Raw genomic sequence first — 72,089 nt, forward strand, 5'->3', positions numbered from 1 at the left:
TAACCTCATGGCCTTGGAATTACAGAATGAAGACATGAATGCAGCTATAAATACAGATAAGGATGGCAGAAGTAAGAGATCTGCCCTCACTTCTCTCCCTGGCTATTGCGTTGTATTCACAAACAAGTCACCTAACTGTGACTGAGACCTTTCCAGTTTCTCTTTCCTGGAGCAGATCTACAAAGACCACCTGCAAAATGCATGAGATTCTGGACAGAAAATAATGGAGCGGGAGGCAAGATAATGGCTGGGCAGTATGAAATGCTCTTCAGCTCAATACCTTAGGAAAATGGTACGGTGAAATTTTCTTTTGAAATGGGAACAAAATTTAAATCAATGCTTTCATGAAGCTGTTCCGTTTGAACTTATTCATACAGCAATATCAGGGTAGTAGAAAGAAACCATACCCAAAGTTCAGGAGTTGAACTAACTAGTTAGGTCTAAAACCCTCATAGATAAGGTGACTTTTTCTATGAATTTATCAACTATTAGCTCCAGTGTGACTAGAAATTAGGAAATGAAGCTAGTTTAATTAAAAAAAAAAAACACTTGACCTTTGAATTTGTATCCGTTTTTTCCTTAAAGATTTGTTTATTTGAGAGAGAGACCATGAGTGGGAGAGAGAGAGGGAGAGACACTCTCCAGCAGACTCTTTGCTAAGCATGGAGGCCAATGTGGGGCTCAGTCTTGCAACCCTGAGATTATAGCCTGAGCTGAAACCAAGAGTCATATGTTTAACTAGCTGTGCCACCCAGGTGCTCCTGAATTTGTATCTTTTTTATTTCTCAAATACTTTTAGCTCTGATGGGTTCAGAAATGAAGTTTTATTTTAGCATCCCCATATGCCCTGACAACTACCTCCTGTCCTCCTCTCCCACTTTTCAGATCTTTCTGAGGGCAATATATATGAGATATTATTTATTATTTATTTACTTGAGAGAGTGAGAGCATGAGCAGAGGAGAGAGGCAGAGGGAGAGGCAGAAGCAGGCTCACTGCTGAGCAGGGATCAGGAGGCTGGCCTATATCCCAGGACCCTGAGATAGTGACCTGAGATGTTAACCCAGTAAACCACCCAGCCACCCCCTAAGGGCAATATTTGAAAAGAAAGGGCAAGAGAGAGCTAAAATCCAGGCACCCTGAGTATTTCTAAAAATTAAATAAATATTAATGATGAAGAAGCAAAAAGCAAAAAAAAAAAAGTCACAGATTACTGTGATTTATCTGAGGCCACATTTGGCTTTTTATGATGGAAAATAACAGTTGTTCTAACCACCCTCATGCTTTCTGCATTAATTTAACTTAAATTCCATCTAAATTTTGTTGTAATTGGTTTCTTCTAGAGAGAATGCTAAGGGATTATTTTCGGATTGAATCTTCTCTTAACTATCTACAACGAATTGTTGTTGAAAATTATTTTAGGGTGCCTGGGTGGCTCAGTTGTTAAGTGTCTGCCTTCAGCTCAGGTCATGATCTTGGAGTCCAGGGATCGAGTCCTGCATCGGGCTCCCTGCTCAGAACAGAGCCTGCTTCTCCCTCTCCCACTCCCTCTGCTTCTGTTCTCTCTCTTGTGGTCTCTCTCTCTTTCAAATAAATAAACAAAAAAATTTTTTTAAAGATTTTATTTATTTGTTTGACAGAGAGAAATCACAAGCAGACAGAGAGGCAGGCAGAGAGAGAGAGAGAGGGAAGCAGGCTCCCTGCTGAGCAGAGAGCCCGATGCGGGACTCGATCCCAGGACTTTGAGATCATGACCTGAGCCGAAGGCAGCGGCTTAACCCACTGAGCCACCCAGGCACCCAATAAACAAAATCTTTTTAAAAATTATACTTAAAAACTGACCAAATGAACTGGAATCAATGTGGTATCTCCAAAAGAACATTTATTCAATCATTCAACAAGCTCACATAGAATGTCCGGCACTGTGTTCTCATGTGACAGAGTCGAGCTGGGAGGAAAAAAAGACAAAGCAGTCTTGTTCTTATGCACCTCTTTGTTTTTCAGGTGTTAACTTTTTGAGTATCTCCTGGCTCACTCTTCTCACGTCTCTTTGGCCAGAACTAGTCTTCATACCTGCTCTAGGCCTACCCCTCCAAAGTGTATGGGGGTTCTCTGTCTCTCCTAGGTCAATCATGAGCCATCCCTAGACAAGTCTGCCTTCAGTGTCACCTGAACAGGGATGGCGGATAAATGTTAGTGGTAGGAGACAGTACATGGGCAGCACAGGATATAACTTTTTAGGAGAGAGGCTGGTGTGTTTGAAGAACTAACAGGTCAAGGACCAAAGTTTCTACAGTCCTGAATGAGGTAGTATTGGAATGAATGGGAAGATTCAAATCTATGAGAAATGGGCTAGGGCAGAGTACATCTCAAGAACTAGATTGTGGAGGAGACTGGGAGTCTGCAGCGTGGGATGACCAAGACTGCAGTTTGTTCAGTTTATGAAGGGGGGAGTCTATCTCCCTGCGTCATTGTTAGGAATGAGACCGGTGTGGATAGAAGAGAAACTTCTGATTCATGGTCTCAGGCACTGGATGCAGAGCTTGTATTTGCAGCCTTTTGCTGAGACGATTCAGGCTGTCCTTGAGCAGTGTTGGCATCGCTGTGAGAGGGTGTGTCGGCAGCCCGTGTTCTCAAAGAACTAATCTGGGGAGTGTCATTTGTGGCTCCACCACTAGGTGGAGATCTGTGTACCCACACCAGTGGACCAAGAAGGGCTAGTATGTCTGGCTCTTGGAGCCTTGGGAGACTCCGGGGCATGTACCACTGACTAGAGGGGAGTCAGAGCCCTGGGTTTTGAAAGATTCTTGGTATCTTCCAGTATTGCAGACAAGAGTGGGGAATTGGAAAATTGAAGTACTAATGGGACAAGGATTACATGTGGCTGCACCAATGACTATGCAAACAGCTGATATTTCTGAAGCCCTGGATGACAGGGTACCTGTGTGTCTGGGGGGAAAAAAAAAACGAATAAAAAAAACTGTAGGTTAAATATGGTTGTGTAAGGGATAGATGCTATAAAGCAAAAGATAAATTATAAATTATATTCTGTTTATTGTGTTTGTTCCGTGTGACTGGCTTGAATTATCCTTTATCAAGTATCCATCACTGGTGTCCCCTTTCAATGTGTCCTCTTCTAATGACAGCAGAAGATAAGAAGAAAATTCTTTTGCTAGATAGAATATTTTTGCCCATATGATTCAAATTTAAAGTGTGCCAGTGAAAACCACTGGTATGTTATTTGGTAAGTGGACGAGAAAAAGTTACATTATTCCCTAAACACTGTCACGGGCACATACCTAGAGAGACATAAAGTCACAATAGCTTCTTAGGGAGTAATGGGAACCATACAACTCAGCACTTCAAACTGAAAGCTTTGTAAATGTGTGTGTGTGTGTGTAATTGGGTCTTGAAAAAACACATAATATATGCAAAGAATAAATAAACATATCCATGATTTTTTTTTCTCAATGAGTAATTTATGACCCTCAGAACACATTGTACAACTCCCCTTCATGCAACTAGGTTCCTCTGATGAATTTAGAGCTAGAGAAAGAAAGTGAGTTATTTCATCTGAGAAACCACCCCACTGGGCCAAAACATATAAAATACAGTTTGATGTTATAAAGGAAGATAGGAGTGCAAGAAAACAGGAATCAAGCAGAAACTGAAAATTTTGGAAATCAGCTGGAGTTAAAAGAAGATCAAAAAGTGACAGCTTTGAAGGTTAGCCATTGACAACTTAATCCTTGCTGTTCCTAATGGGTCCTTACAGACACACTAAGGGAGGGTGGTAGAGATGGGTGGTAAAGGGTGCTTAAACTCTAATAAGTTTCATCTTACCACAAAGGAACATAATTTCCATTTGAATGAGAATTAGAAAAGGCATTTATTCCATAAATAAGCATCTAGGATGTTATCTAGTACTAACTAGGGAAATAAACCTAAAGAACATTTCAAGTAATTTTGGAAAGTTCTTGACTACATACATGCGTATGGGCTTTCCCCCAGACAAATATGAAATCAGTTCCAAACTCTGTGACTTAATAGCTGAGAGACCTTAAGTCAGTTAGTGTTCTGAGCCTCAGTGTCACAAGTTATAAAATGACACCAGTATTAGTATTCTGCAACAAAGAGTGGCTGGGAAGATTAAATGAGATGAGGATGGAACACCCAGGCCAGGGTCTAGAGAACAAGAGATGGCCAGTAAATGCTATTTCCATCCTCTCTCTGGAATAGTGCCTAGCTTACACCAACCTGGCTGTACCAGTTAAGGTCCAATCAGGATATGGAAACCATGTAGTGATTTTAATAAGTTTAATAGAAAGGATATTAACAGTAACAGGGAATCGGAGTAACAAGGAAATAGATGATAAGAAATATAATTCTTTAGAATATAGGAATGGTAACAGAAAGGGTAGTCACTATCCCTGGGGGTATGACAGAGCATTCAAGAAAGGGCACCCACTGTCCCTCACCCCTGTGGCTGAGATTCAGATATTGTTGAAGAGATTGAAGCTGTTGGTCACCAGTGCTGTTTGCCAACTGTGCACGGCAGGAGGAACAAGGTGTTGAAGGTGTCTGGACTGCAGAATCCCTGGCTGGAGAAAGCACAGTGCTGGAGAAGCTACACACGCTCCAGGAGCCTACAGAGGCTCCTCCCTTATTGACTGTCTCTCCAGAACTCTCTGTTCACAAAACTTAGCATTGTCCCCTGTGGCAAAAAAGAAATAATCAAAGAGCCCATCTCCGTCTCACAGATGATGCAATGGCCAGTAGATTTGTAGCTGAGAGCCAATAGAATGCTAAGTGGCACACTGGTTAATCTAGTTTCCTTTTTGGGTGCATTAGTGTGGAATCATTCCCTGTGAATTTATCCATGGGACCAGGACATGTGAGTGGCCAGAGACAGGCTGGCTAGCTCCTGGGAAGCCAGGAGGAGATTTTTATTTCTTTTATTCCATATGTATCTTACCTCCCTCACTTTCCCATGAAAACATTGCTAATCTTATCAAATTCTGGACCTTAGATTCATCTATATTTGCTAATGGGCAGGAACACTGTGCCATAAATATCACAAACCAAAGCTATACTTTTTAATCTTTCGCTCTTCCTCTTTATAGTGCTCTTGGGAGGAACTGTCACTTTTTTTTTTTCCTCCCCATATACCACTTGAATATCCTTGTCACTATGTCAGATCCCTCATACCTCACGGCTGGTCAGTAGGTGGTGCTATTCCAAGATTTGAAATAGGGAACAGTGCAAACTGTTCCAGTCCTCCAGCTCCGCTTTCCAACATTTTACATTAGCAGTAATTAGGTACTCACCCAAATAATAATAAAGTGTTATTTGTTTCCCATTGGCTTTGTTTCTTTCCTCTGTTTCCCTATGGAATTTTCAGAGATGAGCCGTGATTTGCAGAACAGGATTCAGGCATTCCTGCATTTTTACAAACATTTTCAAAAGTCCACCTTAATTTCTAACAACTGTCATCTTGTTTTACAACCAAATGCCTAAAGTGGTTGGCATTTTAAAAAATACTTCTTTTATAGCAATCATAAAACAAAAGCATCTAAATGGCAATTTATATTTTTCAACAGAAATATGTATAGCCACTTTACAAACCACTTGCACATGTTAAATCATCCTCACAATTTCTATGTGAGATTATAATTCTCACCCCTATTATACACCTAAGAAAACTGATGTTGAGAGATTAAATACATTTTCCAGAATCACATAATTTTTTAAAGGCAGGGTTGGGATCTCCATATAGGTGTTCTGATTCTTAATCCTATGTTCTTTCAAATAAATAAATAGAGTTTTAAAATTCCTAGCCCATAATAGGTATTCCACAAATGTTGATTTTCCGGGTACCTGCCTTCTACCCGTACTAGCCACTTTCTTTCTGCAGGAAGTGCATCTGTTAATGCAGCTTATTTTCACTTCCCATTGCTGTGATGGTGCTAATTATTTAACATCTTGTTCTAAGAGCCAAGATCCCAACAGAGATCCTACGTGGGGTTCCTGCTGCAATGAACACAGCTTCTCTTTGTGGAAAGGAATACATTTTGATCCTTTTCTGTAGTATTTCATAGTTGATTTGCCATTTGTAATTTTTATTTATTGGGAAACAAGATAAATTCACCACAGTGGAACTCAAACCTCCACATTTGTCTTTAAAGTTCTTCAGAAATGTTTTAACTCTAAAAATGGCCTTTAGAACAGTGGGGTCAATTGTTACAGATAGATTAAGATAGTGAAAAACGGAGAGCTTCCAATGCTTTTAAAGGGAGAGTTCCCTAATATACTTACTGTTGGGGATTAAGAGCTTTTGAACAATTAAGTTCACTTCCTAATGTTGCCAGACCACATTTAAGTCCCCTTTTTTAATTTTATTTTTATTTTTTATTTTTATTCGGCTCACTGAGATGCACTTCACTGGCAGTGTGGGAAACTTGCAGTAGTGTTCCATAGAGAAATGGAAATGAGGGAGTAAGGTGCTCTTTTTTATCTTTTGTGTTTCTAGGTTATCTCTACCAGAGTTTTCAGCACTTGCTGTACAATATCCCCAGAAGTGAATGTGCTCTTGGATTCTGGGGACAACACTTCTTCTCTTTGGTGTTCCAACCATGAGGAAGGTATCTGCTTTCTGTCCATTAATCTCTGGGCAACATCCCCTCTTCCAGGACCCTTCCTCGTTTTTGCCCTTCCAGCTTTCCAATATTTGTTGGAAATAACAAATATTTGTTAAAAGTCTTTCTGTTAAAAGTCTGAAAAGGATTTCTGTTTTCCTCATTGAAACTCATTGATAGAGGAAACAAATCAGTATGTTGATTTTTAAATGTGTCAAGTGCTTTAAAGGAGATAAAAGGGTAAAATGGGGATCTTCAGATATTGTTATCAAAGCCTTCTTAAAAGGGAAGTTATTTGAGCTACTGTCTGAAGTATGAGAAGGAGATAATAGCAAGGAGATCAGAAGGAAGTGTGTTTCAGCCAGAGGGGAACTTCTTTGGATGATAATTAGTGGTAGTTTGGATTAAAGGGATGGCAGTGGAGATGAAGTGCATGGATTTAAGACATGTTTTTTTAGACAAAATGCCAAGATGTAGGAATTCATCCCAAATTAAAGAACAAGGTAAGGTCATGGCCAGAGATCTAGGCAAAACAAGTGTAAGTGACATGCCTGATGGAGAACCTAAAGCAACAATCATAAAGATACTCAAAGTAAATCAAAAGTATGTGCTTTTGGGTAAATTGGAAGGGGAAGTGAACCATGAGAGACTATGGACTCTGAAAAACAATCTGAGGGGTTTGAAGTGGTGGGGGGGTGGGAGGTTGGGGTACCAGGTGGTGGGTATTATAGAGGGCACGGATTGCATGGAGCACTGGGTGTGGTGAAAAAATAATGAATACTGTTTTTCTGAAAATAAATAAATTGGAAAAAAAAAGAATTATTTATGAAAAATACATCTTGGCGTAAGAGAGGAGCAATAAAAGATGACAGAGTATGCGGAGTCACAGCCCCTCCCCCCCAACACATGCAGGTTCTAATCCTTGGAACCTGTGAATGTTACCTTATTTGGCAAAAAAGAATTTGCAGATGTGATTAAGTTAAGGCTCTTGAGATGGGGAGAATTATCTAGGTTATCTGGGTGGGCCCGAAGTGGAATCACGTGTGTCCCTATCAGAGGGCTATCTGACACAGAAGAGAAGGAAACCATGTGACCAAAGCAGGGAGGAGCAGAATCAGTGGGAGAGGTTATCTACACTGGCTTTGAAGATGGAGGAGGGGGTCACAAGACAAAGAACAACAGCTACGAGAAGCTAGAAAAGGCAAGGAAACACTCTCTGGAGGAAGTAGAACCCTGCTGACACCTTGATGGTGGCCCAGTGAAATCCATTTTAGACTTCTGGCTCTAGAACTATAAGAAAATTAATTTGTGTTATTTTAAACCAGCAAGTTTGTGGTAATTTGTTACAGCCGTTATAGAAAACCAATACAGATGACTTCCAGAATTTCATTCTGAGCAACAGGTAAGTGTGATATCATTTGCTAAAGTGAGAAATAGAGGGAAATGAGCCAGCAGGCTTGAGGGGTAGGAAGTATTAAGAGATCATTTTGAACTTGGTAATCTTAAGATCTAGGAGTAACACAAATTGAAATGATTGGTTGGCTGTGGATATATCGTGCTTGGAATTGCCTGAACTTTTTAGATCTACTGACTGTTGTTTTTTAGGTAATATTGTTTTTAGGTAATATTCCCCCATTATCTCTTCAAATATTTATTCTGCTCCATTATCTGTGTTCTAATATTCTTGATATTATTCCACAAGTTATTGAGGCTCTATGTTGTTGTTTTTTATTTTCTTACCTGTATATGAATTTGGAAATTTCTATATATCTATCTTTAATGTCACTGATAGTTCTGAAATCCCTTCCAATTTTATTTTATTTTTTAATTTAATTTTTTTCAGTGTTCCAAAATTCATTGTTTACGCACCATACCCATTTCAGATCTTTTTCAGTTCTGGGATATCCATTTGGTTCATTTTCAGTTTCCATATATTTTCTGAAATTTCCTCTATCTCCTGAAATTCCCCGTGAACATATCTGTTTTTCCTATCAACTCTAAACGTCGTGTTTGCTAATTCCAGTATTGGATATGTCTGTGCCTGCTTTTATTGACTGATTTTTCTTTGATTATAGATCATAATGTCCTGCTTTTTCACATGTCTAGTAATTTTATTATACACTGAATAATTTGTAGAGACTTTGGATTCTATAACCTTTCCCTGAAAAACGTTAATTTTGTTCACAAGCTAATAAATCTCTGGTTGACCCACTTAATGCTGCAGAGGCTTTGCTTTTAGTTTTCTTAGAATTGCTGTTAAATCTTTCTTTCACTTAATGATGCATAGACTTTAGTCCTGAGAAGTGGCCCTTCTGGAGTATCAGTGACAAACCCTAGATTTAAGTCCTTTAATGAGGCAGGACTTGAAAGTCCAAACTGTGTCTCCCCAACACCAGGCAGCTACAAAATGTCTGTTCAGTATTTTAGCCTTCTGTTTTCTGCTAAGTTCTTTAGAGTCTATCTCTACATATGTTCAGCCAAGCTTTGGAGAGTTCACACGCAGATTTGGGGGCATCTCCTTCACTGGTTTCATCCTTTCACGTACTTATGCATTCTCATCAATTTCTAGCAGCTCTGACCTCAGACTCTGTTTTCTACTTGAACTCTATCTCCTATGCGTGGAACAAACCAGGAAGCACCAGTTAAATGTGTATCTCACCCAGTGTGCTTCGATTCTTGAAAGTATAAAAAGCAGGTCTGATGTCTGCTTACTTTTAGTTGATATGTAGAGACCTAGATATATTTGTTTGTCCAGACTTTATAATTGTTTTTGGCAAGAGCCTTAGTTCAATATAAACTATTCTGCCATCACTACATTTCTGGCAACTGAATGTGTGAATTTTGATTTCAGGAAATATTTCAGGAGCAAAAATATAAAAATTGATATTTATCAGTAAGAACTATGCAAAACAACCTGCAAGTGCTTCTCATTATTGGTTTCACATTAGAACCACCGGATGATCCTTAATGTATTTGCTCAGACAACCCCAAATCAACTAAATCAGAATCTGTAGGGATTGGATGCAGCTACCAGTCATTGTTAAGGCTCCCCAGGTGACTAAAATATACACTCAAAGTTAAGAACCACCGATCTTGAAAGAGGTCGAAGGATAAGAGAAGTAGATTCAGATTTGAGTTCCAGGATTATTCAGCAAAGGAAATTGAGAAGGAACAACCACAGGACATACTGTGACAGTCAAAAACAGAGAGTATTTCTCTGAGCAGGAATAAGTTATCAAATGTTTATATGCTGTCAGAGTAAGTAATTTGAGGACTGGAAATAGTATTTTTGCAACATGGTATTGGTTAGTGATTAACACACCAAAGTAAATGCAAGAACTTTCAATATTGTGATCAACAGATGAGTAGAGGTCATATACATTCTATGTTTCAGATGTGGATGAAAGAAGACTTTCTGTAACTGTTCTCATCCATCTCTTGTCATCTATTCTTGCATTGTTATAAAAGAAAAAATTAAATTACCCATTATAACTCTATCTGTTCCAGTTTGAAAAGCGAAGTCAGCCTCTTTGAGATGCTTAGATGACTGTAAGTTGAATCAATTGTCTTTTTCTATGTGTATGTGGTAGGAGCTGGGAGACCTAAGTTCCTGGGTAGCATGCATACTATCTGGGGTATTATGGTTAAAGAATGATGAATGCCCTATGAATCCTCACTAGTTTCCTTACACGTGTTCTATCACCCACTAAGTCCCTGGCTAAGATATTATGCTTGTCAGGTTCCTTGTTCTTGCACCTACTATTGAAATCTGGGGTCATAGCTAGAGTCCCTGAGCTTGAAGCCCTCTAAATCTATATTTCCTCAAGCCCAAGCTCCAAGTCTGTATTGCTTTACCATTTCCTCCTTATTAATTCCTCATTTTACATCTAAAACCAAGCTCATATTTTTTTTTTAAAGATTTTATTTATTTGACAGACGGAGATCACAAGCAGGCAGAGAGGCAGGCAGAGAGAGAGGAGGAAGCAGGCTCCCTGCTGAGCAGAGAGCCTGATGCAGGGCTCAATCCCAGGACCCCGGGATCATGACCTGAGCCGAAGGCAGCGGCTTAACCCACTGAGCCACCCAGGTGCCCCCAAACTCATATTTTAAAATAAGAACTTGTTAAAGTAAAATTTTAGTAATGATAAAATGGATTATAACAAGTAACATGTAAGTAGTTCCTAGAAAAAAAATATTAAGGTATATTTACATTTAAAGTCCAAATTCAAGAGATGAAGTCTTAGATATCCAATAGAAGTTGTGCCTCTTACCTAAGTTCTGTCTTGATAATTCAGCATTTCCCATTATCTTCCTTGTCCCTTATCTTAGAAGCTGACTGTTCCAAAAATAACTGACTCTGATATTATCTTAGCCTTTTAGGGAGATCATTCCTTCATACAATCTATTAGAATATGGTAATTCCAATACCCACAGAAAAGATAAACAAATTATCAAGTGGCTTATTTTTTTTTCCAATTTATTTATTTTCAGAAAAACAGTATTCATTATTTTTTCACCACACCCAGTGCTCCATGCAAGCCGTGCCCTCTATAATACCCACGACCTGGTACCCCAGCCTCCCACCCCCCTGCCACTTCAAACCCCTCAGATTGTTTTTCAGAGTCCATAGTCTCTTATGGTTCACTTCCCCTTCCAATTTACCCAAAAGCACATACCCTCCCCAATGTCCATAACCCCACCCCCCTTCTCCCAACCCTCCTCCCCCCAGCAACCCACAGTTTGTTTCGTGAGATTAAGAGTCACTTATGGTTTGTCTCCCTCCCTATCCCATCTTGTTTCATTGATTCTTCTCCTACCCACTTAAGCCCCCATGTTGCATCACCACTTCCTCATATCAGGGAGATCATATGATAGTTGTCTTTCTCCGCTTGACTTATTTCGCTAAGCATGATACGCTCTAGTTCCATCCATGTTGTCGCAAATGGCAAGATTTCGTTTCTTTTGATGGCTGCATAGTATTCCGTTGTGTATATATACCACATCTTCTTGATCCATTCATCTGTTGATGGACATCTAGGTTCTTTCCATAGTTTGGCTATTGTGGACATTGCTGCTATAAACATTCGGGTGCACGTGCCCCTTTGGATCACTACGTTTGTATCTTTAGGGTAAATTCCCAGTAGTGCAATTGCTGGGTCATAGGGCAGTTCGGTTTTCAACATTTTGAGGAACCTCCATGCTGTTTTCCAGAGAGGTTGCACCAGCTTGCATTCCCACCAACAGTGTAGGAGGGTTCCCCTTTCTCCGCATCCTCGCCAGCATCTGTCATTTCCTGACTTGTTGATGTTAGCCATTCTGACTGGTGTGAGGTGATATCTCATTGTGGTTTTGATTTGTATTTCCCTGATGCCGAGTGATATGGAACACTTTTTCATGTGTCTGTTGGCCATCTGGATGTCTTCTTTGCAGAAATGTCTGTTCATGTCCTCTGCCCATTTCTTGATTGGATTATTTGTTCTTTGGGTGTTGAGTTTGTTAAGTTCTTTATAGATTTTGGACACTAGTCCTTTATCTGATATGTCGTTTGCAAATATCTACTCCCATTCTGTCAGTTGTCTTTTGATTTTGTTAACTGTTTCCTTTGCTGTGCAAAAGCTTTTGATCTTGATGAAATCCCAAAAGTTCATTTTTGCCTTTGCTTCCCTTGCCTTTGGCGATGTTCCTAGGAAGATGTTGCTGCAGCTGAGGTCGAAGAGGTTGCTGCCTATGTTCTCCTCAAGGATTTTGATGGATTCCTTTCTCACATTGAGGTCCTTCATCCATTTTGAGTCTATTTTCGTGTGTGGTATAAGGAAATGGTCCAATTTCATTTTTCTGCATGTGGCTGTCCAATTTTCCCAACACCATTTATTAAAGAGTCTGTCTTTTTTCCATTGGACATTCTTTCCTGCTTTGTCAAAGATTAGTTGACCATAGAGTTGAGGGTCTATTTCTGGGCTCTCTATTCTGTTCCATTGATCTATGTGTCTGTTTTTGTGCCAGTACCATGCTGTCTTGATGATGACAGCTTTGTAATAGAGCTTGAAGTCCGGAATTGTGATGCCACCAACTTTGGCTTTCTTTTTCAATATCCCTTTGGCTATTCGAGGTCTTTTCTGGTTCCATATAAATTTTAAAATTATTTGTTCCATTTCTTTGAAAAAGATGGATGGTACTTTGATAGGAATTGCATTAAATGTGTAGATTGCTTTAGGTAGCATAGACATTTTCACAATATTTATTCTTCCAATCCAGGAGCATGGAACATTTTTCCATTTCTTTGTGTCTTCCTCAATTTCTTTCATGAGTACTTTATAGTTTTCTGAGTATAGATTCTTAGCCTCTTTGGTTAGGTTTATTCCTAGGTATCTTATGGTTTTGGGTGCAGTTGTAAATGGGATTGACTCCTTAATTTCTCTTTCTTCTGTCTTGTTGTTGGTGTAGAGAAATGCAACTGATTTCTGTGCATTGATCTTATATCCTGACACTTTACTGAAGTCCTGTAGAAGTTCTAGAAGTTTGGGAGTGGAGTCTTTTGGGTTTTCCACATAGAGTATCATATCATCTGCGAAGAGTGATAATTTGACTTCTTCTTTGCCTATTTGGATGCCTTTAATTTCCTTTTATTGTCTGATTGCTGAGGCTAGGACTTCTAGTACTATGTTGAATAGCAGTGGTGATAATGGACATCCCTGCCGTGTTCCTGACCTTAGTGGAAAAGTTTTCAGTTTTTCTCCATTGAGAATGATATTTGTGGTGGGTTTTTCAAGTGGCTTATTTTTAAGTTTCAAAGAGCAAAATATAAAAATGTATAAAATGTTAAATTAAAAATGAGTGAAAACAAAATGATAGACATGAACATTTTAAATGTGTCAATGTGCTTAAAGTACAACATTTTGGTTGGAAATGCAATTGAAATGAGAGACACATAAGCAATTTGTATATTATAATTAGTAAGTTTGAAAACACAATGAACATTCAAGAATTTAGAGAATGTTTGTAAAAATTAGATGTCTTGCTTCGGAAGGAAGCACAAAGAGAAACGGAGACTCAAACTAATTGATTTGTCTGAGTTTTCACTGGGACTGTCTACTTTGTGAGGACCTTATTTGCTGGTGACTCTATAAGTCTTATAGCTGTGGGAGCTCCAAGTTCTAACCAGGGAGCCGAAACAAGCAGAATACAAGCTGTATTTCAGTAAGGTGGCCCAAAATCTACACCTCAGATATATTCCTATCCCCTTGAATAATGGGAAAAGTAAATGGCTGTAATAAGAGGATTAAAAAAAATCAAGGATTGCAGAAGAGCAAGTTTAAACAATTGTAATGAATTGAAATGATCTACGAAACTTAATATTAAGTGTGATCTCTAGACTAGCATCATTAACGTTATCTAGCAGCGTGTTAGAAATGCTTTCTCAGACCGTATCACAGACCTACTGAATTAGAATCTGCCTTTTAATAAGACCTCCTGATGATTTGAAAGCATTTTAGAGTTCAACAACTGATATAAGATATTGCTGAAAACAAAGCAAAGCTTTCCAAGTGACATAGTCTAAGGTTATAATTAAATTCTTCATTATTACAAAGCTAACTTGGATAGTATATGATGTCAAGGACTGGAAAGTAAAGCAGTAGAGAAATATTCCACTTGCCCATACTTTGAATATGAAAAGACTAATGCAATCATTTGGCCTCAGTATTTCAAGTAGTGGTGGAAAGTCAGAGGCAGTGGGTAGTAAATGTTTATTTGGGGATGCAAGTCCTATAGTCATATACTAATTTACATTAGCATTAATTCCAGTTATGAAATATTTGATCTGAAATACCCCTCCTTTGATGAGAGTCAATGCTTCTCCTTTGGTTAAGCTGGAGAGAAACTGAAACTCATCTCTAATTGAGTTGCAAAGGCCCAGGAAGAGCAATGATAGCTCAAAGTAAACATTAAATGCTAGTTCAAATATTTGTAGGTAACAGACTGAAATTGAAAGCACACTTGGTTAATTAGCAGGATTTTAAATCCTGACTTTTATCACACCTAATAAATGATATTTGATGAATTGAAAGTCTGGGATGACAGCTCCTAAAATCATACTTTGAAACAATAGTCAATGTTCACACCAGGGAAGTTAAATTGCGGCTTAGAGTTACTCTTTCCCAAATGGCTTTTCTGACAGATTTCTTCCACTAAATTGGCCTTGGTAAAAATGTATTTACTCATAATTATGGTTTCTTGATTTTATTTGTTATTTTATTAAACATTTATTAAACACCTTTTATGTACCACATTATCTAGGCTCTGACCATATGGAACCTCCTAAATAGTCCTGCTCCTGACCTTTGGGAAATCAGGAGGTGGGGAAGCATCTATACCAATATTGAAAAAAAAAATCCTTAATGGTAACATAAACAGGGAGTTATAGAGAAGAGGAGGGACTGGCGGAGGAAAGTGCTTTTGTTACCCAGTATCTCCATTTTTTCCACATGAGAGAAATGAGGCTTTTTCAGAGGCTCAATAGTGTGTCCAAGGTCAGTGGTGAACCCCAAATTTCTGACTCCAGATTCCATGTTCTGACCACTAGATTATATTGCCCTCCTACAATAGAGCTAAGCAACTTCTGAGGGCTATTTTCTAAAAGTTAAATTTGCAAGATAATTGGGGTTGATCTATATAATATTTGAGTAAATGATTCTCTGTCCAGTGAAGAAAAGAGTGACTAAAGATGAAAAACTTAGCTCCAAATAAATTAACGTCCTCTGTATGATCTCCTTTGAAATTAGAAAAGTGTTTTGATGCAGACCTATTGATTAAAAAATATGCCTAAGCAGTCCTGAGGACAATCTGGCCCTTTGCTATTGGAAGGGAGGGCCTCTGCAGCAGATCCCAAGGCAAATACATAGGAAAGCATCTGGTGCCAGCAGAGGGGGCAGCATCATGTAGAGGCTGGAGCGGATACATTTAGTAGGGTTGCAGAACATTAGAAAAGTATGACCTTAGTTGCAGAGCCATGCAGATCTCCAGGTTTCATATCCTGAAGAATTATGAGTGTATAAATGTAGTCTCCTTACTTAACGTTTGCCTCATCTGAAGCACTATCTGTTACTGTATATACATATCACAGAGCCTGAATGGGGTTCATATCTTGGCTCTAAAATAGAGTAATAATACTCATCTTACAGGGTTATTTATGAGAATTATAAGTTATACTGTATGATATTGCAATTTATAATGAAAAATATATGTATTTGGTCTTCATCCTCATTTCTGCCGTAGAGCTTCTAAACTCCTTGAAATTTTCTAACTGATGAGAACAATAAAGGTGTGTTTTGTTATGTTAGTGAAGTGACTGTTTAGAACTAACCTAAAGGATGGGGACTGGTTGCCAGTTAACTAGGCTTGTGATTTGAGGGTTGAAACTTTTTATCTTAGCCCCCTGACTTCCTAGGAGGGAAGAAAGGCTGTAGATTGAATTCAGTTATCAGTGGCCAATGATTTAATCAGTCATGCCTAAGTAATGAAGCCTCCATGAAAATCAAAATGGAGGGGGATGGCTGAGCTTCCAAGTTGATGTACATGTGTAGATTTGGGGAGAATTATGTACTGAGAGAGGGCATGAATCACCATACCCTTTACCCATACTTTGTTCAGTGCACCTCTTCCATCTGGTGTTCCTGAATTATATCCTTTTGTATTAAACAATAAACAAGTAATCTAGTAAATAAAATGTTTGCTGAGTTCCATGAACCATTCTAACAAATCCTTCAAATGCAGGGAAGGGAACGTCTATAGTCAGTCTGTGGGAAGTACAGGTAATAAGCTGGATGGGAACTGACTTCTGAAGTTGGGGGAAAGGGACAGTCTTATAGGGCTGAGCTCTTTACCCTTGGGATCTGATGCTATCTCCAGGTAGGTAGTATCAGAATTGAGTTGAATTGTAGGATGCCCAGCTGGTGTCCAAGAATTGCTTTTTCATGTAAAGGAAACCATCCCCAAGGTGGAATTGGATGCAAAACACTTTTTATATCTGTATATTTTATAATATATAAGAATATAACAACATATTCTTACATATTAGAATATTAGGCCTAGGATATCATAAATCTCAATATACCTTGGCTGTTATTATTTCTATTATTCAATTAAATGAGAAATCAACATAACTAATAATAATAGAATGATTTCCTATATTTTAGTTAAACCCAGAATTTCTGGGGAGGAAATGTATCACTTACCATTTTATTTGAAAAATATCAGAAAATTTAGGGAAAATTGTGTAGGTGTAGATACTACAACTAGATATAATTAGTGTGAAGGAGCAGAGCTTAGTGGTTAGAGGATAGTGCTGGAATCACATGGCCTGCCAATGATTAGCTTTGTGACCTTGAACAATTACTTGATGTCCCTGAACTTCAATTCCACTGTCTTCAGATCTTAATGTAGCCCCATTACTGATTTTTAACAAATATGTAGTCACCTCATTTGATTGTCTGGGTACCTCATTTAGGCAATGAGAATGCAGTGATAAGGGCAAAACCAATGTGGGTTCTGGTGTCAGGGCACAACTGAGTAAATTAGACTTTATACTGGGCTAGGTCAAATCAGTCAGCGAAGACATGGGGAAAAAAATAATGCTGTAGAAGACCAAAACTGTCTCAGTCTAAAAAGAGATTTCCCCGCAGAATAAATAATAATGAATTAATGAAAACAAGATTAGCAAGATCATTTATCAAGTGAGAGGAAATTCAAATTTTAACACAAATATATAATTTAAGTGAACAAATATAACTTTGTATCAGACATGCTTGACAAAATTGTTTGAACTCTTACATTTGGAAGATGTGTAGTCAGGCATTCATCCTTCTCAGAAAGTCTTATATTGTTGTACTAATTACTGATAAATATAGAAAAAGGTCTCTTAATCAACATTGACAAGAAACAAAGCATGCACAATTTCATCTTTCAAAAAGCCATTTTCCATCTGACTAGCATCTTTATTTATATTCCTGTGGTTACAAGATGGATATATTCTTGTTCCTTCATTTTTTTGTCTTGCTGAGAAGGAAAATTTCAACAGAGCATTTGCATTTTTCAAGTACACTATGTCCATAAGTATAATTTAACCCACATTTTTATAACTAAAATATGTCAACATAATTAAAACTTCCTAATTTTTATTTCCACAAAGCTTATATTGTAGTGGGGACCAATTAAATTGGCATACTATCCCTTTAGGCCATCTTGAAAATCTTTTTTGATACTGTCCTCAAAAGCCTTAAAATGGGTCAGTACAGAAATTAATTGAGTGACCCCAAGGGCATACTGTACATTAGGATAAATTATTCGAGTTCCTATTTTTCCTTCTCTTACCTATTCACCAGACAAACTTATGCAAGAATGTGTCCATTAACAGCAGAGCCCAAATAACACAAGGTCAGCAATTTTAAGTGCCCCAAATTTTCAACGAAGCCTGTACATTTTAACAGTATTAACCATTCATGTTATCATACAAACCTCTTTTACCACAGGGAAATTTAGTAGCTGAAATGAAATCATGTCTCCTTTTTGTAGATAAAGTCCTGGATTATGTCTAAAATAACTTTCCTGCATTTTTTTTCTTATTTCACTGAGTCTCAGTCAAAAGAGAGCTCACTTATGTGTCTTTGTAGAGAAATGGAGGTTACCTCTTCATGAATAGTGCCCCAATAAAGGGCTGCATCATTCCATCGGACATAGTAGAACTTTTTAGCATGGCCATGGACTTCTAACTAGAAGACTCTCCCATGTTCTTGTAAAGTTCCAGAGGGACCATCAGGCACATAAGATCACAGCACCAGCCCCACACTTTATCTACAAATACTCAGGATTCATGTGACATTGGAAATTCTAAAATCTAACCGTATCCCCATAAACAAAAGCATTTTCCAAGTAAAAATGATGTCCCTAAAATACAAAAGATGTTGCAAGATAAATTCTACAAAAATAGATAACCTCATAGACCTTATAATAACTGGTAGAACTGTGGAGGAAAAATGAGTTTAAGAGAAAAATTTTTCTTGGTTTATTTAGTTTTTTCGGAATGTCTATCAATTTCCTGAGTCTAGTGTCTCTGAATTTAACTCTCATATGTGAGAAACCTCTCACTCAGAGGTAATTGTGACACTCTTGTTTCTTGTATTGTGAGGGGACAATAAAACAAAGAAAAAAAACATAAAAAGCACTGCCCTGCACACATAAATTAGGAGAGGTTTATTAAAATATCCTTATATTCTTAATATATATAAGGCAGTGGTCCCCTTTATTAATGCCACCTTTTATCCTTTACATCCCAATTCATCAACTGATGTTCATTAGAACCAAGTTCTAGGAATCCCAGTTTTTGAGTGTGGTCTCTGACTGGGACTAGAATTTCCACACTGAGCTGAGAGTCACAGACTTACAAGGACTAGTTATAGTTTATGGCCTTCTAGTTCCTATTCTCCCAAATTCTCTCTCTGAAGTTTTCCATCTCCAAAAGAACCACCACATTCCTTAGCCATTTGCTGACATTTCTGTTCTATCCTAACAATAGCTGAAGCACCGGCCTCCAGCTCCTGAATTTCTTACACCTTGGATTCTTCCTAACAGGAAAAAATGTCTTCCTGAGTTCACATTTGTCCCTGCTGGAGAATAGACTTATGAACTGGAGATGGAATTTGTTTTACTTTCCAAACCTATACTTTCGGGTCCATTGCAAGCAAGTGCATATACTTCTCTCTCAAACATATTTTTCCTCGAATTCCCTTACCTCAAGAAAACTTCTCTCCTCCTGTTGCAGCAAAAGTACTCTTTGCATCGTTAACTATTATCTATAGAATGAAATCTGGCTATATTGACTCTAAAAATCCTTTTTTTTTCTTTTTTTAACACTTTGGTGTATCTCAATAGCCTTTTGAAAAAGCCAGTTGAGATTTTAATAATTCATTGTTCTTAATTTTTTTAAAAGATTTTATTTATTTATTTGACAGAGAGATCACAAGTAGGCAGAAAGGCAGGCAGAGAGAGAGAGAGGGAAGCAGGCTCCCCGCTGAGCAGAGAGCCCGATGCGGGACTCGATCCGAGGACCCTGAGATCATGGCTTGAGCCGAAGGCAGCTGCTTAACCCACTGAGCCACCCAGGCGCCCCCATTGTTCTTAATTTGATCCATTTCTCCTTGATTGTGTATAAAAGTAATGTATGCTGAGTTTGAATGTCTCCCTTCCTTTCCTTTACTATTTCCCACAGCTCCTGTTTTAACTTCTAGATCAAAAACTTTTATAACTGGATTTCCTTATTCCTGAATTGCTGATGGTTTTCCTATGAAATGCAAACAACACTTTTCTGCTGTCAGCTTTCTTACCTGTTGATAGTTGTTACCCTTTTGCTTATTAGCAATTCTGATTCTAGAGTTGCTACATTGTTTCCTTCAATTGATAAACTGGATTTTTGATGAATACATTTGATTTTTCTCACCTCAGTGCAAGGAGTTGGAACTCTGGGACCTAGGTTCTCCCCCAAACCACACTATTATCAAGATCTAGAAATAAAACATGTCCCTCAGAACTGGGCTGGGATAGAGGCAAAAAAGGACAAAAAGATCCTTGTAGAAATATGTCATTTTGAAAGTCAAAAGCTTTGATACAGAAGTCCTGGAAATTTTAAAGTGATTTTTCCATGATTTTGGAAATGGATATGAACACCTGAGCCACAATAATCAGAATCATGGAGAAGAGTGTGTGTTCACAAAAAACCATTTTTCCCCTCTTGGGCTTATAATTGGACTAATTTTCCAGCTTCCTCTTCAGCCACTGAAGTCTGACTCTGGGAATAGAAGTGAAAGTGATGTATGCCGTATTCAGGCCTGGCTAGTAAGAGCGTCAGTGTGATTCTCCATGTGTGTTTGTCTCTCTTCACTGTCTGCCAAGGTCTTAGGGAGCAGTGGGACCACATGACAGGAGGACCTGGATCCCTGAGAGACTCTGTGTGGGAAAACACTCATCCTCCTTCATCCTATTGGATTTTGCATGAGTGGAAAAGTTTTAATTTATTACCACTGAGATTTTGAAATTCTTTCAGCAGATAGCCTACCCTAAATAATACAATAAAATTCAGATTGACATATGAACTTTTTTTTTTCTCTTTGTCAAGGGTTTATTCAGGATTGGGAGAAATTTTTTGACTCACAAGTCAAGTAACAGTGTCCTAAAATCAAAGCCACTCTAAGATAAAGCAAGTTTCCACAATCCCGAACCCCCCCGCCTTGTTTTTTTTTTAAGAGAGCAAGAGAGTATGAGTTGAGGGCGTGGTGAGTGGAAGAAGCAGAGGGAGAGGAGAGAGAGAATCTTAAGCATGTTCCACTGTCAGTGGAGAGCCTGACATGTGGCACCTAGGTGCCCCTCCACAATTCTTTTTAGTATCTCTTTAAAAAAACTACCTAGTGATAGCGCACAATTCTTTTTTCTTGGACTATTTGTCTTTACCCTTTTCCTAGTTTACTGCATATGATTTCTCTCATTTAATTTTTTTTCTGTAGTGATGCTTTATTGAGTGACTCAAGAAAAATTCAAGATACGATATTAAGTTTCATAAAATGTTGAGAGCTCAAAAGCTGAAAATACAAATAAAACTCTCCAAGGAAACATCTCAAGAAGCTAATAGTTAAACTCAAAGTTCAAATTTACTTTTGTCTCTTGATAATATTCAAATCAGCCACTGTCAGATTGGTGGGGGGGTTGTGGTGATGCCAAAAAGGCATGAATTGGAAAAAGATTACCTAAGTATTGCAATAGCAAAAGGATCTTTTTCCTATACAGGTCTTGTTCAAAAGATCCACTTTGGATCTAGGCCAAAGATGACCTAGATCCCAAGATTTAGAGTAAAAAAACACAATAAAACTTTTTTTATTTTGCATCTCAACATTTTACCCTTTGGATATTCTTATACCCTTTGGATACCCTTTGAATATTCTTATCTATTCCACCAAAATACATCACATGTAAATAGTGTCTTTCAGGATGCCACAGAGAAATAGTAGGCATGTAAGTTTTTACTGCCTGCCTATTAGCAAAAGTTTAAAGAAAGCAATATAGGAATGGATAATAAGACTATGTGAAATAAGACTTTATTTCCTGGGACTTTGTCCTTAAGCCTAAGTTATAGTGAGGGGGAGAGGGTACAGCACCCTCTTTGGGTTGGAGTTTTCTCTTTTCCAGTAGGCTTTACTCTCTTTACAACATGTATCTCAATGAGGCTGAGCAGGTGGATGCAGGAGGAAACTATTCTCTTACATCCACATACATAACTCAAGTGGGACCTGCTATGACTCAGCTCAGAGGTTCAATTATTTCCCTCCTAACTCCAAAATGCCACCCTCTAATACTGTAATCTAGTTAAAGAGAGCTTAATACCCCCTTAGAACTATCTCCTTAGGAGTACAATGAAGGAAAAACTAATAGCTTCCAAATTTATGTTTTGAATCAAAAGACATAATGAATAGTGATAGAAATCTTTTATCAAGTATATTATCCAAGATTTTGACAAGATAGGCAATTGTTAAGAAAGACAAAATGACTTAAATATTTTGAATTAACTTCCCAAAAAAACCCCATTCTAGGTAATATTTTAATGTTTTTCTTTTTTTTTGTTTCAATTTTTATGTAAATTCTGGCTCATTAACATGCTGTGTAATCTTGGTTTCAGGTGTAGAATTTAGTTATCTGTCACTTACATACAACAACTGGTGCTCATCACAACCAATGCCTCCTTAATGCCCATCACCAGTTTAGTCCAGCCAACACCCCCCAGCAACCTGTTTGTTCTCTATAGTTAAGAGTTTTACAGTTTGCCTTTTTTTTCCCCCCATGTTCATCTGTTTTGCTTCTTAAATTCCACATATGAGTGAAATCATATATTTGTCTTTCTCTGACTTATTTTGCTTAGCATAATAGTCTCTAGCTCCTTCTGCATTGTTGCAAATGGCAAGCTTTCATTCTTTTGATGGTTAAGTAATATTCCATTGTGTGTGTGTGTATGTGTACACACACATACACACAAACATATATATACACTATATCTTTATCCATTCATCAGTTGATGGACATTTGAACTCTTTACATAATTCAGCTATTGTAAATAGTGCTGCTGTAAACATTGGGGTGTTTGTAACTCTTTGAATTACTATTTTGTATTCTTTCAGCAAATACCTAGCAGTGCAATTTCTGGATCATAAGGTAGTTTTATTTTTAACTTTTTGAGGAACCTGCATACTGTTTTCCACAGTGGCTGTACCAGTTTGCATTCCCACCAAAAGTACAATTCTCCACATCCTCACCAACATCTGTTGTTTCCTGTGTTAATTTTAGCCATTCTGATAGGTGTTGTGTGGTATCTCATTATAATTTTGATTTGTATTTCCCTGATGATGAGTGATATTAAACATCTGCTTATGTGTATATTAGCCATCTGGATGTCTTATTTGGAAAAGTGTCTATTCATATCTTCTGTCCATTTCTTAACTGGGCTATTTTGGTAGGGGGATGTTGAGTTTGATAAGTTCTTTATATAATTTGGATACTGACCCTTTATCAGATATGTCTTTGCAAATATCTTCCCCATTCTGTAGATTGCCTTCTAGTTTTGTTGATTGTTTCCTTCACTGTGCAGAATCTTTTTATCTTAATGAAGTCCCAATAGTTCATTTTTGCCTTTGTTTCCCTTGCTTCTGGAGAATGAATCTAGTAAGAAGTTGCTACAGCGGATGTTAAAGAGGGTGCTGCTCATATTCTCCTCCAGGAATTTGATAGTTTCCCTTCTCACTTTAGGAGTTTCATCCATTTTGAATTTATTCTCATGTATGATGTAAGAAATTCTGGTTTCATTCTTTTGCATGTTGCTGTCCAGTTTCCCAACACCATTTGTTAAAGAAACTGTCTTTTTTCTATTGGATATTCTTTCCCATTTTGTCAAAAATTAAAACAATCTGAGGGGTTTGAAGTGGCGGGGAGGGGGTGGGAGGTTGGGGTACCAGGTGGTGAGTATTATAGAGGGCACGGCTTGCATGGAGCACTGGGTATGGTGAAAAAATAATGAATAATGTTTTTCTGAAAATAAATAAATTGAAAAAAAAAATTAGTTGACCATAGAGTTGTGGGTCCATTTCTGGGTTCTCTATTCTGTTCTATTGACCTATGTGTCTGTTTTTATGTCAGTACCATATTGTTTTGATTACTACAACTTTGTACTATATCTTGAAATCTGGTATCATAATACCTCCAGCTTTGTTCTTTCTGAAGATTGCTTTAGCTAATTCAGGGTCTTTAATGGTTCCATACAAATTTTAGGATTATCTGTTCTAGTTCTGTGAAAAATGTTGTTGGTATTCTAAAAGGGATTGCATTTAGTGTGTTGATTGCTTTACATAGTATCAACATTTTAACAATATGTGTTCTTCTAATCTGTGAGCATGGAGTATCTTTCCATTTGTTTGTGTTATCTTTGATTTCTTTCATTAATGTTTTATAGTTTTCAGAATATAGGTCTTTCACTTCCTTGCTTTAGTTTATTCCTAGGTATTTTATTCCTTTTTGGTGCAATTATAAATGAGATTATTTTCTTAATTTTTCTTTCTGCTATTTCATTGTTAATGTATACAATGCAACAAATTTCTATATATAGGTTTTGTATCCTGAAGCTTTACTTAATGCATTTATCAGTTCTAACAGTATTTCAGTGGAGTCTTCCAGAATTTCTGTATATTGTCTGATGTCATCTACAAATAGTGAAATTTTACTTTTTACCAATTTGGATGCCTTTTATTTCCTTTTTGTTGTCTGATTGCTGTGACTAGGACTTCTGGTACTATGTTGAATAAAGATAGTAAGTGAACATCCTTTTTCTGTTTTTGATCTTAGAGGAAAAAGCTCTCAGTTTTTGATCTTTAAATGTGTTAGCTGTGGGGTTTTCATATATAGTCTTTATTCTGTTGAGGTATATTCCCTCTAAATCTACTTTGTTGAAGATTTTATCATGAATTGGTGTTGTACTTTGTCAAATACTTTTTCTGCTTCTATTGAGATGATTATATGGTTTTTATTCTTTCTCTTGGTACTGTGATATATCATGTTGATTTGTGAATATTGAGCCACACTTTCAGCCCTTGAATAAATCCCATTTGATCATGGTGAATAATTTTTAATGTATTGTTGGATTAGGTTTGCCAATATTTTGTTGAGTATTTTTGCATTTATTTTCACCTGAGATAATGGCATATAGTTTTGGGTGTTTTGTTTGTTTGTTTGTTTGTTTTTTGTACTGTCTTTATCTGGTTTGGTATCAGAGTAATGTTGTCTTTATAGAATGAACTTGGAAGCTTTCCTCCCTTTTCTTTTTTTTTTTTTTTTTGGAATAGTTGAGTAGAATAGGTATTAACCCATCTCTAAGTGTTTAAGAGAATTCACCTGTGAAGCCTTCTGGCTGTAGACTTTTGTTGGGAGTTTTTTGATATTGGCTCAATTTCATTGCTTGTAATTGGTCTGTCCAAATTTTCTATTTCTTCCTGATTCAGTTTTGGAAGAGTAGATGTTTTTAGGAATTTATCAATTTCTTCCAGGTGTTCCAATTTATTGGCATATAATTTTTCATAATATTGTCTTTTAAGTATTTGTATGTCTTTAGGATCAGTTGTTACTTCTCCTTCATTTCTCATTTTATTTATATGAGTCCTCTCTGTTCTTTCCTTGATTACTCTGGCTGAAGGTTTATCAATTTTGTTGATCTTTTGAAAGAACCAGCTTCAAGCTTCACTGATCTTTTAGATTGCCCCTTTATTAGTCTGTATTTTATTTATTTCTGCTCTAGTCTTTATTGTTTCCTTCATTCTACTGGTCTTGGATTTCATTTTTTCTTTGTTTCCCATTTCTGTTAGGTGCAAGATTACATTGAGATTTTTCTTATTTCTTGAGATTGACCTATATTACTATAAACTTCCCTCTTAGCATGGCTTTTGCTGCATCCCAAAGATTTTGGACCATGTGTTTTCACTTTCATTTGTCTGTGTGTGTGTGTGTGTGTGTGTGTGTGTGTGTATGTATGGAGTCTGCTATTGATTCCCTTTAGTGTATTTTTAATTGCAGTTGAGTTCCTTATTCTGACGAGTTCTATTTTATGTTTTCTGTGTCTTTTCTGAAGGTCTCACTGAGATTTTCCACTCTTTTCTCAAATCCAGTGAGTCATCTTTGTGACCATTACTTTGAATTCTTTATCAGGCATATTGCTTATCTCTGTTTCATTTAGCTCTTTTGCTGTGGCTTTGTCAGTTTTTTCATTTGGGATAGACTGCTCTGTCTCCTTATTTTGTCTGTCTACATTTGTTTCTATGAGTTGGGAAAGTCAGCTCTATCTCCTGATCTTGAAAGTAGTGGTCTTGAAGGAGAGGTCCTGTGGTGCCCTGTTGCACGATATCTCCTGTTCACCAGGATCAGGTACTCCAGGGGTATTTCCTATGTGGGCTGTGTGCACCCTACTGTGTGGCAAGGTTGTATTTGCCTTCAGTCCACTTTGCCTTTTGGGGCAGGATTTAGTCCCTGTAGTTAAGGGACCTATCTGGGGCCACCACAGGCTTGTGGTTGGGTGGTGTCAGCAGTCAGACCAGATGCTTGCCTAGTTTGTCTGTTGGACTTAGCTGGACTGCAGTTGCACCAAACTTCAGGACATCTCTCTCTCTGAACTATAATGTTTGGCTGCTGGAACCACAGGCACACTGATTTATGTGGTTATCTTCGCCTTCCCCAGTGTAAGAGTCACGTTGGAATGTGCTGGTCCCTGCCGGGCTTGCTTGTAGAGTGTATCTGGGCAAGAATGGCTTTGGAAGGACACTTGCCAAGTGGAGCAAGTTGGAAGGAGAGGATCTGGAAGGGAACACAGGGGCAAGGGCAGGGTATGCAGTGCTAGCTAGATAGTGAATGGTTATTCTTTTTTTTTTTTTAAAAAAAGATTTTATTTATCTGACAGAGAGAGAGAAATCACGAGTAGGCAGAGAGGCAGGCAAAGAGAGAGAGGGGAGAAAGCAGGTTCCCTGCGGAGCAGAGAGCCCGACGCGGGGCTCGACCCCAGAACCCTGGGATCATGACCTGAGCCGAAGGCAGAGGCTTTAACACACTGAGCTACCCAGGCGCCCCAGTGAATGGTTATTCTTAATAGGATTATTTCCCTCATGTTATTTTTTGAGGATCAAGCCTTCACACTAGTTAATTCTGACAAAAGAAAAGTAGGAGCAAAAGTTATAATTCTTATTTCACTGAAGTCGGATAAAGATACAGAGAATGTATCAAGGAGAATTTGTCCTATTGTCAAATGAGGCTTCACAGGGGCGCCTGGGTGGCTCAGTGGGTTAAAGCCTCTGCCTTAAGCTCAGGTCATGATCTCAGGATCCTGGGATGGAGCCCCGCATCGGGCTCTCTGCTCCCCAGGGGGCCTGCTTCCCCCTCTCTCTCTGCCTGCTTCTCTGACTAATTGTGATCTCTGTCTGTCAAGTAAAATCTTTAAAAAAAAAATGAGGCTTCACAATTTTCTTTGGTAAATCTGCTAAAAATTTCTGTGGTAAATCTCTCTTTATTGTTGTTGTTTGTTATCTTTAAAGATTTATTTATTTTTAGAGAGAGAGAAAGTCAGGGGGAGGGGCAGAGGGAGAGAGAGTCTTAAGCAGACTCCAGGCTGAGCATGGAGCCTAACATGGGGCTCAAGTTCATGACCCCGAGATGATAACCAGAACTGAAACGGAGAGTCAGACACTTAACTGACTGCAGCACCCAGGTTCCCTGTAAGTCTCTTTATTTCACACACACACACACACACACACACATATATATATACACACATATATATTTTCCATATATATATGGAAGTTTATTATGAGGCATTGGCTCATGTGACTATGGAGACAGGCAAATCCCAAGATCTGCAAAGTGAGTCAACAAACTGAAGACCCAGAAAAGCCAATGGTTTAGTTCTAGTCCAAATCTGAAGGTCTGAGAACCAAAGAGCAAATGGTATAATTTCTATCCAAAGACTAACAGACTCCAGACCCCAAAATAGTCAATTTTTCCATTTGATGTCCCAGCTTGAAGGCAGTCAGGCAATCATGCTCTCTTCTCAGTCAGAGGAAGGCCAGACTTTTTGTTTTGTTCGGGTCCTTCAAGTGATGGGATGAGATTGATCCACATAAGGAGAGCAATCTGCTTTATTCAGTCTTCCAGTTTAAGCATTAATCTCTTCCAAAATACGTCACTGAAACACTTAGAATAATGTTTGACTAAATATATAGGTACTCTTTGGTCCAGTTACGTTAACACTTAAGTTAACCATCACAGCCATGGTACTTAATTTAATTATTTTCTCTGTACTTTAGGTATGCACTTGTCCGTGTCTTCAGCAGAGTCAGCATTTTACAAATGTTATAATAAAAAATGAATGTAAGTTTTAAATATGGCATAGAAAACATTCTTTTACCATATTAGCTGGATCATAAAGCCCACAAATATTTTGAAATTAATACTGGCAATAAATACTTTTTTACCATAGAATGTTTTCAGATTTTTTGGCTAGTTTTATAATGCAAATAGATTTCAAGGCACAGATTGTTTTGAGAGTTGATGTATCTTAAATATGGTAGAGACTCTGTACTAGACTGATTAATCACCTATGATAGTTGTGCTGTATCCCAGTAACACTTAGCTCAAGGAACACAGAAACAAAGAGTTGAGCATCTAACTACATGACACCAAAATTAAAAACAAGACACTTCATCCTATACCTGTGACTTTTACCTGATTAGATCTTGCGTTTTCTCTTTGCATTTTATTACTACACATTAAAAAGTCTTTCAATTAGTGGAGATGGTGTATGTTGATTTGTTCCTTTTAATTATTCTGAATGTAGAATTACTAGAGGGTAGATTAGGCCCATAGTAAATTTAAATTCAAGAATTACATATGTTTTTAAAATGTCAAGGCAGAGACAAGTAGGACTTATCAGAGATATAGGAAAAACAGTTTTCCTCTTTCCCCAATTACCTGTCGAAAGTCTTTCTGTGAAATTAATTCTGCCTTTGTCCCTTGATTAAATCCCAGGTTGGCCCCATAGGTTTTCTTATCTCTCATTTAGTAAAAAGATCATCCTCCAGTATCAGTTCAATAATGACATATCCATTCTGGGGAAATAATCAAGACTTTGAACTTTTAGATTATTAACTCACACCACACACACACACACACACACACAGAGGTAGACAGACACACACATACACATACACAGAGACACACACACGAATTTTAAGTGCATGAGTTCTAATTGTTAAGAAAATAAAACAAATGTGGTGAGACAGCCTCCTGAACACCACAGTCATGACCCTATTTCAGCCTAGATTTTTTGCCAAATTGAGGTAGTCGACCAGGGCTTACATTTCCCAGCCTTCCTTTCTTCAAGGTAATGCCATGGGAATGAATTCTGATCAATGAAATGTGTGCCGAACTTATACCTCTACTTCCGGTATTAGCCCGTAAAAGCTGCCAAGCTGTTCTCCTCTATCTTTTTCTCTGTCTGCTGACTGAATGTCCACCATCAGGACAACATTGGAAGCCACATGTTGAATCTAATTGTTGAGTATTTGAATGTTCATTGTAATATTATAAAAACTTTTTAATAAATTTTATTTTCTTTCACCTCTCCAACTGGGCCTAATTTGGGAAGATTATCTTCAGTGGGAAAGCAGTCATGCCCAGCTCCTTCTCAATTTCCCTAACTTGTTCTTATATCCCTTATCTCCCATATTTCTATCCCTCTATCTCCCATATATCTCCCATAAATCCCTTATTCCCATGGTTTCTGACATGTCCAAGGTTCATGCAGAGAGGAAGAAGATGAACAAGAGATATAAGAGAACAAAATATTTCTCTCTTGACTAGTGTTGTTCTAAGCTGTTATTAAATTATCTAAATACTAGAAGAGTAAGGGCTTTTTCTTTTTTGAGGTGCTGTGTGTGGTCTTCGGTGAGCACATCAATATCTGACACCTTCCGTGTATAGTTTCCTCTCAGATGAAGTCTCATCTTCCCTCCAATTAGTTATTAGGAGCTCTTTCTAAGACAAATAAATGTCAGTGCTCTCTCTAATAATCTACGTCTGGTGAAATCGATGTCTGTCTGGTGAAATTGCCCTTGGATCTAATGTCAGTAGGAATACACCTACTTCTTAAGTGAACCCTCCCTTTCTGATGTTACGGGTTACTTCTGGCAGCATCTCTATTTCCCAATTGGGAGTCATACACCAGTTCTCCAAATTGCAGGGGTCGTATCTAAGTCTCCATTAGTGCTCACCTGAAACTGCTATCACTAGACTTCAGTTGAAGTTTGCACACCTACCACTTCTTCATAAAAGTAAGGACTCACAGTACTTAACTGGACGTTAACTCTAATCAAATTAACTCTAATCAAAATTTTTGTCCAAATACAACTTATCTTTGCTTCTTCAACTCCTTTTCCTTTTTAATGCCTTGGCATATGTGAAGGGGAAAATAAACCTATATATTCAACTTGTGTTAGATGTGCAGTGAAATACTGCCTGCTGAGAGTGGGAACCCAAGCTATCAATGTAAGAAAAAAACAGTACAGTAGTTTGGTAATTAATGCTGGAAAAAGTGGCTATACATGCAGTTTTAAAAATCTCTTCACAAAGTAAAAATAATTTCCAGATGATAAAATATGTAAAATTTTAAAAACTTTTAGAAGGAAACATAGAAAATGTCTTCATGATGTTAGAGTAGAGAGGGGTTTCTTAAATCATTGAAAAGGATAAATAAATACATTTAAACATACCACTATTAAAAACTTCTATGTATAGTAACCCACAGCACTGGGAGAAGGCATCTACAATGCATGCAACGAGTAAAGGATGGAATGGACACATACATGAATATGTATCTTAGAAATTCAATAAGAAATATAGGACAAAACACTATTTTAAAAGAAGAAAACAATACCAAATCTGAACAGAATGTAGAGAAAAGGGAGTTCTCACACATTATTGGTGAGAATATTAATTGAAACCATCTGTTTGGGAAATTAAGTTGGAGATATGCATATTCTATGACTCACCAATTCCCCATTTAGGCATATGTATGTATGTATATATATATACATATACATACACACACACACAACTAAAATAACTATATATATACATACACATAACTATACATACACATAACATATCTTAATTATTCACTGGAGGTAGAATAATAAATTATTATGAACTCACATGATGGAGTCCCACACAATAAAATGAACGAACTGAATATAAATTAATCAAGAAAGGATCATTTCCAAAAACTAAAAAAAAAGATATTTATGAAGAAAAACAATGCCAGACATTTCCTTCTGTTCAATCGATGCATGGCATTTGTCCTGGAGCTTCTCTGCCACATTACCCATATTCTCTCTCTTATTATAGGATTTAGATTTGTTTCAAAGAGTCTGTTTTAGGATTCAACCATACATGGACTGTCCTGTGAATACAGAGATCCTAAAAGTATTTGAATCTCAGAGATTCTCCATCTTTTTTTTTCCAATTTATTTATTTTCAGAAAAACAGTATTCATTATTTTTTCACCACACCCAGTGCTCCATGCAAGCCGTGCCCTCTATGATACCCACCACCTGGTACCCCAACCTCTCACCCCTCCGCTACTTCAAACCCCTCAGATTGTTTTTCAGAGTCCATAGTCTCTCATGGTTCATCTCCCCTTCCAATTTACCCAAAAGCACATACCCTCCCCAATGTCCATAACCCTACCCCCCTTCTCCCATTTTTTAAAATAATGATTTTAATTTGTTCACCAAAGGCATCTGTCCATTGAGCTTTCTGGGCACATCACAGATTTTGTCTTACTAACTTTACTCTGCCAAATTATCTCTACTCTTTTCTTTAGAAATGGTGTCATTTCTCCCTCCTTAATTTGAGAGATAGCCTCTGCTTTTCCACCTTTTTGTCCTACTGAATATATTTGTTTTTATCAGCAAGTCTCTTATGATTTCTTTATTCCTTAATTTGAGCAGTAACTATTTCCTGAACTCTTTCTTATAATTATTGTAAGCCTCTTCTTTGGGAAGTATTTTGAATCCTGTGCCCTGAAGGCTGAAAACAGAATAAACAAGAAACATCAGTTCTGTTGACTGAGTAATTTTAGTTGCTTCTAATATTTCCCACACTGGATTATCCCTGTCCTGAAGAGAAACAAGATTCTGTCATCTTTCACAAACATAAATCAGACATGTTGTCTCTCAGCTGGTAAACCAATCTGCATTCAGATGAGAAAAAATGGGAGCTATTTTATATCATACAATTATTCAGAAGACATGCTTGGAAAAATGCATAATAAGCTATTTCTGAAGATCTTAAACATGCCTTTATAGTCACTGGAAAAATTTGTTCAGATTTTGCATTTCTGAATGTATCACCAAAGACTGGAAGTTTCTTGATTTCTAAGAACCCATTTTGCAATTTGAGAAATTTTCTTCTAGATTGCTCTGATTTGAGCTAAAAACTTCCCCTGAGCCTCTAAGACCAGTTAAACGAGGTGAGAGGAGGCATTATGAGCTTGTCTGATGAACTTAATGAAACCAGACAATCTGACTTTAAAAGAAAAAAAAATACTTAAAAATGCCCTTCTCTTAGAGGATATTTTCCTCTTGATTTTTGAATGATATATATTCCCAAATAAAATCTCAATGTTCAAAAAAATTGAAGAGATCCAAATATTTGGCCTTCATAATTGCCAAACATCCAGAATTTGGGGAAACATCTTAACAGCTGTTTCAAGATATCCTCTATTACTATACTCCTAAATCAACATCTGTCCATTTATTAATATTTTTGTGAAAAAATTTTGTTTTACTGTTGTTTTTTCAGCAAATCCCTTCAATGTATGACTGACAGTGTTCATATTCATACATCCTTTTTGAGAACATAGGATACCACAATGGTTGTGCCAGTTTCTATCAGGAATCTGGGCAAATAAACATAATGGCATGGGGTGTTAGACAATCACTCTTTTTCTTAGACATTATAAATGTAGGCTGTATAATATTAATCTTAAAAGCAGATATTCTAACCTGACTCTTTAAGAATACAGAACTTCCTATGGCATTTGAGTTTTTAAAAAGGCTTTTTTTTTTTTTCCCAATTTATTTATTTTCAGAAAAACAGTATTCATTATTTTTTCACCACACCCAGTGCTCCATGCAAGCTGTGCCCTCTATAATACCCACCACCTGGTACCCCAACCTCCCACCCCCCCGCCACTTCAAACCCCTCAGACTGTTTTTCAGAGTCCATAGTCTCTCATGGTTCACCTCCCCTTCCAATTTACCCAAATTCCCTACTACTCTCTAACGCCCCTTGTCCTCCATGCTATTGGTTATGCTCCACAAATGAGTGAAACCATATGATAATTGACTCTCTCTGCTTGACTGATTTCACTCAGCATAATCTCTTCCAGTCCCGTCCATGTTGCTACAAAAGTTGGATATTCGTCCTTTCTGATGGAGGCATAATACTCCATAGTGTATATGGACCACATCTTCCTTATCCATTCATCCGTTGAAGGGCATCTTGGTTCTTTCCATAGTTTGGCGACTGTGGCCATTGCTGCTATAAACATTGGGGTACAGATGGCCCTTCTTTTCACGACATCTGTATCTTTGGGGTAAATACCCAGGAGTGCAATTGCAGGGTCGTAGGGAAGCTCTATTTTTAATTTCTTGAGGAATCTCCACACTGTTCTCCAAAGAGGCTGCACCAACTTGCATTCCCACCAACAGTGTAAGAGGGTTCCCCTTTCTCCACATCCTCTCCAACACATGTTGTTTCCTGTTTTGTTAATTTTGGCCATTCTAACTGGTGTAAGGTGATATCTCAATGTGGTTTTAATTTGAATCTCCCTGAGGGCTAATGATGATGAGCATTTTTTCATGTGTCTGATAGCCATTTGTATTTCTTGATTGGAGAAGTGTCTGTTCATATCTTCTGCCCATTTTTTGATGTGTTTGTCTGTTTCGTGTGGGTTGAGTTTGAGGAGTTCATTATAGATCCTGGATATCAACCTTTTGTCTGTACTGTCATTTGCAAATATCTTCTCCCATTCCGTGGGTTGCCTCTTTGTTTTTTTGACTGTTTCCTTTGCTGTGCAGAAGCTTTTGATTTTGATGAAGTCCCAGAAGTCTATTTTCGCTTTTGTTTCCTTTGCCTTTGGAGACGTATCTTGAAAGAAGTTGCTGTGGCTGATATCGAAGAGATTACTGCCTATGTTCTCCTCTAAGATTCTGATAGATTCCTGTCTCACGTTGAGGTCTTTTATCCATTTTGAGTTGATCTTTGTGTACGGTGTAAGAGAATGGTCGAGTTTCATTCTTCTACATATAGCTGTCCAGTTTTCCCAGCACCATTTATTGAAGAGACTGTCTTTTTTCCACTGTATATTTTTTCCTGTTTTGTCGAAGATTAATTGACCATAGAGTTGAGGGTCCATATCAGGGCTCTCTACTCTGTTCCACTGGGCTTTGATAGATTACAATGATTTTGAATCTATCATGACTATTTATTTAATATTAACAAATACAATAATTAGCAAAGAATATATTGCCTCTTACTAGTAATTGCCATGGAATGGCTGGGAATAGGGTAAAGCATGAGAATATATTATTTACTTACATATATTCTGTCTTGTTCTTTAATTAATTTATTGTGTTTTGAGATGAGAATGTTTAGAAACATGCCAATATGGGAAATGATACCATATATTGAACAACCATTTTTGTTCAGGGCTTGCTAATAGAAATGCCTTCTTGCAACCTACAGCTTCATTATTTTTTCATTTCATCTCTCCTAGTTAACAGAATCAACTATCTATTTTACCCCTCAGTTTAGAAACCATCAGTGAATCCTCACGAACTTCAGTATTAAATCTATCTCAAACACTGACATATGAAGCACTTTGTATCAATCAGCTTAAGTGGTGTGATACAACAGAAACAAATGGCCCCCCAAATGTCAATGACTTACAGTAACAAAGATTTATTTCTTTCTCATGATATATGTCTTTGCATGTTGACTGCAGTTCTCCAAGTTACTTCTATTCTGAAAGCCATCTGAAGGAGCAAATTCAATCTGGGAAGTCAATGAAGAAAAAAATGTATATAGTAGACCGTATACAGATTGTTTTTTAGACTTTGGTCTTTGCTCTTTTGCTCTTATTTTATTGGTCAAGAGAAATGGCATAGACAAGGATATCAATAGAGTGTGAAATCCTCCTGCAGGAAGGGACACTGAAGGGAGAAGCAAAAATCTAACCCATCACACTCTTCACAAGCTGATTTTTATGTCTGTCAACTAAAAGTACAATTATCTTTCACAACTTGCCATTTCCTTGTTGTATTTGCACATAGTCCTGAACACTTAAATCTGCCAGAATCCCTTGGTTTGAGTTTCTTCCTGGCAATTTCCTACTTATTTTTAGGAACTGTAAGATCTGTAAAGGTCCTGTTAGCTTCAAGAATCTATGTGGCATATTTAGAATTACTTTTACTGGGAAATTGCTGTTATGTGCATAGCCCTTTTTCATTATAGCTTTCACTCTAGCCATGGCCGTGAATGTCAGTCTGGTGCTCATGCAGTCTGCTTCACAGCTTCCAAAGTTGAAGTCTCCTAATTTTGAAACAATACCATGTTTGTTTGATTATAAGGTGGTGTAGAACAATTAAATAGAAGACTGATAGGTACCTGACTTTGCTTCCACTTGAAGGCAAATATATTTATTTGTTGAGTTCCCTAATATGAGGGACAAACCCACCACTGGACCTCTTCAAGTAGAAGATTTTCTCACATGTCATGTGGGCTCAGTAATAAAAGATCACTATATAATTTATTTTTTGTATTTAAGGTAGTATTTGGTATATTAATATAATATGTTGCTTTGTATATTATTAGGCACATTACTCTTTTTCTTATGTAGTTACTGTTGAGTGTTTTTGTCCTTCTTAAAGTAGCAGCTGTCCCTTACGTCCAGTCTTTGGTTCAGCAGTCTTGTTCTTCCATCAGAATAGTTTGATGATCTCCAAACCACCCTTCATTCCATGGAAGAGAGACCATTGTGATTGTAATCATTAAAGTTCTGCTCCTACAGAAGAACATAGAGGCCAAGAGTTGAAGATACAAAATAGAAATACTAACATCATAAGATCAGAACACTCTCACTCTTCTCCCATACTTCTGGGAATTTCTCAGACTTTCCATCTCTTGGGGCTTTAATTAACTCTGGAATTTCATAACCCTGAGCATATCTGAGGTTTATGAGGTTTTCGTGGTCTTCTACATTTTAAGGAGAGTTGAAAACTAGCAGAACTGCCAGCTCTAGTAAAAGCCAGGACGTTTATTGAATACATGACAAATGTCTTAAAAGATGAAATTTGAAAGCTGAAAGAAACTCTAGAAATGATCGAGTCTAGAGGATCCTAAACATAGCTGCATATCTGCATCCCCTTGGAAGATTTAAAAATTACATATGCCGCAGTCATAACTGCAGAGATGCTGATTTTGCAGATCTGGAGTACAGGGCACAGAAGACTTAGTCATTGAATCCAAGACTCTCTTTACACTCTACCAATCTCTTATGTTATCTCCTATTCAGAAAGCTATAGAAAGCAGGTGCATAATAAATGTGACTGAACGATATCTAGTATAAATTCAGAATACATTTTTTTACTGACAGTACATCTCATGCTTGTCTTGTAAGAAGATAGACAACTAGGATATTATTTTAGTTTTAACATTTTAGTCAGGTTCTTTCGTTTTGACAAGTATTCTGGTTCCTACCCAGTAGTTTCCACCTAGATTCCAGAGTTGGAGAATAACCTGAATACCACCCCAAAATCACTCCCCAAAAATAAAAAATCTGAGAGAAACTCCTATTTAACATACTCAACCAAAAAAGAATGTTTATAAATACCCTGGGGTATCTTTCAACACCCCATCCCAATACAAAAATTCAACCTTCTAATTTAATATAATCAATAATTTTGAGCACTGCTGTATGCCAGATACTCTGCTAGGTGATGAATTTTATGACCTTAGTTACTCTGATGAAGAGCATGCAATATCAGAGCAGAAGACTGAACTAGTTATCATCCTATCAGCACACTTGCCCCTCACTCCAGCTTAAGTATGTGCCCATAACATGCTCAAGGATCCAATTCCAATGCCTAGATATTCTTTACTACCAGTTCCTTTATCTTTTTCAAGGTTTCACTGAACAAATATCTGTTTTTTCTCTATACTCTGATTTATTCTCCTTTTCTTTCCCCAGGATCCAGCGTACTTTTTTCCTCCCTCAATTCTGCTTATGAAATCTAACATCAATTATCTGGTTTCTGGATTTTTTACCTTTTGAAAGTACTTACATTTAATTCTTAAAGTTACTTAGGAGAGAACACTACCACCTACCTTTTCAAAGAATCTGAATTAAATTGAAGGTTTCTGCCACACACAATCAAGTAGTCATGTTGCAGATATCACCAACTATCCAAAATTAGTCTAGTTAATTTTCAGGTGCCATACGGACTGGTTCCAGGACAAAGTTGTTTTTGTTTCATGCTCTTGCCATTGTTTGTGTTTTGCCATCACTGTTGGCCAAGAGGCATCAATACATAATTGTCATCACCTGATCTTAGGTGAATTTGGTGGGTGCAATTCACACTGTCGTCATTATCAACTGAATTATGTTTGTAGTTGGTACCAATCATGTTGAATTTAATTGATTTTCACAATGTCTTCGAAGAGATTGTTATGACTTACCACTGAAATAAAAAGTGTATGTGTGTACATTGTCCTGGACACAGAACAATATATATGATAACATTCTAAGTGTAAACAAAAATCTAAAAGTATTCTTTCAATGATTATCAAGTAAGTGTTCTAAGTAGAAAGAAAATCATACCATAGCTTAATTAGCAGGAGATTTTCTTTTTTAGGGGTATATAAAATGATGTGTTTTTTGATTCAGTTTTGCTGGAGGTGACACTGTGCCCAGCAAAAACCATTCTACTGATAAACATGGCCATGAAACTTTGTTGTACACAGAGGAATATAAACAGAAGATATTTAGTTGAGATTTTGGAGAAAAACAAAAAAAGAACTCCTTCAACTTGGCAAACTTAACTGGAAGATGCTGTCTTCCTTTCTCCTCTTTGAAATGGGGACTTGATACTGGACCTTGAGTATCTTTAAGACCATGTGATCCTGAATACATAAGAATGACTGAGAAAGATGGAAGCAGTGTGAGCATTTTTATAACCCTGTGGGGCCAAGAAACCAGTCCTAGACTTATTACTTGTGAAGCCCTGGTGCATTAGAAAAATAAAAATCCTTAATTTTTACTATTTTTTAGGTATCTATAACACAGTTGATGACAAATCTTAACTCTACACATAGAATCAAATGCATAACGTGAAATTCATAAAACTTTTGTTAGCTCCCTAATGAGATTATTTCCAAATGACGCAGTAAGAATGGTTTTTAGGATATTTTATTAAAATTTATGTAAATAATATATCACCATTGTATTAGAATAAAAGGATAAGAACCATATGCTCTTTTCAGTACATGCAGAAAAAGCATTTAAGAAAATACTGCATCAATTCTTGATAGAAATAATAACAAAGTAGGGATGGAGGGAACATACCTCAACATCATGAAGACTGTATATGAAAGACCCATAGCTAATATCCTCAATGAGGAAAAACTGACAACTTTTCCTCTTTAGTCAGGAGCAAGACAGGGATGTCTGCTCTCATTGCTGTTGTTCAACATAGTACTGGAAGTCCTAGCTTCAGCAATCAGACAACAGAAAGAAATAAAAGGCATCCAAATTGGCAAGGAAGAAATGAATCTTTCATCCTTCATGCATGACATGATACTCTATGTAGAAAACTCAAAAGACTACCAAAAAAATTACTAGAACTGATACATGAATTCAGCAAAATTGTAGGGTATAAAAATGTACAGAAATATGTTGTATTCCTATATACTAATAATGAAGCAGCAGAAAGAGAAATCAAGGAATGGAGCCCTCTTAAAATTGCACCAAAGTCTATAAGATACCTAGAAATAAACCTAATGAAAGAGGTAAAACTATGGAACACTTATGAGAGAAATTGAAAAGTACCCAAAGAAATAGAAAAATATTCCACACTCAGGGACTGAAGAACAAATATTGTTCAAATGTCTGTACCAAAGCAATCTACACACTTAGTGCAATCCCTGTCAAAATGCCAACGCATTTTTCACAGAGCCAGAATAAATCCTAAAATTTGTGTGGAACCACAGAAGACTTCAAATAGTCAAAGCAGTCTTGAAAAAGAAAAGCAAAGCTTGGAGGCATCACTTTTCTGGATTTCAAGCTGTATTACAAAGCTGTAGTCGTCAAGACAGTATGGTACTGGCATAAAAACAGACATATACATCAGTGGAACAGAGTAGAAAACCCTGAAATGAACCTACAGCTATGTGGTCAACTAATCTTCAACAAAGCAGGAAACAATGTCCAATGGAAAAAAGATAGTCTCTTCAAAAAATGGTATTAAGAAAACTAGACAGCCACATGCAGAAGAATGAAACTACATCACTTTTTTATACTGTACACAAAAATAAATTCAAAATGGATGAAAGACCTAAATATGAAACAGGAAGCCATCAAAATCCTAAAGGGGTACACAGGCAGCAACCATTTTGACCTCAGCCAGAGCACTTCTTACTAGACATGTCACTAGAGGCAAGGGAAACAAAAGCAAAAATGAACTATTGGGGGGTGCCTGGGTGGCTCAGTGGGTTAAGCCGCTGCCTTCGGCTCAGGTCATGATCTCGGTGTTCTAGGATCGAGTCCCGCATCGGGCTCTTTGCTCAGCAGGGAGCCTGCTTCCCTCTACCTCTCTCTCTGCCTGCCTCTCTGTCTACTTGTGATCTCTGTCAAATTAAAAAAAAAAAATCTTAAAAAAAAATGAACTATTGGGACTTCATTGGGATAAAAAGCTGCTGAAAGTGAAGGACACAATCAACAAAACTCAAAGATAGCCTAGAGAATGGGAGAAGATATTTATAAATGACCTATCTTATAAAGGGTTAGTATCCAAAACCTATAAAGAACTTATCAAATGCAACACTCAAAAAGCAAATAATCTAGTCAAGAAATGGGCAGAAGACATGAATAGACAACTTTCTAAAGAATATATCTAGATGGCTAACAGGCACATGAAAAGATGTTCAACATCATTCATCAGGGAAATACAAATCAAAACCACAATGAGAAGCCAACTCACACCTGTCAGAATGGCTAAAATTAACAATACAAGAAACAGTGGGTATTGGCAAGAATGTGGAGAAAGGGGGAACCTTCTTACACATTTTCTGGGAATACAACTGGTGCAGCCACTCTGGAAAACAATGTGAAGATTCCTCAAAAAGTTGAAAATAGAACTACCCTCTATTGTTGTTCCAGCAGTTGCACTTGTTGTGCAATTGTTGCACAACAATTGTTGCAATTGTTGTGACCCAGCAATTGCACTACTAGGTATTTACCCTTAAGATACAAATGTAATGACCCAGAGGGACACCTGCACCAGTGTTTATAGCAGCAGGTCCACAATGGCCAAACTATGGAAAGAACCTAGATGTCTGTTGACGGGTGAATGGATAAAGAAGATGTGGTGTATGTGTGTGTAATGGAATACTACTCAGCCATCAAAGGGAATGAAATCTTGCCATTTGCAATGACATGGTTGGAACTAGAGGGTATTATGCCAGGCTAAGTGAGGCAATCAGAGAAAGACAGTTATTATATGATCTCTTTCAGATGTGGAATTTAAGAAACAAAACAGAGGATCATAGGGGAAAAGAGGAAAAAAATAATATAAAATCAAAGAGGGAGATAAATCATAAGAGACTCTTAATCATAGGAAGGGGTTGGGGTGGAGGGATGGGGTAACTGGGTTATGGATATTAGGAAGGATACATGATGTAATCAGCACTGGATATTATGTAAGACTGATGAATCACTGATCTCTATCTCTGAAACCAATAATACACTATATGTTAATTTAAATAAAAATTTTAAAAAGTGATATATACATATACAATGGAATATTGCTCAGTCATCAAAAAGAATAAAATCTTGCCACTCGCAATGATGAGGACGGAGCTAGAGTGTATAATGCTAAGCAAAATAAGTTCATCAGAGAAAGGCAAATACACTCTGATTTCACTCATGTGTGGAATTTAAGAAACAAAGCAGATGATCATAGGGAAGGGGAAAAATAAGAAAGGGAAAGAAGTGTCTCTTGTAAGACATGCTTAATGATAGAGAACAAACAGAGTTGATGGAGGGAGGTGGGTGGGGCATGGGCTCAAAGGGTGATAGGTAATATGGAGGGCACTTGTGATGAGCACTGGGTGTTATATGCAAATGATGAATTGCTAAATTCTATACTTGAAACCAATTTTATCATATGTTAACTGGAAATCAAATAAAAACTTGAAATCAAAGGAAAAAATATATAGGTGAGTTAATTGAAAATAAATTAACACCATCTAAATTCCCTCTCAAAGATCACTAATTAATATTATCCAGTGTAAATATTAAATATAAACATAAGTATTATATTTAAACTTGTATAAAATGGATCAATGTATGTTGTAATCAATGAATGATTTAAGGGTGTTCATTATACTAAGGGTGTTTGTTCATTGTTCTCCAATTTTCAGCAGGTTTAAAAATTTTCAAATTGGTAATTCAGATTTCTAATGTGTGTACATATATGTGTGTACATAACATTGTACATTTTCTAAAACACTTGATTGACAAATATCACAGTTGGAGAAACTTTGGCATTTCCTTCAGTGCTGCTTTGGGCAAGCTCAGGGTTCCCACACTGAAAATCAAATATCTTTGATTTTTTGTTTGTTTGTTTTTGGTCTGCATTTCACTGAGCCTTTTCCCATAGCTATCTCTACACAGAGACTTGAAGAAACTCGTTTATTTATTCCTTTCCCCCATATTTGAAATAATATCCCTTAAACATACACCCACTACCCATTTTAAAAACTGAAATGAAAATCCTGAAAATGCAGAGGTGAGTTATACTATAGGACTAATTAGAATCCTTTGAATTTCAGTGAAAAAAGAGAAACTGCTATGCTGAGACAGAATTATCAGAAAATGCCTGCTCTTAAATATATTTAAATTTGATAAGTGAAGTGGCTTTCAATATGTTGTTTAGGGATCCCATAGTAGGGCATTAATGAGCTAGTCCCTATAGCTGATTACAAGTCAGTTCTAGCAAGGGATGTAATTAAAGTCTCAGATGTTTCGATTTTCACAAATAGAAGTTTGTCCTCCCTTGGTACCTTTTATCCATGCTCAGAGTTCTTTGCAATTATTAGCTCATTAGTCCTAGTGGATTTTCTAATTTAATTGTAAATTAGTAGACCCTACAGAGTTAAATATAAAACAAACAGAATGTTAATGGCCCATTTCATGAATATATATACCAATGGTTCAACTTTATTATCTCAACATATACATTAATAATACCACCAGTGACTTCACCTTTCTCTAAAGCAACCACAATTTCATGTATCTCACATATCAGTAGTACACAAAATGTGTTTCAGCCTCAAAACTACTTTCCTTTTTGGTATTTTTTTTACATGCCATTTCAAAGTTTAGCTTTTTGTAGAATTTCTACATATACTTGTCCTACTACTTTGGTATATGTATAGCAAAATTGTCTCCTACGTTATGGACAAATAATAGAATGTTGTCATCAAATACACTGATTCTGAGATAACATTTGACTTAACTAGGCATCTTACATTAATATTACTTCCATTAACACCTTCAATCAGGAAGGAAATCATGGACATTTTCAGGGTTTCTAGGGCCCTGAGAAATACTTGGCCTTGTGCAGAAGTTGAAGGACTGAAAGAGGATAAAGATTTGTCATACGGATCAATGGAGAAGTGAACCTTGATGCCCCTAAAATTGAGAGAAGATAAAGAACTATATTGTTGAAGGCTGACATTTTTTCTAACCAGGTTCTGTTCATCCTCTAATTCCAATTTAACTCCTGAAAATCACCCCTTCCTTCAGTCGGTTCCAGTGCTGTCATTCCATTCCATTCCTGGTAGGCCTACACATGACTCAAACCTGGCCAGTGCTTTGCTTTCACTGGATTATGGTGATTGGTCCATCTATTAGTTTTCTGGTGGTACTTACCTAGTACCACAAACTGGGTGGCTTAAACAGCAGAAAGTTATTATCTTATAGTTCCAAAATCAAAGTGTCAACAGGGTTAGTTCCTTCTGGATGCTGTGACAGAGTCTGTTCCATGTCTTTCTGTTAGCTTCTGGTGCTTTGCAAGCATCCTGTGGTATTTCTTGGGCTTTGCTGCATCACCCCAATCTCAAACTTCATTTTTACATGATGTTCCCTGTGTGCCTCTTTTCTGAATTTTCCTTTTTTAAAAATTTTTTTATTTTTATGTTTTTTTATTTTCCCTTTTTGTAAGGACACCAGTCATACTGGATTAAAGACTCACACTACTCCCATAAGACATAACCTTAACTAATGACACCTGCCATGACCCTATTTTCAAATAAGGTAAAGTTCACAGGTACCAGATGTTAGGACTTCAACATATGAGTTTGGAGGGGCACAATTCAATCCATAAAAATCCAATATAAATGAATAAGTCATTAAGATTCAATGAGGCTCAACAAAAATTTTGTTGTGAATCTTCAGATATGCTCTCAATTCTTTTTTTTTTTTTAAACCACATAAAAGCATGCAGGGGTTGATGCTGCTACAGTCCTCTTACAACCACTGGCTGGGAGTGGGGAGTTCTCTGAAAATGAATATAACATTGTGGAAGTAGAACCAAGAAATGAAGGTATAAATGTCTGTTTCCTTCTTACTGAACACTGAGTGAAACCATAACTGAGGTCAAATACTCCCTTAGTTGTTCAGTTATTTGAGCTAGAATGTCCCCTCCCCTAAGCCTGTCTTAGTATCACTTTCTGCTCATTGCCAAAGAAATAAATTCATAGGGAATTAGACAGTGGATTAGGGGTGGGGTATCCATGGGAACTGCAAAAAAAGGGGGGATGGTAGAATGAATAATTCCTTTCTACTTTTGTATTATTTTAGATCAGACTCAATTTGATGAGTTCATCCATAAGAATATGTAATACCTCACAAGCATAAGGAATCTAATCATTCTGTTCCCCTTCACGCAGCAGGAATGCACAAAGGCAGTTTCCTGTAGCAACAAATCTCCCAGCAAATGATCAAGCTATATGTTTCCAGATGCTGGGCCTGCATCTTCTTGGGAATAGACAAGATAGGGGCAAGAGAAGTAGCACAGAGCTAACAGCATCAGAGGTCAAATGCAGGCATTGTCAGTGACCACAAAAAGGTGGACTTTGATCAGAGACAGTGTCTAAACAGTGGAATTAGAAACAGGTTAAGGGGCGCCTGGGTGGTTCAGTCATTAGGCGTCTGCCTTCAGCTCAGGTCATGATCCCAGGATCCTGAGGTTGAGCCGCACATCGGGTTCCCCGCTCAGCAGGACCCTGCTTCTCCCTCTCCCACTCCACCTGCTTGTGTTCCCTCTCTTGCTGTGTCTCTGTCAAATAAATAAAATATTTTTTAAAAATATATAGATTAAGTCAAAAGGAAAACTATTCTTGGGAATGGGATGGTCTCTTGACTTTCAGAATGCATCCTGGTGATGATGGTATATAAGGCAAAGTAGGCTTATCTCTGAGAATTATTTGGGAGCAGTGATGAAGAGGAGCAAGGTCCATCTTCCAGAAACATGGCAGATAATAACAAGTTGTGTTGTGGCAGGTTTTCTACAAGTGTCGTTGACCATGAATCTTCAGAATAGTGTTGACCCTCCATCACTTTAGTTGTATGCCTTAGGGAAACCAAGGAGCCTGGTGTAGGAGCACCAGACAGTGTTATTATCTCTAATAGAGTTGATAGTGAGGTGATACTAGTCAAAGTGGAGACTTACACCCAAACGTATCATTGAGATGCTTGGTACCCCCACTCTAATTTCCATATCTTGTTCATTTTCTAAATGTGTATCATAGATTTGGGGATGAGTTAGCTTCTCACTGGTCACAGGTGAAATAGAACACAATTGCTCGGTAGAAACAGAAGTGAAAAGACTTGGATGGGGATAAGAAATTGACAGTATGGGGGAAAGGGAGCTGCCATTATTGTACAGACTCCCAATGTACAGTCTGTAAGGAGCATAACTTCATGTTATTTTTGGTAATTCAGAGAGCTATGGGAATATTTCAATACATAAATCAGAGTATTCAGCCTTGGGAAACACACCTCTAAATGGCAGACTCATTGCAAAACAGCAGCCTCCAGGATACATACATGCATGACTATATTGAATGACTTTTGGTGCCTTGTCTCTGGTCTTCCTGGCCCACCTTTTAATCTAGCTGTCATGTAACAAATATGTAATCTGAGGGTTTCATACAAATATGTAATCTCAGAGCACTTCACCTTTGCCTGCGGCATACCTTCTGCTTTGTGCTCCAGGCCTTTGACATTGTGGTGTGGGATGCTTGTGAGAATGAGCACTCACACATGGACACACTGGAAGGCCAGAGAATAAACATCTGATGAGGCAATCCTTGACTAAATGGAAATGGGAGCTTGTGCATGAATGCTTTCATTTTCTCTCCTTCCAGCGAGCAATTTTGAGGCATATTCTACATTGCTTCTCAGAAGACCCAGCATAATCTAACTCCACTGCCAACACCAGTGACCAAAATGAGAACACATCCTTATACTAAATTTTCTTCCTTCCATGTCTCACTCTCTGATTTCTATTCCCTGGGATTACTTCCCCCCCAAAATTACCTGCACTCAAGCCCTCTCAAACTCTAATTTTCAAGGGGAACCTAGGCTATCAAAACAACCTTCTGGGTTCTTTTTTTTTTTTTTAATAGCTAAAATCCCATTGTAGTTCAAGATACTTACTTACCGCTTATAAATCTCTACATCTTTTATAGCAGAGGACACGAAAAAGAGCTGCTGATGTGTGAGTAGCAACAAATCACAAATCAAAGCTGGCAAGTGAGAACATCAAGCCTTGTGATTTGCGCTTATATTTAAAATTTTACTGTTTATTTTCTCTATAATGAATGTCCTGATCAGAAGCCACACAATTCTGAACTGGTACTATGGCTGCAATAGCTATGAAAGATGAAAGATACTGTGTTTGGATTACCTAATGGGTGCTCCGGAATTTTATGTGTTTTTTGTGGACCAAATATTAAGTCATAAAATTCAAAGTCTGAGTTTGATAACTGGCTTAATTTTTAGGTATTTATGTATTTTTATGTATTCAATTTTTAGAGTATGTGGAAGAATTAATGAGGATAGCCGGTGATGGAAGGAGATACTTATTAAAATCTATTCTCAAATTTGGTTATACATCAGAATCACCTGGAGAAAAAAAAATTAATACAGACTTTTGGGGTGCCTGTGTGGCTCAGTCAGTTAAGTGTCCAACTCTTCATCTCAGCTCAGGTCTTGATCTCAGGGCTGTGAGCTCAAGCCACACATTGGACTCCATGCTGGACATGGAGCATACTTAAAACAAAAACAAACAAACAAACAACAGATTCTAGAGTTTTATCCCCAAAGGTTCTGGATCCAAGATCTAGGCAGAGATCCTGAGATATATATTCTTGTTATTTTTTTTTTCAGTTTCAAGTTTTTATTTAAATTCCAGTTAGTTAACATATAATGTAATATTAGTTTCATGAACAGAACTTAGTGGTTCATCACTTATATATAACACCCAGTGGTCATCACAATAGATGCCCTCCTTAATCCCCATCCCCCATTTCGCCCATCCCCCCACCCACTTCTCATTTGGTAACTCTCAGTTTGTTCTCTATAGTTCGGAGTCTATTTCTTGGCTTCCTTTTCTCTCTTTCCTCCTTTGCTGCTTTATTTTATTTATTATATTCCACATATGAATGAAATCATGCTATTTGTCTTTCTCTGACTGGCTTATTTCACTTAGCATTATATCCTTTAGGTCTACCCATGTTGTTGCAAATGGCAAGATTTTATTCTTTTTTATGGTTGAATAATATTCGTGTGTGTGTGTGTGTGTATCTTTACACATCTTCTTTATCCATTCCTCAGCCGATGGATGGACTCTTGGGGTGCTTACATAATTTACCTATTATAAATAATGCTGCAATAAACATAGGGGCACATATTTCCCTTTGAATTAGTGCTTTTGTATTCTTTGGGTAAATATCCAGTAGTTTGGTTACTAGATCACAGGGTAGCTCTATTTTTAATTTTTTGAGGAACCTCCATACTTTTTCCACAGTGGCTACACCAGTTTGCATTCCTACCAACAGTCCAAGAAGGTTCCTTTTTTTGCACATCCTCGCCAACATTTGTTTCTTAAATTTTTTATTTTAGCCATTCTGACAGTTGGGAGTTAATATCTCATTGTGGTTTTGATTTGCATTTCCTTCATGATGAGTGGCAGTGAGCATCATTTCATGTGTCTGTTGGCCGTCTCTATGTCTTCTTAGAAGAAATGTCTGCCTTTGGTGTTTGTTTTTTTTTTAATTAACACATGAATTATTTGTTTCAGGGGCTCAGGTCTGTGAATTGTGTAATACTGATGAGATATATATTCTTAAAAGCTTCCCAAGAGATTCTGATACACAGCCAAATTAAGGAAACAGTGATCTAAATAATTCATGAATTTTAAGAGAATTTGTTACCAAAAACTATAAAATTTTCCTACCATAGATTTGGAAGCTTGGGCATTTTTAAAATCACATTTTCTTATTTTCAGGTGAGAAAGTCTTTATTTCTTAACTTGGAAAGAGAAGTTTAGAATTAAATTTTCAAACAAAAGGTCTACTTTCATATGTTTTGGTATTTCTGAAAAATTACTACTACAGATAATTTTTTTTACATATTTTCATTTATAGACATCTATAGGCAGATTTAGTTTAAAAGAAATCTCCAGGTGTAGTGGTATATAATAGCAAGTATGTGCAGTTAATTATAAATACTTCATTGACTGATTAACATTAATTAACTGTATAATTAAGTTATACAAAGGTAATTAAGTTGATTCTCCTTAAATATACATGTTCCAAGAGTGTTCAATAACTATTTTCAACCATAATACATTTTCTAATAGACTACCAGATGTGGATATGGTATTTTTTCTTTTTAGAAACTGCCTTAATAAATGAGTGTTCCTTTGTGTCCAGGTGATCTCACAGCTGCTTGAGATTGCTAGGAAAAAAAAACAGTTTAGGTGCTTAGTTAGCAAAAGAGTATGAGACATTCCCTTTGTTTTTGTTTGTTTGTTTTGTTCTTTAATTTTTATTTAAATTCTAGTCACACACAATATTTGTTTCAGGAGGAGAATTCAGTGATTCATCATTTACGTATAATACCCAGTGCTCATCACAACTAATGCCCTCTTTAATACACAACACCCATCTAACTCATCCTCCATCTCCCTCCCTCCATCAAGTCTCACTTTGTTCTATTTTAAGAGCCTCATATGGTTTGTTTCCTTCTCTCTTTATTTCCCCCTTCCAATATGTTCATCCGTCTTGTTTCTTAAATTTCACATAAGAGTGAAGTCATATGTTATTTCTCTTTCTCTGGCTTATTTCACTTAGCAAAATACACTTTAGCTTCATCTACATCATTGCAAATGGCAAGACTTCTTTCTTTTTGGTGGCTGAGTAATATAGGTTATGTGTGTGTGTGTGTGTGTGTGTGTGTGTGTGTGTGTGTATACCACTTCTTTATCCATTCATCATTCAATGGATGTTTGGGCTCTTTCCATAGTTTGGCGATTGTTGATAATGCTGCTATAAATAGAGGGTGCATGTACCCCTTTAAATATGTATTTTTGTAGCCTTTGGTTAAATACCTAGTAGTACATTTGCTGGGTCATGGGGTAGTTCTATTTTTCTTTTTATTTTATGTCATTTTATTTCTTTCCAGTGTTCCAACATTCATTATTTATGCACCACACCAGTGCTCCATGCAATAGGTGCCCTCCATAATACCCACCACCAGGCTCACCCAACCCCCACCCCCCGCAAAACCCTCCACACCAGTTTGTTTTCCCACCTACTAACAGTGCAAGAGGGCTCCCATTTTTCCACATCCTCACCAACATGCATTGTTTCTTGTGTTGTTAATTTTAGCCATTCTGACCGGCGTGAGGTGGTATCTCACCAAGCTTTTGATTTGTATTTCCCTGATGAATTATGTTGCACATCTTTTTATGTGTCTGTTAGCCATCTAGATGTCTTCTTTGGAAAGGTGTCTTTTCATGTCTTCTGCCATTTCTTAACTAGATTATTTGTTTTTTAAGTAAGTTGAGTTTGGTAAGTTCTTTATAGATTTTGGATACTAGTCCTTTGAGTTTTGTTGATTGTTTCCTTCACTGTGCAGCAGCTTTTTATCTTGATGAAGCCCCAATAGTTCATTTTTGTTTCTCTTGCCTCTGGTGACATGTCTAGTAAGAATTTCCTCTGGCTGAGGTCAAAGAGGTTGCTGCCTGTGCTCCCCTCTAGGATTTTGATGGCTCCCTGTCTCATTTAACAGAAAATCAGTTTTTAGTTGTTGGCATTTGTTTGTTTTCATTGTGCTTTTGTGAATGGGGAAAATAAGTAATGGAAATAAATAACAATAAAAGATTTTAACAAGCAAGATTATAAATATAAATTGGACTCTTGTTATAATTTTTGTTGCATGTATTCCTTAGCTAAGGGATTTTCTGACATGACTAACTTAATTTAGATGAGGTTTTTATGAAAATAAAGTTAATTTGTAGAATTATAAAACATGAATTGCGACTGGAGTTTCTTTACTTCTCTGTGGCAGACATATATAGTTACCATGGAAAATAAAAAGGAACTATAACCATTGGCAGAGTCAATCAAACTGAATGAAAACTCTAAAAAAATTGTAAAGTTACCACCTGAAATTTGCAATCATTAACTCATTCCATCTACAAGTATTTTTTGAGTGCCCAGTCTCCCAAGTAACTTTCTTAGACAGTAGAAATATCTGGTGTTCATGAATTAAATAGAACAAAATCCTTGCCTGACTAGGGACTTAGATTTTGTGTTTTCTGCTTCTGTGTTTTATTAGAAAAATCTCTGTGATATCACAAAGGGTAACCGAGAATTACTTATTGTTGCTTGTCTGAATTTAATGTCAAAGCAGAAATGCACCTGAAATATGGTGCAAACTGCAAATTACTATACCTGTGTTTCACCTTCACCTTCTTTTTGTTGTGATTCATGGTGACACCAACAACACTTAGAAGTATACTGGACTTATGAAAATTATTCTTGTCTTGAGATTATAGAATATATGCTGTACCATTGATGTAATTTATGAAACCATCTCATCTGAACTGCCTGTATGAGAAATTTTGATATCTCATTTGGCTATATATTTGATATTCAGAAAGTCTCAATAGAGTATATTTTAAGTGATGTATTTGACTAGTATTAAACTAAGATGAACTAAAATAACAGTCTTTGAGAAATTAGAGTCAAGTTAGCAGTTTAATAAGAAATTTAATTTTCTGAAAGGCAACTTCATAATGAGTCTGATCTAAGCCCTTGACTCTCTCCAAAAGCAATGATTCAAGTTCAATGTCTTTTGTCCAGTGTTGTTTTTCCTGTGACTGGTTCTTTTACATCTGAGGATCCTTTATTTGTGTCATTGAACCTCAGAAAAAGAACATTATGACTCATTAATGGAGTAGGGCCCTCAAAGGAGTGAACAGTCTTGATTGTGAAGGGCAGGAACAAAGCATGGTCCAGAATATTCTTGTACTGATAGGAGGGCATGTTGTAGGGTATTCTAATATTGCCATTTTAAAAAAGAGAAAGAAAGAAAGAAAAGGGGAAAAAAAAGGAAAATTAAAATCCACAATAAAAGTGCTTTTGAAACAAAGGATGAATAATGTCTGTGCATTCTGGCCACTATGAGAAGGCAGGATTTTTGACAAGCCCTTTTTTCATCCCCATTTTTTTCTTCCTTTTCCTTCTTTTTTCTTTTACCTTCTCCTCTACTTTTTCCTGTTCATTCTTCATCTTTGTCATCTTCTTTCTTCTTTGAACTAAAGGAAGAAGAAAGTTTTCTATAATTTATTCTTTGGGTCACTTTGGAGTGCTTCTAAATGGGAAACTTGGCTCTCATTTTTCTTTACAAATAGCTTTTACTGTTGTGTCTAGTCTCTACATCTTAAAGCCAGCAAGAGCCAATTAATGATATCTACATTAAAATCAGGGCCATGAAGTACATGATTGTCAGACTTCTCACGCTTTAGTCATTTGTGGAGCTCTATAGACAGTGGTGGTCTGGTCAAGCAAGGCTGACGGGGCTAGAGGTGAGGGTTCCGACTTAAAGTCTTTGTTGATTTCTGTACTCTCACTGTGGCTGATTTCAAGATATCAACATGATATAACTGAATTCAGAGTTAGGAAAAGAGCCACTTTGCATTCTTCATGTTTTATGAATGAATTTTTTCTCAAGCCCCAAAAGAACTACTTGGTGATTGATACAAGACAATTTAAGTTTAAATGTAAAGAGCATGTGTCACTATAGGAACTAAAAAGGAAATTCTAATATGAAAAATGCTTAGGGAATTTTTTGTAAGGGTTTTAACTAAAATTGGAGGAACATAATCTTCCTACTGAAAGATCAGAGGAGCTACACTTGAATTTCAGGGATCAAAAAAAAAAAGATTCCAGGGAATATTACTTCTGGTCTCCAAGATTAGGCACTGATAGAGCTTTCTATTATCCAGTGTTTTTCCATGTGGTATCAGCAGTTACCTGCTATGTCATTTATATAAGAATATGTTACCTTTCTCTTTCTTCGAGTATAGGGCTTATCTAGCTTTGGCTGCCATCTGATTTATTGAGAAATAAATAGGGAAGACTCCAGGTGATATATCAATACCCAGATATTCAGAGTCCAGATCCATCTGGAAATATTTCAATGCTTATGTTAATAAATGTTTCCTAAGATTCTCCAAGGTCAATGGCTATCTATTTTCCCTACATTGTATAGGACTTAGAGGGCCTGCAGTTTCTAAAATAGGACAGAGGAGTGGAAAGAATCCTCATATTAGTACTTTCACAAAAATTTGTCTAGATTCATCTGTTATCACAAGTTATATTTCCTATTTAAAAAGTTGATATTGATTATTTAATCATAAGCTTTTTTATATGAATCTCCATCCATGAGATATATGTCTTGATGAGGACTGAAAGTAAGTTTTTTCACTTGAACTTATGCTGCCTCTTATCACTATTTCACCTAGGTGTAACTAATTATCTAATAGGATAACAGAAAATAGAATGAAGATCCTCCTGACTATCCAAATATGTCGTGATACCAAAAGCCTATTTTAAGTAATTTGAGGCAGATACATAATCTGAACAAAACAGATCAGTTCTGGGACACCTGGGTGGCTCAGCTGGTTAAGCCGCTGCCTTGGGATCAGGTCATGATCCCAGGGTCCTGGGATCGAGTCCCACATCCGGCTTCTTGCTCAGCAGGGAGCCTGCTTCTTTCTCTCTCTCTGACAAGTAAATAAATAAATAAAATCTTAAAAAAAAAAAATCAGTTCTGTAATGACCTTAGTGTGAGGAATTGGTTCATTGATGTTTCTAAAACCTACTTAGTGACCTGAGAAATATGTACATTAAAATATCACGAAAAATTATAAGAATGCAAATTATATGTAGTCTATGATTCCAGTCCTATTCATAAACTATAGAAAATATGCTGTAATGTTAATGTATAGTAGGACTGTGGATAGTTCATATTTTTTAATTTTAAACTGTATATAATAGTATATTACACAAAACTTTAAAAATTAAAAATCACTTGGTTCATAATAAAAAGTCATCAAAGAAAATCACAATCTTTTAAAATTTTGGTTTTATCTCTATTTGAGAATAAATGCATTTCTTTTTCTCCTCATCAACTTTTAAGTCCCAGATCAAGAATTTCAAGCCTACCTTTAAATTTCTCATAAAGAGGATTTACAGGGTTTTAGAAGTGAACAGATATTACTCCCCATGATTTCTATTCATCCCCCAAATTGAAACCTTCCAAATCCTTTGTGTTCCTGAGTCAGAGTTTCTGACGACTTAATTTTTCAGGAAAAGTAGGGCAAAAGTTGATGATCAAAGGACATTTTTAGAAATCAAATGAGGTCAGAGATCACTGAGCATATCCATACCATCTGGGAGGCCAGAGCCAACAAAAACTGTTAAATCTTGAAAACACAAGTTGTCAGGGGCTTTGAAAGTTCTCTGAAGGCCGCTTATAGCCTTATGCATTTCAACTTTGATTTTATTCCTGGTTAAATGAAGTTATTGTGTTATTTTATGTGCACATATTTTTTAGGACACAAACTATGGGAACAGAGAAAGATGGATAAAATCAACAATCTACGCCATGAAGGCAAAAATACTAACATTTTGTTGGATTTCCTTTCAGTATTTTTCCATGAATACTTTTGCTCAAAGATAAAATCAAATTATCACAGTGTACAATTTAATTTCCTATTATGCTTCTTAACAACATAGGAGTTTCTCCACATTATTTATAGAAATACGAAGTAAGTTTAGATTGTTGGGCCAGAAATGAAAAATTACACAGTGGAGTGGAAAGCCTATCCCAACAGGGAGTCGAGAGCCATAGGTTTCAGTCCCCACAGTGTCTTTTTTGGGGGTACAAGAGTGGGTACCACTTTCTTTGGATGGCGAGGAGGATGGAATGGGTGGGCGAGGATGAGAATCACCTAATAAGGGTCTTAAAATATGGATCCAGATTCTAGCCCCAGATATTCTGATTCAGCCCCCTGAAGTAAGACCAAAGATTGGTATTTTTTAATGAGGATCCTGGGTGATCAAGCAGGAGATTCTGGGAGTACTCACTGAAAAGCAATACAGTAGATCAGTCTTAGTTTTCAGAAATTGTTATGGAGGAGCTAGAAAAGTCCACAGATAGTAAAGGAGGTGCAGGAGAGACACTAAAGTTGTCCTCAACTGCTTCTCTTCAATGCAAAAAACCCAGGATAAGTAGCACCACAGGCATAGCATAGTCGGCAAAGGGCAACAGCCAACCCTTCAAGACCCTCAGTCTTTCTCCCTGGAAAGTCTCTCATAGTCCCCTTGCTTTTCCTGTCTCTTCCCTTCGTTCCAGCTTCCTGTCACCTTTCAAGCCACAAATTTAGTTAATAGCAGAGTTCATACTGGAAGCTAGGTCCCTCGACCCCTTTCCCAAGATCTTCCTACTGCACCATCCTTCCAATTCAGATTTTCTGGGTTCCCAATCAATATCTCTTTCAAGAAGCCTTTCCCAGTTCTCCAGTCTTTTGTGTGTTTCTACAGTAATTTCCCCCACCCCTATATGTTTGCTTCATTTATCTTAGCACCTAAAATAGTGCCTGGCACATACTAGGTGCTCAAAAATAATTGTTAAATAAAAGAATGATTACTATAGGGAAATAGTGAGGCAGTTTCTGTAAAGGGTAAATGACACATATAATATAGTTAATTCCCTTATCATCCTTCACTACTGCCTCAAGTTATCCTGTACCTAGCACAGTTGCTGGAACAGAACATACATGCAATAATATTTTATGAATTCACAAATAAATATACAATCTCTTCTTAAGGCATTTATGTTTAAAAGGTCCTAATGTAGTGCATTCTATGTGGTAGGGGTCTTCCTTTCTTGGTTAAGCTCTATTTTTTTTTCAGATGCCAATATTTTGAAGTTTCATCTTTTATTTAGGAAGCATTCATAGTAATTCATCTTTTCTGAAACAGCAGGAGTGTATCATTTCCTGCTATTACACATACAGCTTGAGGTAGGATTTCTTTTTAAATTTCTTTCAATCGGTAGGCCTGATTTCCATCAGAGTCTTCATTTTAAGTTGTTATTTTATCCTCTGATCAGAATAACTACTCTGTAAAGGAAAAGAATAAAATGTTCAAAGAAGATAGTTATGTCTATTGACATTGTGTTAAAATGCAAATGCAATGCAAACTGGAAGACGTCAAACTGCCAAATAATCTGGATCATTTCTGAGTTCAGGAGAAAAATTCAAATTACTCATTTTCTCTATAGCAAACCTCTGTATGCATATTCTTTGCAAGAAAAACAGAAGTGAACTGGAGGGTATTCATTCTTCATGCTTGGTTACACAGGGAGAACACCCACTGACATTTTCTAACAGATTTTCAAAAACAAACTTCCATTTAAAAACATGTGCCATGCATCATTATTTCAGAACCATTCTGGGTTTCAAAGAAACCCCAGCCCCACCTTCTTAGCCCCAACCTGCCTCCATATACCTCTCATACCTGCCAATAGATCTCATATATTGACCCTGTTTTGTTCACCTGTTGGTAGACTAACTAAAAAGTTGTATAGAATCCCTCCAGCTCTTTGCTTTCTGGTATAACTCAGATATAAGTTTCCATAATTTAAGAATTTCTTTGCTAACCCTTATCTCCCTATGTTCTCTGGACCCCAACTGCCTCTGATTTCATATCTTACATTCTTCCTTTGCCTTACTTCACACTAGCTTCTTTGATTTCCTGGCTGCTCCTTAGCCACTAAGCACACTTCTGACTCAGGGTCACTGGCCTTACCTTTGTCTCTACCTCCACAGTCCTCCTTTCCCTTGGAAGCCAGCATGGCCCACTCCCTCACTTCCTGGGGCCTGTGTTCAGATGTCAGCTAATCAAAGCGGCTACATGCTCTTATTTCTTCACTCTTCTTTTTATTTTTCCATAGCACTCATCACCCACTGACATATATATTTGATTGCTTTATGTCTACGACTGTGAATCTGAGTACATAGTAACATGAAAGCAGTGACTTTTTCTGTTTTCTTCACGGCTCCTACCTTAGCACCCAAAATAGTGCCTGGCACATATTAGGTGCTCAAAAATATTGTTAAATAAAGGAATGATTACTATGGGGAAACAGCGAGGCAGTTTCTGGAAAGGGTAAATGACAAAAGTTCTGAGGTTTTAAAATAGCATTTAAAATATAGTTCCTGACCTTTATTCTCTAACACCTTTTCAGACAGCTATTAGAACCAGTGGCATTTATAGACTCAGCTTTCATTTCTGAGAGGAATCCCACCATTACTATCTCTTCTTCACACCCTTGTCTTTAAAACAGAGCTCCATTCTCCGCAGAAATGCAGATTTGTAAGTGTCAAAAAATGGTGTATAAAAATGGCCTCATGAGCAAATTGTTTTATAGCCTCATGTTACATAAGACTAATATAAAAGTACAGTTCACTTAAAAAATAACTTTCCTAGTGTAGCTTTGAAGGATGAAGTAGTTTCCTTGGTAAATCCACAATGATTTGATATTTAAGTTGTGTCCAGTTTTTTAGTTTTCTAAACTACACTGAGTTATCTATTCATGTGGAGAAATCTATAAATTCATCCATAGATATTACTGTTGGATAACTTCCTAGATGTGGAATTATGTCAAAACGCATGACTTTATTTTTAAAGCTTTTGAAGCACACTCCCAAATTCCCTTCCAGAAAGATGGTAGCAATTTACCATCAGTGCAAGAAAGTGACTATTTATGGTGTCTGTATTAGTTAGGGTTCTCCAGAGAAACGGAACCAATAGGATATAAAAGGAGATTTATTATAAGGGATTAGCTCACCCAATTACCGAAACTGAGAAGTTCCAGGGTCTGCCGTTTAACTGCTGGACACCCTGCAAAGCCGATGGTATAATTCAGTCTGAATCTAAGGCTTGAGAACCAATAATGTAAATTCCAGGGCAGGAGAAGGGATGAAATATCTCAGCACCAACAATGAGGCAGAAAAAAGGGGCAAATTCCTTTTCTTCTGCCTTTTTGTTCTTTGTAGGCTCTCAGCACATCTGATGATGCCCCTTGCAGGGGGGCAATTTACTTTACTGCATCTACAATTCAAATGCTAATCTCATCCTGAAACACCCTCGCAGCCTTACCAGAAATAACGTTTAATCAAATAATCTGGGCATCCCCTGATCCAGTCAAGTTGACATTTAAATTTAACTATCATGGGGCATCTGACTAGTTCAGTTAGAGGATCAAGCATCTCTTCATCTTGGGATTGTGAGTTTGAGCCCCATGTTGGGTGTAGAGATTATTTAATTTTTTTTTTTAATTTAAATTTAACTATCGCAAATCTATTCCGTGTCAGTTTGGCTCTCATCTTCCTCTCATTAAACTATACTTGATTTCCAAATAAAAACAATGATAAGGTTATAATTTCACCTAACCTGATATGGCTATCCTATCTTCAACTGAGAACCTATTAACTCTTTCCCCAAAAGAGGACACAAAGTCTTTGGGTGATGTTTACTCTTCTTGATACCATGTAATTTAAACACTATAATGTAAAATTAACAATACTTAAATACTATGATAAAAAGTCAGTAAGTCTGTCTTATGTTACATGATAAGGACATAATAGGAAAACAACAATATTTGATACACACACAAAAATTGTGTTTTTCCCAGCGGAATAAAGAGGAATACTCCTGACTCTTGTAGTCTTCTTTTCTGTAGCTGGTCAAATGGCTATAGCTGATGTATAGCTACCTTCTTTCACTACCATTCTGTATTGCCTTGTATAACCAGCTTTGCCTTGTATAACCAGCTCAGCTGGCCATGGTTTTCTTCCTGGTGTGGTGAGACTGAATGTTTGTATCACTCCCACTCACACCCAAATTTGTGTTGGAACCTAATCCCCAGTTTGATGGTAATTAGAGATGAGTCTTTGGGAGGTGATTAGGTCATGAGGGTAGACCCTTCACAAACGAGATAGTTCCTATATAAAAAATAGACTCCAGAGCGCTCCCTTGTCCTTTCTGACCTGTGAAGACACAATAAGAAGAAAGCCATGTAAAAATCAGGTCTTCAGGTTAGCAGGTCCTCACCAGTCACTAAATCTGCCAGCAACCTGATCTTGGATATCCTAGCTTCTAGAGTTCCGACAATAAGTGTTTGTGGTTGAAGCCACCCAGTTTATGGTGTTTTGTTATACCAGCCTAAACAGACTAGGATGATGTCCATGAAAACACTAGCTATTCTTATTCCTTAAAAATCTTTGTTCAGTTGGATAGGTGAAAACTTCGTTTTGCATTTGTTTTACTCCTACTGTGGTTAAAATTTTTACGACTATTGACCATTTATAGATCTTTCTGATCCATTTTTTTCTTTTTCTTATTGAATTGTAGGAAATGTTATATACATTTTGACTATTGAATCTTTGTTATATTTATGTAAAATTTTCTCCCTTTTTTTGACCATATATGTACCTCTTTTGTGATATTCTCATTCCTCTGTTTTTTTACATTTCTCTTACTGGTTTTCAGGAAATTTTTATGTATATTATGATTATTATAAAACATTTTTTCTCTCTTTTTATTTTTTTTAGGTTGATTCTGGGTGTTTTTATGTAATCAAGTCTGTCACCTCTTTTTATTGCTTCTGAATTTTGCGACGTATTTGGTTGGAAAGTTCTCTCCAAAAAAATTTTTGAGGGTTTTTAAGGAAATATCAAGTTCTTTCAGAATGTAGACATTATTTTGGTACAATGATTAGTCTAACATTTGTTATTTAATCTTTCTTTACAGATATAGATCTTTCATCTGTAGATGTTTCTCAAGTGACTTTATTGTATTCTAAATTATTTATATTTACATAGATCTTTTTCTTGACTTTCTATTCTTTCCATTATTTCTTTCTAAGCTCATATTGTATTACACCAATTACTACTACTTTATACAAAGTCTGTTTTAAATTTTATTTTATTTTTTCAATGTTCCAAGATTCATTGTTTATGCACCACACCCAGTGCTCCATGTTTTGTTTTTTTTAATTGTGCAGGGCCATACCCTTCTGTTTCATCTTTTCAACATTTCCTTCACTAGTCTCAAAAATTGTTTCATTCTAATAATGTGCCAAAAGTCCCATTGGAATTCCCTTGAACCCAATCATCTTTCAAAAAAATATAACGTGTCAATAATATTTTGTTATGTAATATACAAAATAAAAGCAATAGTAATAAAAAGCATGAAGCCCTGTACAGCTCATTGCATTGCCAGTGGCTGCACCAGGTGCCCAGAAGCCTCCCTGGTGTGCAAGCATTTCTGGCACCAGGGTGGCCTGACCCCACCTCCAGGTCCCCTCCAAAGAGCATTTCACTGCAACTCTTTAGATTTAGTTGTTCGTAGAAAAAGCCAAAATCCTCTTCCAATAAAATGATAACCTTGAATAATCTAAAAAAGAGTTATTAAAATAAAATTTGTGGGGCACCTGAGTGGCTTAGTCAGTTGAGCATCTGACTCTTGATTTTGGCTCAGGTCATGATCTCAGGATCATGAGATTGAGGCCTATGCAAGCTCCAGACTCAGTGGGGAGCCTGCTTCAGATTCTCTTCCTCCTCCTCCCCCTCTGTCACTCCCCACACATGTGCTCTTTCTCTAAAAATAAATAAATCTTTTAAAAAATAAATAGAATAAAGTTTTTTATAAAAGTTAAGGAGGTCACATTGAAATGAGATTGAATCATGGTCATCTTGGACCCCATAATTAAAGTGTTTACATGCATACACAATCCCTATCAGTTGCATGCTATAACCCTGCCTAACCCTTTGTGTCTTGTATAGTGATAGTAGCAATTCTTTCTTGGCCATTTGGACATGCAGCTAGGCATGCGCAGCTTGTGGACTTGGCCGGCACCAAGAAGCTGCCTATGAATATTCCTGTATAGAAGGGCATCCTGAACTACATTGCTGTCAGCCTGTAGGGAACACAAATTACAATCTGAAAAAGGGTCTCTTAGAAAAATATTTGCTGCTTTATCAGGGCATTGAATTCTGGAACCACAAAGAGGCTCTCAAGCAGCAAACACTTATCTCATTTACTTCAGTCAGGATGCTTCCCCTCATCTGTGTATCTAGTGATCAAGGCATGGTGCACATTTTTGCTGCCTAAGATCCAAAGAAGAAGTAAACAGTCTAGTTTGGTGTTACCAATTTTCCTCCAACATGCTTCAGTTCTAAATAGAGTTTTCCCAAATTTCAGGTCCCCTCAGGCTCTCCATGCATTTGTGCTTTTGGAACAGACTCAAATGTCATTTCGGTCTGCCCAGAAGGCAGCTCCTATACACATTCCTATTCAGTTGCAAGGAGGAAGGCATCCAGGATGCATATGTGCAGTTTCTAGGAATGAGCAATGACAAGCTGTGATTCTTCACAAGTGTGTGCCATCAACACCCACACTGACCACCCCACGGAAGTGCTGGGGTGCTGAGATGCACCCAGTAAGCCCAGGAGCTTTGTGGTATCATTGACAGGAGTAGCTAGTCTTCCCATGGGGCAGAGCTAGGTGTTATAAATGAGGAGAGTCAGTTTTATTCAGGGTTAAAACTAAATTTCTCTGTTACGTGTAAGGAACAAGGTAATTCATAGACTTTAACAAAAATTAGTCATTTAATTTAGAACCTACAAAAGAAAATATTCAACATCTCTTTCAACAAAGGGATATTTGAGAGAAAATGTCCTCTGGTGATTTCTGTCAGTGTTGGGCATAATACCTCAAATAATGCTTCATTCTGTCATTTCTACTTCCCTTTCTTGCCATCTTTTTTCTGTCTTAAACATTTTTTTTTGAATTTTTTTTTCCAATTTATTTATTTTCAGAAAAACAGTATTCATTATTTCTTCACCACACCCAGTGCTCCATGCAAGCTGTGCCCTCTATAATACCCACCACCTGGTACCCCAACCTCCCACCCCCCCGCCACTTCAAACCCCTCAGATTGTTTTTCAGAGTCCATAGTCTCTCATGGTTCATCTCCCCTTCCAATTTACCCAAAAGCACATACCATCCCCAATGTCCATAACCCTACCCCCCTTCTCCCATCCCCCCTCCCCCCAGCAACCCACAGTTTGTTTCGTGAGATTAAGAGTCACTTATGGCTTGTCTCCCTCCCTATCCCATCTTGTTTCATGGATTCTTCTCCTACCCACTTAAGCCCCCATGTTGCATCACCACTCCCTCATATCAGGGAGATCATATGATAGTTGGCTTTCTCCGCTTGACTTATTTCGCTAAGCATGATACGCTCTAGTTCCATCCATGTTGTCGCAAATGGCAAGATTTCGTTTCTTTTGATGGCTGCATAGTATTCCATTGTGTATATATACCACATCTTCTTGATCCATTCATCTGTTGATGGACATCTAGGTTCTTTCCATAGTTTGGCTATTGTGGACATTGCTGCTATAAACATTCGGGTGCACGTGCCCCTTTGGATCACTACGTTTGTATCTTTAGGGCAAATTCCCAGTAGTGCAATTGCTGGGTCATAGGGCAGTTCTATTTTCAACATTTTGAGGAACCTCCATGCTGTTTTCCAGAGTGGTTGCACCAGCTTGCATTCCCACCAACAATGTTGGAGGGTTCCCCTTTCTCCGCATCCTCGCCAGCATCTGTCATTTCCTGACTTGTTGATTTTAGCCATTCTGACTGGTGTGAGGTGATATCTAATTGTGGTTTTGATTTGTATTTCCCTGATGCCGAGTGATGTGGAGCACTTTTTCATGTGTCTGTTGGCCATCTGGATGTCTTCTTTGCAGAAACGTCTGTTCATGTCCTCTGCCCATTTCTTGATTGGATTATTTGTTCTTTGGGTGTTGAGTTTGTTAAGTTCTTTATAGATTTTGGACACTAGTCCTTTATCTGATATGTCGTTTGCAAATATCTTCTCCCATTCTGTCAGTTGTCTTTTGGTTTTGTTAACTGTTTCCTTTGCTGTGCAAAAGCTTTTGATTTTGATGAAATCCCAAAAGTTCATTTTTGCCCTTGCTTCCCTTGCCTTTGGCGATGTTCCTAGGAAGATGTTGCTGCAGCTGAGGTCGAAGAGGTTGCTGCCTGTGTTCTCCTCAAGGATTTTGATGGATTCCTTTCTCACATTGAGGTCCTTAATCCATTTTGAATCTATTTTTGTGTGTGGTGTAAGGAAATGGTCCAATTTCATTTTTCTGCACGTGGCTGTCCAATTTTCCCAACACCATTTATTGAAGAGGCTGTCTTTTTTCCATTGGACATTCTTTCCTGCTTTGTCGAAGATTAGTTGACCATAGAGTTGAGGGTCTATTTCTGGGCTCTCTATTCTGTTCCATTGATCTATGTGTCTGTTTTTGTGCCAGTACCATGCTGTCTTGATGATGACAGCTTTGTAATAAAGCTTGAAGTCCGGAATTGTGATGCCACCAACTTTGGCTTTGTTTTTCAATATCCCTTTGGCTATTCGAGGTCTTTTCTGGTTCCATATAAATTTTAAAATTATTTGTTCCATTTCTTTGAAAAAGATGATTGGTACTTTGATAGGAATTGCATTAAATGTGTAGATTGCTTTAGGTAGCATAGACATTTTCACAATATTTATTCTTCCAATCCAGGAGCATGGAACATTTTTCCATTTCTTTGAGTCTTCCTCAATTTCTTTCATGAGTACTTTATAGTTTTCTGAGTATAGATTGTTAGCCTCTTTGGTTAGGTTTATTCCTAGGTATCTTATGGTTTTGGGTGCAATTGTAAATGGGATTGACTCCTTAATTTCTCTTTCTTCTGTCTTGTTGTTGGTGTAGAGAAATGCAACTGATTTCTGTGCATTTATCTTATATCCTGACACTTTACTGAATTCCTGTATAAGTTCTAGCAGTTTTGGAGTGGAGTCTTTTGGGTTTTCCACATAGAGTATCATATCATCTGCGAAGAGTGATAATTTGACTTCTTCTTTGCCGATTTGGATGCCTTTAATTTCCTTTTGTTGTCTGATTGCTGAGGCTAGGACTTCTAGTACTATGTTGAATAGCAGTGGTGATAATGGACATCCCTGCCGTGTTCCTGACCTTAGTGGAAAAGCTTTCAGTTTTTCTCCATTGAGAATGATATTTGAAGTGGGTTTTTCATAGATGGCTTTGATGATATTGAGGTATGTGCCCTCTATCCCTACACTTTGAAGGGTTTTGATCAGGAAGGGATGCTGTACTTTGTCAAATGCTTTTTCAGCATCTATTGAGAGGATCATATGGTTCTTGTTCTTTCTTTTATTGATGTGTTGTATCACATTGACTGATTTGCGGATGTTGAACCAACCTTGCAGCCCTGGGATAAATCCCACTTGGTCGTGGTGAATAATCCTTTTAATGTACTGTTGAATCCTATTGGCTAGTATTTTGGTGAGAATTTTTGCATCTGTGTTCATCAAGGATATTGGTCTATAGCTCTCTTTTTTGATGGGATCCTTGTCTGGTTTTGGGGTCAAGGTGATGCTGGCCTCATAAAATGAGTTTGGGAGTTTTCCTTCCATTTCTATTTTTTGGAACAGTTTCAGGAGAATAGGAATTAGTTCTTCTTTAAATGTTTGGTAGAATTCCACCGGGAAGCCATCTGGCCCTGGGCTTTTGTTTGTTTGGAGATTTTTAATGACTGTTTCAATCTCCTTACTGGTTATGGGTCTGTTCAGGCTTTCTATTTCTTCCTGGTTCAATTTTGGTAGTTTATTTGTTTCTAGAAATGCATCCATTTCTTCCAGTTTGTCAAATTTGTTGGTGTAGAGTTGCTCATAGTATGTTCTTATAATAGTTTGTATTTCTTTGGTGTTAGTTGTGATCTCTCTTCTTTCATTCATGATTTTATTTATTTGGGTCCTTTCTCTTTTCTTTTTGATAAGTCTGGCCAAGGGTTTATCAATTTTATTAATTCTTTCAAAGAACCAGCTCCTAGTTTGGTTGATTTGTTCTGTTGTTTTTTTGGTTTCTATTTCATTGATTTCTGCTCTGATCTTTATGATTTCTCTTCTCCTGCTGGGCTTAGGGTTTCTTTCTTGTTCTTTCTCCAGCTCCTTTAGGTGTAGGGTTAGGTTGTGTACCTGAGACCTTTCTTGTTTCTTGAGAAAAGCTTGTACCGCTATATATTTTCCTCTCAGGACTGCCTTTGTTGTGTCCCACAGATTTTGAACCGTTGTATTTTCATTATCATTTGTTTCCATGATTTTTTTCAATTCTTCTTTAATTTCCCGGTTGACCCATTCATTCTTTAGAAGGATGCTGTTTAGTCTCCATGTATTTGTGTTCTTTCCAAACTTCCTCTTGTGGTTGAGTTCTAGCTTCAGAGCATTGTGGTCTGAAAAGATGCAGGGTATGATCCCAATCTTTTGATACCGGTTGAGTCCTGATTTAGGACCGAGGATGTGATCTATTCTGGAGAATGTTCCATGTGCACTAGAGAAGAATGTGTATTCTGTTGCTTTGGGATGAAATGTTCTGAATATATCTGTGATGTCCATCTCATCCAGTGTATCATTTAAGGCCTTTATTTCCCTGTTGATCTTTTGCTTGGATGATCTGTCCATTTCAGTGAGGGGAGTGTTAAAGTCCCCTACTATTATTGTATTATTATTGATGTGTTTCTTTGATTTTGTTATTAATTGGTTTATATAGTTGGCTGCTCCCACGTTGGGGGCATAGATATTTAAAATTGTTAGATCTTCTTGTTGGACAGACCCTTTGAGTATGATATAGTGTCCTTCCTCATCTCTTATTATAGTCTTTGGCTTAAAATCTAATTGATCTGATATAAGGATTGCCACTCCTGCTTTTTTCTGATGTCCATTAGCATGGTAAATTCTTTTCCACCCCCTCACTTTAAGTCTGGAGGTGTCTTCGGGTTTAAAATGAGTTTCTTGGAGGCAACATATAGATGGGTTTTGTTTTTTTATCCATTCTGATACCCTGTGTCTTTTGATTGGGGCATTTAGCCCATTAACATTCAGGGTAACTATTGAGAGATATGATTTTAGTGCCATTGTATTGCCTGTAAGGTGACTGTTACTGTATATTGTCTCTGTTCCTTTCTGATCTACCACTTGTAGGCTCTCTCTTTGCTTAGAGGACCCCTTTCAGTATTTCCTGTAGAGCTGGTTTGGTGTTTGCAAATTCTTTCAGTTTTTGTTTGTCCTGGAAGCTTTTAATCTCTCCTTCTATTTTCAATGATAGCCTAGCTGGATATAGTATTCTTGGCTGCATGTTTTTCTCGTTTAGTGCTCTGAAAATGTCATGCCAGCTCTTTCTGGCCTGCCAGGTCTCTGTGGATAAGTCAGCTGCCAATCTAATACTTTTACCATTGTATGTTACAGACTTCTTTTCCCGGGCTGCTTTCAGGATTTTCTCTTTGTCACTAAGGCTTGTAAATTTTACTATTAGGTGACGGGGTGTGGGCCTATTCTTATTGATTTTGAGGGGCGTTCTCTGAACCTCCTGAATTTTGATGCTCGTTCCCTTTGCCATATTGGGGAAATTCTCCCCAATAATTCTCTCCAGTATACCTTCTGCTCCCCTCTCTCTCTTTCTTCTTCTTCTGGAATCCCAATTATTCTAATGTTGTTTCGTCTTATGGTGTCACTTATCTCTCGAATTCTCCCCTCATGGTCCAGTAGCTGTTTGTCCCTCTTTTGCTCAGCTTCTTTATTCTCTGTCATTTGGTCTTCTATATTGCTAATTCTTTCTTCTGCCTCATTTATCCTAGCAGTGAGAGCCTCCATTTTTGATTGAACTTCATTAATAGCTTTTTTGATTTCAACTTGGTTAGATTTTAGTTCTTTTATTTCTCCAGAAATAAAGGGCTTTTATATCTCTGGAGAGGGTTTCTCTAATATCTTCCATGCCTTTTTCAAGCCCGGCTATAACCTTGAGAATTGTCATTTTGAACTCTAGATCTGACATATTACCAATGTCTGTATTGATTAGGTCCCTAGCCTTCGGTACTGCCTCTTGTTCTTTTTTTTGTTGTGAATTTTTCCGCCTTGTCATTTTGTCCAGCTAAGAGTATATGAAGGAGCAAGTAAAATACTAAAAGGGTGGCAACAATCCCAGGAAAATATGCTTTAACCAAATCAGAAGAGATCCCAAATCACGAGGGGGGATTTCTCCCCCCTCACGATTGGGTGAGGGATCTCCTCTGATTGGGATCTCCTTTGATTGGGATCTCCCAATCTCTTCTGATTGGGATCTCCCAATCTCTTCTGATTGGGATCTCTTCTGATTTGGGGATAAAAAGAGGTTCAAAAAGAAAGATAGAAAAAAAAGAAAAAAAGAATTAAAAAAAGAGATTGAATTAAAAATTCAATCAAGAATTTAAAAAAGAATTAAGAAAAAAAAGATTGAAGAGATTAGGATCTCTTCTGATTTGGGGATAAAAAGAGGTTCAAAAAGAAAGAAAGAAAAAAAATTAAAAAAAAAAGAAAATGAATAAAGAAAAGTATAAAAAAGCAAAATATATATATTAGATAATCTAGTTAAAAAACGTTAAAAAAGAAAAGGGTAAAAGTTATAAAAAATTTTAGCAGAAGAAGAGAAAAAAATGAAAAAGAAAAAAAAATAAATTAACTGCAAGACTAAAAAATCACAGGCAGAAAGCCATGAGTTCCGTGGTTTGTTTTCTCCTCCTCTGGAATTCTGCTGCTCTCTCCTTGGTATTGAAACTGCACTCCTTGGTAGGTGAACTTGGTCTTGCCTGGATTTCTTGTTGATCTTCTGGGGGAGGGGCCTGGTGTAGTGATTCTCAAGTGTCTTTGCCCCAGGCGGAATTACACCGCCCTTCCCAGGGGCCGGGCTGAGTGATCTGCTCGGCTTTGCTTTCAGGAGCTTTTGTTCCCTGAGCGCTTTCAGTAGAGTTCCGGAGGACGGGAATACAAATGGCGGCCTCCTGGTCTCCCGCCCGGAGGAGCCGAGAGCCCGGGGCCCCGCTCCCCTGTGCGCCCTCAGCGAACAGCTCCTAGTAACTCGCGTCTGCCTAACCTCCGGCCGCGCTCCGAGCTCACCGAGCCTGCGACCGGTTCAAGGCAAATCCAAGCTGCGAGCTTACTGTCGGCTCTGTCTCTGCAGCCGGCTTTCCCGTTCCAATATCCGCAAGCTCTGTGACACTCAGACACCCCCCCGATCCTTCTGTGACCCCGCGGGACCTGAGGTCACGCCGACTCCGTGTGGGCTTCGCCCCGGTTTAGCCTCCGGAGCGATGTCCCTCAGCGGAACAGACTTTTAAAAAAAGTCCTGATTTTGTGCTCCGTTGCTCCGCCGCTTGCCGGGAGCCGGCCCCTCCCCCCGGGGTCTATCTTCCCGTTGCTTTGGATTCACTTCTCCGCCAGTCCTACCTTTCAGAAAGTGGTTGTTTTTCTGTTTCTAGAATTGCTGTTCTTCTTCTCTTCGATCTGCCGATGGATTTGCAGGTGTTTGCAATCTTTAGATAAGCTCGCTAGCTGATCTCCTGCTAGCTGAGGTAGTCTCAGCCTGCTACTTCTCCGCCATCTTGACTCCTCCCCTGTCTTAAACATTTTTAAGATTAGCTACAAAACAGTATTTTGGGAATGAAAGGCACATTACATTTTTTTTAAAAATATTGAGTAACTTCCACAAGTTATGCGTTCTGGATTGTTAAGTACTGTTTGTGGTGTATCTAATTTTCTTAAATTCCTGATAAAGAGATTTAACTTTGTGTTTTTGATTTCAGCACTTAAAATCAATATAGCAGCATAGCACATTTTCAAAAATATGGTAAAAAGACTAAATAGGCTAAAAAGCACGAGCAGAATATGATAATTATGAACGTTGTGGTCTTGAACTTAACCCAGGTGTCCTTAATGGGTTCCCATGAGCAACATGAATGACAGTCCAGACTCAATAGCCTAACCACCTTGCACAGTAAAAAAAAAAAAAAAAAAAAAAAAGCCCAAATTCTTCCAGTGGGGCATTCCTGAGCATCCCAAAGTATCTATGATACAAAGAAATTTTATTTCCTTTTTTTAAAATTTATTTCCTTTTTTAATTCAAAAGAGGAAGATAAAGAAGACCAATACTCTAGTAGAAAGCTGGTAATAAGACATAGAGAAACAAATCACAGAAAATAGTGGTGCAATAAGCACTATGAAAACATCCCAACTTCATATTTAATGAAGAAAAGTAATTATTAATTATGTGTCATGCTTTACCTGTCAATATAAACTCCTGGTGCAACTGCATATTAGTAACGCCTGCCCCAAAAGCAACTGGACTGTAACTGGCAAAAGCTTTCAAAATATAGCTTACACTTGAACCTAATGATTTTAGTCCTAGGATTCTAAGAAAATCACCAGAGATGTGGAGATATGAAGAATGATTCATGTACAGGGATGAACGTTGCAGAGTTCTTAAAATATAGAAAATTAGAAACAACTTAAATGCCCAATTGTAAGTTAGTCATTGCATAATTTATGGTATAGGCTTCTGGTCCAATATTATATAGCTACTAAAATATTGTTTTCAAATAACATTGACTATTATAGGAAAATGCTCATTGCATAATTTAAGTGAATAGAAATAGGTGATAAATATATAATATGTATGTGTGTGCATGGAAAGAAGTGTGAAATATTTACAATAGTTATTTCTGGTTCCTGACTTTATGAATAATTTTTATTTTCTCCTTTATACTGTAATTGTCAGGATTTTAATGTAAACCTATGATCACTTTTAACAGAAAAGCACTAAATTTTATTTTAATACCTAGTAACTTTAGGGAAAAATAATCTGTGAAACACAACACATTTCACTTCCAAAATATATTGCATTCTCATAAAGTTTTAGTTTCATTTCTAATTCTAAATTTGTGATTTAAACTTACCTTTGTGAAATAACATTCTTAGTTTTAGTAAATGACATTTTAGCACTTGTTATTCTACTGGGAAATTGTACCAGACTAACCCTCCGCTCAAACTAGTAGAGATTGATGGGCACATATGTTGAGTAATGCACACTGATTTTTCACAGGAATGGAAACATTTGTAGAGATTGATAGAGCAATTCTTTTCAGACAATATACACTTTTGCTTTTTCAGACATTCACACTAAAATAAGAAAAAGAAACTGTTTTCTTAGCTTGATCTTTCTACTTCTCTATTTGTTTTGGGTTAAAAAGCATGCAGATCTTCTGAACTTGCGTGTCTGGGAAGAAATGCTCTGGATGAAGCAAACATAAACAAAATACAAATAAACAGAAAATCCATTAACACGATGTTCCTTGAGTACATGCACAATCCTGAGAAAAGCATTTAAATGCATTATATCTTGGATTTTGTGTTTTAAAAACTTGAGATACTAATTGTGTTTCACTGTGGTTTTAAATTTTCCATCTCAAAAAGGCTTCACTTCCTCTTTAGGTCCAGGAGGCCTTGCAATAGTCCTGCCCTCTTTCACCCACATAACACCACAGAGATTTTCTAAACCACCAATCTGATTACGTTTCTCTTCTGAGTAGTCTTCAAGGGCCCCTCCTTCAGGATAGTTGTAAAGAGTTAAGCACTGATTTGAAGGATCTTTAATCCGCTTTCTCTGCCTCAATGTCTATCCTTCCTTACTATTCTAACCCCTGCTACTCCTCAGTCTATGTTCTGGCTGTCGAGATTTTGCAAACAGACTGGGCTATTTCCAGATGATGTGTCTTTGTTGGCTGTTCCTTCTGCAGCAAATGCATTTCCCTGGCTTCTTTGCCTAGCAAGAAAAACTTCATCCTATAAAATGCATCACAGATGTAATTGTGTTGGTGAAATTTTGCCTGCTTGCCCCACGGTAAATTTGTCTTTCCTTCCTCTTTACTCCCATCCCACCCTTAAGTCTGTTTTAGACCATTTGTTGTGCTATTATATATGTATCTATGGTTGTTGACTTATGGCTGTGGGCTCTGTGAGTTCCAGATACTCAAGTCTAATGCTAGAACCAAAGGGTGAGGCAGACTGTAGTACCCAACCTTCAGTGGATGGTTTAGCAAGGTGACTATGGGTGCCCTTTCAGTTCTCAGCATATGGGAGTCCCCTGCCCAGCTTGCCCTTCTGCCTGGGGAAGGGAGAGGGGAAAGTTGTTCCTGGGGGGCTGGGGCAGGGGTGAAATCCCTGGTAGCAGTGCATCTTTTCCAACTTTAACCAACAACTTTAATAAATACATCTCTTTCTTGCTGTTTCTTGAGATCCCAGGGCTCTGATAAATGAAAAGTAGCTCTCCTTACTATAAAACATTTGAGGAAACTGCTGAGCTAATAATAGCCAGTGTTATTAAACATTTGCTCTGTGCCAGGCATTCTTTGAAGGGCTTTCTGTATATTAATGCACTTTGTCCTCATGGTAACTCCATGAGGTGGGTATCATTAGTGTAGATGAGAAAAATGCAAACATAGTTCATAAAATTTGTTTGGTTATACACTGCAAGTAAGTGGCAGACCTGAGATTCCAACCTAGGCAGTAGGATCCAGGCTTCTACAGCCATGATCCAGGGTACCTTGTCTTCAGAACGCTTTTTTTTTTTTTTTTTTTTTTTTTGTCTTCAGAACTCTTGCTGCCTTCTCAAACTGTTATCCTCTGAACAGTGTGGAGCTCAAGGTCAACATGAACTGAACATAACTGTTTTTTAAAGTTGTTTTCTTTCAAAGTCTTTCATTCCTACTTACACATTGCAGCCATTTTACCTGACAATGCACAAATCTGAGCACGTTGCTCCTCACCAAAGCAGCCCTCCGATATCACCCCCACGGCCTTGGAGATCGTGTCCCGAGCATAAAATGAAAAGCCTTGCATGAGAGAGGCTTACTATTTTAGTGTCAGATGTGGGCTTGGTAAAAGCTAGAAACGAAGTAGGTAATTAGGCCATAAGGAAACCCCAAGTGCAGCTGCAGGATCTAAGGCTCACTGGAACATCTACGCCCTAAATGCCCCAGAACTTCCCCAGATACATTCTTCCATGCATCACACAAGTTGTTCCCTGCATGACTTTTCCCCCTCTTCCTGAGAAATTCTTACCTATCCTAAAATGTTGAGCTAGGCCAGACTACAAAAGAACCCACGTGGAGACTTCAACAGGAATGCTGCTGGCGGCTGGAGTGCTTTGGTCCTAAAGGGGCCCTAAAGTGTTTTGAGTGGTCTCTCACTATATCCATTCAGCCTACTACCCTTTATGACCTGTAACTGTGCCACAGTTGTTGATTGCTGGGTTTTCTTAATGTGTCATGAAGGCTTCTACCATTCTGGCCATTGCCTACCCCAAGGGTATAATTGAAATATCACTGTGTCTGCCTGTATCTTGCCTTTCTCCATCTTTCTCCTATGCCTTTCTCCTATTCTTTCTTTTTTCCATGTTTCCATGTTATTTTGTTTATACCTCCGCTAGTACTAACTCTCCTTGTGTAATGATTCATAGTCATATGTCTGTCTTCCCTTACTAGACAATTAACATCTTAAGGGTAGGGTACCCGTTTGTTCCTATTTGCGTCCATCTCAGTGTCTGGCAGATAGCAGGTGGTCATAAATGTTTAATGAATGAACTAATAAATGTAGCTTAAAGCAGCAACTCTCTGCTTCTTCGTCAATTGGTGGAGCAGACGGAACAGCCAACTGTATGAACAAAAGCCATCAAGCATGTCCAACAAAAGTGACTGAGTGTGTATCGGGAGGCAGTAAAGTAAACAATATCTCAAGGGTCACAGCTGTTTCACTCTGCCTTTCAGCCAAGAAATGCCATGATTTACTTTCTGCTCTTGCCAAGGATGAAGAAATAAAGTCATAAACAAGAAGTGAAGGAGTGAGGAATGACTCAGTTTGGATGGACAGGTCAATCTGCTTGCCCACCTGTGGGCAGGCAAGCATGATCAAAGAATAATATACTTTCCCCTTCTGTCCCATTTCAGTCTCTATTCTTTAACAGAAATGAAGGGATCTTCGGTGAGAAATGTAGCTTCAAACTCGATATCACTATCGAAGTTGGTTTTATAGACAGATGATTTTGGGTACCCCCAACATTGTAGGGACTGTTTCAAAATTTCTGCCCCCAATATGCTCTTCTTGCTTCAGGTTGCTAAATTCTAAGAGTACTCCTATGTAGTACCTATTTCACAGGGATATTAGGGGGATTTAACAGATCAGGAATTGACAAACGTAGAAACTCCTAGGATAGCACACTTGGTAGGTGCCTAATAAATGTTTTTATTTTAATTTATTTTCGTGTAATAGTTTAAGTTCAATAACAAATTGTGTATATGGAGGGCTTGGAGGAACAAGGTCAATATGGCAGTTTATATGTATTTTACTTTGT

General features: G+C 37.4%; 1 pseudogene; it reads left to right on the forward strand.

Annotated features, from left to right (window-relative positions):
* Window positions 1–2,860: 2,860 nt before the first annotated feature.
* On the forward strand, window positions 2,861–60,161 carry LOC122916712 (annotated as a pseudogene).
* Window positions 60,162–72,089: the final 11,928 nt, after the last annotated feature.

Source organism: Neovison vison, chromosome 9 (genome assembly GCF_020171115.1).
Source record: "Neovison vison isolate M4711 chromosome 9, ASM_NN_V1, whole genome shotgun sequence".
NCBI lineage: Eukaryota > Metazoa > Chordata > Mammalia > Carnivora > Mustelidae > Neogale > Neogale vison.